This window comes from Triticum urartu, chromosome 4A (assembly GCF_056163025.1).
Source record: "Triticum urartu cultivar PI428250 chromosome 4A, HENAU_Tu73, whole genome shotgun sequence".
NCBI lineage: Eukaryota > Viridiplantae > Streptophyta > Magnoliopsida > Poales > Poaceae > Triticum > Triticum urartu.
This window is the reverse complement of record NC_141876.1, coordinates 537014137-537086225: the sequence shown is the minus strand read 5'-3', so window position 1 is coordinate 537086225 and position 72089 is coordinate 537014137. Positions and strand designations below refer to the sequence as shown.

General features: G+C 45.5%; 2 protein-coding genes across 2 annotated transcripts; both read left to right on the top strand.

Annotated features, from left to right (window-relative positions):
- The first annotated feature begins 52660 nt into the window (after positions 1 to 52660).
- On the top strand, positions 52661 to 54325 carry LOC125554121 (DUF4228 domain protein). Its single transcript, XM_048717725.2, has 3 exons — positions 52661 to 53095; positions 53471 to 53652; positions 53892 to 54325. The coding sequence occupies exons 1-3, from the start codon at positions 52831 to 52833 to the stop codon at positions 54123 to 54125; spliced, it is 681 nt and encodes a 226-aa protein (XP_048573682.2). The 5' UTR covers positions 52661 to 52830; the 3' UTR covers positions 54126 to 54325.
- A 3930-nt stretch (positions 54326 to 58255) lies between these two features.
- Positions 58256 to 61172, top strand: LOC147976471 (uncharacterized). The gene is made up of 4 exons (XM_087519792.1): positions 58256 to 58304; positions 58626 to 58778; positions 58908 to 59172; positions 61127 to 61172. Exons 1-4 carry the CDS (start codon positions 58256 to 58258, stop codon positions 61170 to 61172), a joined length of 513 nt encoding a protein of 170 aa, XP_087375918.1.
- The last annotated feature ends 10917 nt before the right edge of the window (positions 61173 to 72089 follow it).

Sequence of the window (72089 nt, the reverse complement as noted above, 5' to 3'; positions counted from 1 at the left end):
CGTGATCACTTAGAGGATTAGAGGGATGTCTATCTAAGTGGGAGTTCTTAAGTAATATGATTAATTGAACTTAAATTTATCATGAACTTAGTCCTGGTAATATTTTGCAAATAATGTTGTAGATCAATAGCTCGCATTGTTGCTTCCCTGTGTTTGTTTTGATATGTTCCTAGAGAAAATTGTGTTGAAAGATGTTAGTAGCAATGATGCGGATTGGATCCGTGATCTGAGGTTTATCCTCATTGCTGCATAGAAGAATTATGTCCTTGATGCACCGCTAGGTGACAGACCTATTGCAGGAGCAGATGCAGATGTTATGAACGTTTGGCTGGCTCAAAATGATGACTACTTAATAGTTTAGTGCACCATGCTTAATGGCTTAGAATCGGGACTTCAAAGACGTTTTGAACGTCATGGACCATATGAGATGTTCGAGGAGTTGAAGTTAATATTTCAAGAAAATACCCGAGTTGAGAGATATGAAGTCTCCAACAAGTTCTATAGCTAAAAGATGGAGGAGAATAGCTCAAGGAGTGAGCATGTGCTCAGATTGTCTGGGTGCTACAATCGCTTGAATCAAGTGGGAGTTAATCTTCCAAATAAAATAGTGATTGACAGAATTCTCTAGTCACCATCACCAAGTTAGTAGAACTTCCTGATGAACTATGATATGCAAGGGATAACGGAAACGATTCCCAAGCTCTTCGTAATGCTGAAATTGATGAAGGTAGAAATCAAGAAAAATATCAAGTGTTGATGGTAGACAAGACCACTAGTTTCAAGAAAAGGGCAAAGGGAAGAAGGGGAACTTCAAGAAGAACGACAAGCAAGTTGCTGCTCAAGTGAAGAAGCCCAAGTCTGGTCCTAAGCCTAAGACTAAGTGCTTCTACTGCAAAGGGACTGGTCACTGGAAGCGGAACTGCCCCAAGTATTTGGCGGATAAGAAGGATGGCAAAGTGAACAAAGGTATATTTGATATATAGATTATTGATGTGTATTTTACTAGTGTTCATAGCAACCCCTCGGTATTTGATACTGGTTCAGTTGCTAAGAGTAGTAACTCGAAACGGGAGTTGCAGAATGAACATAGACTAGTTAAGGGTGAAGTGATGATGTGTGTTGGAAGTGGTTCCAAGATTGATATGATCATCATCGCACACTCCCTATACTTTTGGGATTAATGTTGAACCTAAATAAGTGTTATTTGGTGTTTGCGTTGAGCATGAATATGATCGATCATGTTTATTGCAATACGGTTATTCATTTAAGTAAGAGAATAAATTGTTGTTCTGTTTACATGAATAAAACCTTATATGGTTACACACCCAATGAAAATGGTTCGTTGGATATCGATCGTAGTGATACACATATTCATAATATGAAACCAAAAGATGCAAAGTTAATAATGATGGTGCAATTTATTTGTGGCACTATCGTTTAGGTCATATTGGTGTAAAGCGCATGAAGAAAATCCATGCTGATGGGCTTTTGGAATCACTTGATTATGAGTCAGTTGATGCTTGTGAACCATGCCTCATGGGAAAGATGACTAAGACTCCGTTCTCCGGAACAATGGAGCGAGCAACTGACTTATTGGAAATAATACATACTGATGTATGCGGTCCGATGAGTGTTAAGGCTCACAGCAAGTATCGTTATTTTCTGACCTTCACAGATGATTTGAGCGGATATGGGTATATCTACTTAATGAAACACAAGTCTGAAACATTTGAAAAGTTTAAAGAATTTCAGAGTGAAGTGGAGAATCATCGTAACAAGAAAATAAAAGTTTCTACGATATGATCGCAGAGGTAAAATATTTGAGTTAAGAGTTTGGCCTTCAGTTAAAACAATGTGAAATAGTTTCACTACTCACGCCACCTGGAACACCACAGTGTAATGGTGTGTCCGAACGTCATAACCATACTTTATTAGATATGGTGCGATCTATGATGTCTCTTACCGATCTACCACTATCGTTTTGGGGTTATGCATTAGAGGGATGTTTTTCTAAGTGGGAGTTCTTAAGTAATATGATTAATTGAACTTTAATTTATCATGAACTTAGTCCTGGTAGTATTAGCATATCTATGTTGTAGATCAATAGCTCGCGTTTAGCTCCCCTGTTTTATTTTTGATATGTTCCTAGAGAAAACTAAGTTGAAAGATGTAAGTAGCAATGATGCGGATTGGATCCGTGATCTGAGGTTTATCCTCATTGCTGCACAGAAGAAATATGTCTTTGATGCACCGCTAGGTGACAAACCTATTGCAGGAGCAGATGCAGACGTTATGAACGTTTGACTGGCTCAAAATGATGACTACTTAATAGTTTAGTGCACCATGCTTAATGGCTTAGAATCGGGACTTCAAAGACGTTTTGAATGTCATGGACCATATGAGATGTTCGAGGAGTTGAAGTTAATATTTCAAGAAAATACCCGAGTTGAAAGATATGAAGTCTCCAACAAGTTCTATAGCTAAAAGATGGAGGAGAATCGCTCAACTAGTGAGCATGTGCCCAGATTGTCTGAGTACTACAATCGCTTGAATCAAGTGGCAATTAATCTTCCAGATAAGATAGTGATTGACAGAATTCTCTAGTCACCATCACCAAGTTAGTAGAACTTCGTGATGAACTATGATATGCAAGGGATAACGGAAACGATTCCCAACTCTTCGTAATGCGGAAATTGACGAAGGTAGAAATCGAGAAAAACATCAAGTGTTGATGGTAGACAAGACCACTAGTTTCATGAAAAGGGCAGAGGGAAGAAGAGGAACTTCAAGAAGAACAGCAAGCAAGTTGCTGCTCAAGTGAAGAAGCTCAAGTCTGGTCCTAAGCCTGAGACTAAGTGTTTCTGCTGCAAAGGGACTGGTCACTGGAAGCAGAACTACCCCAAGTGATTGGCAGATAAGAAGGATGGCAAAGTGAACATAAGTATATTTGATATACATGTTATTGATGTGTACTTTACTAGTGTTTATAGCAACCCCTCAGTATTTGATACTAGTTCAGTTGCTAAGATTAGTAACTCGAAACGGGAGTTGCAGAATAAACATAGACTAGTTAAGGGTGAAGTGACGATGTGTGTTGGAAGTGGTTCCAAGATTGATATGATCATCATCGCACACTCCCTATACTTTCGGGATTAGTGTTGAACCTGAATAAGTGTTATTTGGTGTTTGCGTTAAGCATGAATATGATTTGATCATGTTTATTGTAATACGGTTATTCATTTAAGTAAGAGAATAAATTGTTGTTCTGTTTACATGAATAAAACCTTATATGGTTACACACCCAATGAAAATAGTTCGTTGGATCTCGATCGTAGTGATACACATAATCATAATATTGAAACCAAAAGATGCAAAGTTAATAATGATAGTGCAACTTATTTGTAGCACTGCCGTTTAGGTCATATTGGTGTAAAGCGCATGAAGAAACTCCATGTTGATGGGATTTTGGAATCACTTGATTATGAATCACTTGATGCTTGCGAACCATGCCTCATGGGCAAGATGACTAAGACTCCGTTCTCCGGAGCGAGCAACTGACTTATTGGAAATAATACATACTGATATATGCGGTCCAATGAGTGTTAAGGCTCAAGGCAAGTATCGTTATTTTCTGAACTTCACAAATGATTTGAGCAGATATGGGTATATCTACTTGATGAAACATAAGTCCGAAACATTTGAAAAGTTCAAAGAATTTCAGAGTGAAGTGGAAAATCATCGTGACAAGAAAATAAAGTTTCTACGATCTGATCACGGAGACAAATATTTGAGTTACGAGTTTGGTCTTCAATTAAAACAATGTGGAATAGTTTCACAAACTCATGCCACATGGAACACCACAGCATAATGGTGTGTCCGAACGTCATACTTTATTGGATATAGTGCAATCTATGATGTCTCTTACCGATCTACCACTATCGTTTTGAGGTTATGCATTAGAGACAGTTGCATTCACGTTAATAGGGCACCATCTAAATCCGTTGAGACGACACCATATGAACTATGGTTTGGCAAGAAACCTAAGCTGTCGTTTCTTAAAGTTTGGGACTGCGATGCTTATGTGAAAAAGTTTCAACATGATAAGCTCGAACCCAAATTGGAGAAGTAAATCTTCATGGGATATCCAAAGGAAACTATTGGATACACCTTCTATCACAGATCCAAAGGCAAGACTTTTGTTGCTAAATTCGGAAAGTTTCTAGAGAAGGAGTTTTTCTCGAAAGAAGTGAGTGGGAGGAAAGTAAAAAACTTGATAAGGTAATTGTACCTTCACCCTTATTGGAAAGTAGTTCATCACAGAAATCTGTTCCTGTGATTACTACACCAATTAGTGAGGAAGCTAATGATGATGATCATGTAACTTCAGATCAAGTTACTACCGAATCTCGCAGGTAAACCATAGTGAGATCCGCACCAGAGTGGTACTGTAATCCTGTTCTGGAAGTCATGTTACTAGACCATGATGATCTTGCGAACTATGAGGAAGCGATGATGAGCCCAGATTCCACAAAATGACTTGAGGCCATGAAATCTGAGATGGGATCCATGTATGAGAATAAAGTATGGACTTTGGTTAACTTGCCCGCTGATCGGCAAGCAATTGAGAATAAATGGATCTTCAAGAGGAAGACGGATGCTGATAGTAGTGTTACTATCTACAAAGCTAGAATTGTCGCAAAAGGTTTTCGACAAGTTCAAGGTGTTGACTACGATGAGAGTTTCTCACTCGTATCTATGCTTAAATCTGTCTGAATCATGTTAGCAATTGCCGCATTTTATGAAATCTGGCAAATGGATAACAAAACTGCAATCCTTAATGGATTTCTTAAAGAAGAGTTGTATATGATGCAACCAGAAGTTTTTGTCAATCCTAAAGGTGTTAACAAAATATGCAAACTCCAGCGATCCATCTATGGACTGGTGTAAGCATCTCGGAGTTGGAATATACGCTTTGATAAGTTGATCAAAGCATATAGTTTTATACAGACTTGCGGTGAAGCCTGTATTTACAAGAAAGTGAGTGGGAGCACAATAGCATTTCTGATAAGTATATGTGAATGACATATTGTTGATCGGAAATAATGTAGAATTATTCTGCAAAGCATAAAGGAGTGTTTGAAAGGAGTTTTTTCAAAGAAAGACCTCGGTGAAGTTGCTTACATATTGAGCATCAAGATCTATAGAGATAGATCAAGACGCTTGATAAGGTTTTTCAATAAATACATACCTTGACAAGATTTTGAAGTAGTTCAAAATGGAACAGACAAAGAAAGAGTTTCTTGCCTATGTTACAAGGTGTGAAATTGAGTAAGACTTAAAGCCCGACCACGGCAGAAGATAGAAAGAGAATGAATGTCATTCCCTATGCCTTGGTCATAGGTTCTATAAAGTATGCCATGCTGTGTACCAGATCTATTGTAGACCCTACCACTGAGTTTGGCAAGGGAGTACAATAGTGATCTAGGAGTAGATCACTGGACAGCGGTCAAAAATTATCCTTAGTGGAATAAGGATATGTTTCTCGATTATGGAAGTGAAAAAAGGTTCGTCGTAAAGGGTTACGCCGATGCAAGTTTTGACACTAATCTAGATGAATCTAAGTCTCAATCTATATACATATTGAAAGTGGGAGCAATTAGCTAGAGTAGCTCCGTGCAGAGCATTGTTGACATAAATATTTGCAAAATACTTACGGATCTGAATATAACAGACCCGGTGACTAAAATTATCTCACAAGCAAAACATGATCACACCTTAGTACTCTTTGGGTGTTAATCACATAGCGATGTGAACTAGATTACTGACTCTAGTAAACCCTTTGGGTGTTGGTCACATATCGATGTGGACTATGGGTGTTAATCACATGGTGATGTGAACTATTGCTATTAAATCACATGGCGATGTGAACTAGATTATTGACTCTAGTGCAAGTGGGAGACTGAAGGAAATATGCCCTAGAGGCAATAATAAAGATATTATTTATTTCCTTATTTCATGACAAATGTTTATTATTCATGCTAGAATTGTATTAACCGGAAACATAATACATGTGTGAATACATAGACAAACAGAGTGTCACTAGCATGCCTCTACTTGACTAGCTCGTTAATCAAAGATGGTTATGTTTCCTAACCATGGACAAAGAGTTGTTATTTGATTAACGGGATCACATCATTAGTTGAATGATCTGATTGACATGACCCATCCCATTAGCTTAGCACCCGATCGTTTAGTATGTTGCTATTGCTTTCTTCATGACTTATACATGTTCCTATGACTATGAGATTATGCAACTCCCGTTTGCCGGAGGAACACTTTGTGTGCTACCAAACGTCACAATGTAACTGGGTGATTATAAAGGAGCACTACAGGTGTCTCCAAAGGTACATGTTGGGTTGGCGTATTTCGAGATTAGGATTTGTCACTCCGATTGTCGGAGAGGTATCTCTGGGCCCTCTCGGTAATGCACATCACATAAGCCTTGCAAGCATTACAACTAATGAGTTAGTTGCGAGATGATGTATTACGGAACGAGTAAAGAGACTTGCCGGTAACGAGATTGAACTAGGTATTGGATACCGACGATCGAATCTCGGGCAAGTAACATACCGATGACAAAGGGAACAACGTATGTTGTTATGCGGTCTGACCGATAAAGATCTTCGTAGAATATGTAGGAGCCAATATGGGCATCCAGGTCCCGCTATTGGTTATTGACCGGAGACGTGTCTCGGTCATGTCTACATTGTTCTCGAACCCGTAGGGTCCGCACGCTTAAGGTTACGATGACAGCTATATTATGAGTTTATGCATTTTGATGTACCGAAGGTTGTTCGGAGTCCCGGATGTGATCACGGACATGACGAGGAGTCTTGAAATGGTCGAGACATAAAGATTGATATATTGGAAGCCTATGTTTGGATATCGGAAGTGTTCCGGGTGAAATCGGGATTTTACTGGAGTACTGGGAGGTTACGGGAACCCCCCGGGAGGTATATGGGCCTTAGTGGGCCTTAGTGGAAGAGAGGAGAGGTGGCCAGAGATGGGTCGCGCGCCCCTCCCCCCCCCTTTGTCCGAATTGGACAAGGAGAGGGGGCCGGCCCCCCTTCCTCCTCTCTCTCTTCTTTCCGCCCTCCACGAATCCTATTCCAACTAGGAAAGGGGGGAGTCCTACTCCCAGAGGGAGTAGGACTCCTCCTGGCGCGCCACACCTTGGCCGGCCGGCCCCCCTCCCTTGAACCTTTATATATGGAGGCAGGGGCACCCCCTAGAGAGAAGTTGATCCACGTGATCATATCCTTAGCCGTGTGCTGTGCCCCCTTCCACCATAGTCCTCGTTAATATTGTAGCGGTGCTTAGGCGAAGCCCTGCGACGGTAGTACATCAAGATCGTACCCTTGTAGACCGTTGGCGGAAGCGTTATATCAACGCGGTTGATGTAGTCGTACGTCTTCACGTCCGACCGATCCAAGTACCGAAAGCATGGCACCTCCGAGTTCTGCACACGTTCGGTTTGGTGACATCCTCGCCTTCTCGATCCAGCAAGAGGGGCGAAGTAGTAGATGAGTTCCGGCAGCACGACGGCGTGGTGACGGTGTTGGTGAAAAACAATCTCCGCAGCGCTTCGCCTAAGCACTACGAAAACTATGACGGAGGATAAACTAGAGGGGACGGGGTTGCCGGCACACGGCTTGGTGTTTCTTGATGTGTCTTTGGTGCTAGCCCTACCCCTCTATTTATATGTTGAGCCTTGGGGTCGAAACTTGGAGTAAAAGCCTCCTCAAAGTCGGTTTGACCCGAAAGGCAAGAGTCCTTCTCGGACTCCAGGGCTAGACGCCAGGGTTCCCGGCGTCTACCCCCTAGACGCCAGGGTTCCTGGCGTCTAGCCTCTGGTCTCTGCAAAACTTCCTTTTGCACTTTCCAAAAGCATCGTGGGCTTTCCCCTTTGGCCTAGATAAAGTGTTCTCGTGCCCAAACATTTCTGGAAACATCCGGAACCCCTTCCGGAGATCAAACACTACTATCCCATATATCAAACTTTATCTCCGGACCATTCCGGAGTTCCTCGTCATGTCCGTGATCTCATCCCGGACTCCGAACAACATTCGGTCATCAACATACATAACTCATATAGTACTATATCGTCAACGAACGTTAAGCGTGCGGACCCTACGGGTTCGAGAACTATGTAGACATGACCGAGACACCTCTCTGGTCAATAACCAATAGCGGGACCTGGATGCCCATATTGGCTCCTACATATTCTACGAAGATCTTTATCGGTCAGACCGCATAACAACATACGTTGTTCCCTTTGTCATCGGTATGTTACTTGCCCGATATTCGATCGTCGGTATCTCAATACCTAGTTCAATCTCGTTATCGGCAAGTCTCTTTACTCGTTCCGTAATACATCATCCCGCAACTAACTCAATAGTTGCAATGCTTGCAAGGCTTATAGTGATGTGCATTACCGAGTGGGCCCAGAGATACCTCTCCGACAATTGGAGTGACAAATCCTAATCTCAAAATACACCAACCCAACAAGTACCTTTGGAGACACCTGTAGAGCACCTTTATAATCACCCAGTTACGTTGTGACGTTTGGTGGCGCACAAAGTGTTCCTCCGGTAAACAGGAGTTGCATAATCTCATAGTCATAGGAACATGTATAAGTCATGAAGAAAGCAATAACAACAAACTAAACGATCAAGTGCTAAGCTAACGGAATGAGTCAAGTCAATCACATTATTCTCCTAATGATGTGATCCCGTTAATCAAATGACAACTCATGTCTATGGTTAGGAAACATAACCATCTTTGATCAACGAGCTAGTCAAGTAGAGGCATACTAGTGACACTCTGTTTGTCTATGTATTCACACATGTATTATGTTTCCAGTTAAGACAATTCTAGCATGAATAATAAACATTTATCATGATATAAGGAAATAAATAATAACTTTATTATTTCCTCTAGGGCATATTTCCTTCAGTCTCCCACTTGCACTAGAGTCAATAATCTTATTCACATTGCCATGTGATTTAACATCAATAGTTCACATCACCATGTGATTAACACCCATAGTTCACATCGACATGTGACCAACACCCAAAGGGTTTACTAGAGTCAATAATCTAGTTCACATAGCTATGTGATTAACACCCAAAGAGTACTGAGGTGTGATCATGTTTTGTTTGTGAGAGAAGTTTAGTCAAGGGGTCTGCCACATTCAGATCCGTAAGTATTTTGCAAATTTCTATGTCAACAATGCTCTGCATGGAGCTACTCTAGATAATTGCTCCCACTTTCAATATGTATCCATATTGAGACTTAGAGTCATCTGGATCAGTGTCAAAACTTGCATCGACGTAACCCTTTATGACGAACCTTTTGTCACCTCCATAATCGAGAAACATATCCTTCTTCCACTAAGGATAATTTTGACCAATGTCCAGTGATCTACTCCTAGATCACTTTTGTACTCCCTTGCCAAACTCAGGGCAGGGTATACAATAGGTCTGGTACACAGCATGGCATACTTTATAGAACCTATGGCTGAGGCGTAGGGAATGACTTTCATTCTCTCTCTATCTTCTGCCATGGTCGGGTTTTGAGTCTTACTCAACTTCACACCTTTGTAACACAGGCAAGAACTCCTTCTTTGACTGTTCCATTTTGAACTACTTCAAAATCTTGTCAAGGTATGTACTCATTGAAAAACTTATCAAGCGTCTTGATCTATCTCTATAGATCTTGATGCTCAATATGTAAGAAACTTCACTGAGGTCTTTCTTTATAAAAACTCCTTTCAAACATTCCTTTATGCTTTGCAGAATAATTCTACATTATCTCTGATCAACAATATGTCTTCCACATATACTTATCAGAAACGATGTAGTGCTCCCACTCACTTTCTTGTAAATACAGGCTTCACCGCAAGTCTGTATAAAACTATATGCTTTGATCAACTTATCAAAGCGTATATTCCAACTCCGAGATGCTTGCACCAGTCCATAGATGGATCGCTGGAGCTTGCATATTTTGTTAGTACCTTTAGGATTGACAAAACCTTCTGGCTGCATCATATACAACTCTTCTTTAATAAATCCATTAGGGAATTCAGTTTTGTTTATCCATTTTCCATATTTCATAAAATGCAGCAATTGCTAACATGATTCGGATAGACTTAAGCATAGATACGAGTGAGAAACTCTCATCGTAGTCAACACCTTGAACTTGTCGAAAACCTTTTTGCGACAATTCTAGCTTTGTAGATAGTAACACTACTATCAGCGTCTGTCTTCCTCTTGAAGATCCATTTAATCTCAATGGCTCGCCGATCATTGGGCAAGTCAATCAAAGTCCATACTTTGTTCTCATACATGGATTTCATCTCAGATTTCATGGCCTCAAGCCATTTCGCGGAATCTGGGCTCATCATCGCTTCCTCATAGTTCGTAGGCTCATCATGGTCAAGTAACATGACCTCCAGAACAGGATTATCGTACCACTCTGGTGCGGATCTCACTCTGGTTTACCTACGAGGTTCGGTAGTAACTTGATCTGAAGTTACATGATCATCATCATTAGCTTCCTCACTAATCGGTGTAGTAGTCACAGGAACAGATTTCTGTGATGAACTACTTTCCAATAAGGGAGCAGGTACAGTTACCTCATCAAGTTCTACTTTCCTCCCACTCACTTCTTTCGAGAAAAACTCCTTTTCTAGAAAGGATCCATTCAAAGCAACGAATATATTGCCTTCGGATCTGTGATAGAAGGTGTACCCAACATTTTCTTTTGGGTATCCTATGAAAACGCACTTCTCCGATTTGGGTTAGAGCTTATCAGGTTGAAACGTTTTCACATAAGCATTGCAACCTCAAACTTTAAGAAACGACAGCTTAGGTTTCTTGCCAAATCATAGTTCATACGGTGTCGTCTCAATGGATTTAGATGGTGCCCTATTTAACGTGAATGCAGCTGTCTCTAATGCATAACCCCAAAACGATAGTGGTAGATCGGTAAGAGACATCATAGATCGCACCATATCTAATAAAGTACGGTTATGACGTTCGGACACACCATTACACTGTGGTGTTCCAGGTGGCGTGAGTAGTGAAACTATTTCACATTGTTTTAACTGAAGGCCAAACTCTTAACTCAAATATTTTACCTCTGCGATCATATCGTAGAAACTTTTATTTTCTTGTTACGATGATTCTCCACTTCACTCTGAAATTCTTTAAACTTTTCAAATGTTTCAGACTTGTGTTTCATTAAGTAGATATACCCATATCCGCTCAAATCATCTGTGAAGGTCAGAAAATAACGATACTTGCTGTGAGCCTTAACACTCATCGGACCGCATACATCAGTATGTATTATTTCCAATAAGTCAGTTGCTCGCTCCATTGTTCCGGAGAACGGAGTCTTAGTCATCTTTCCCATGAGGCATGGTTCGCAAGCATCAACTGACTCATAATCAAGTGATTCCAAAAGCCCATCAGCATGGATTTTCTTCATGCGCTTTACACCAATATGACCTAAACGATAGTGCCACAAATAAATTGCACCATCATTATTAACTTTGCATCTTTTGGTTTCAATATTATGAATATGTGTATCACTACGATCGATATCCAACGAACCATTTTCATTGGGTGTGTAACCATATAAGGTTTTATTCATGTAAACAGAACAACAATTTATTCTCTTACTTAAATGAATAACCGTATTGCAATAAACATGATTGATCATATTCATGCTCAACGCAAACACCAAATAACACTTATTTAGGTTCAACATTAATCCCAAAAGTATAGGGAGTGTGCGATGATGATCATATCAATCTTGGAACCACTTCCAACACACATCATCACTTCACCCTTAACTAGTCTATGTTCATTCTGCAACTCCCGTTTCGAGTTACTACTCTTAGCAACTGAACCAGTATCAAATACCGAGGGGTTGCTATGAACACTAGTAAAATACACATCAATAATCTATATATCAAATATACCTTTGTTCACTTTGCCATCCTTCTTATCCGCCAAATACTTGGGGCAGTTCCGCTTCCAATGACCAGTCCCTTTGCAGTAGAAGCACTTAGTCTTAGGCTTAGGACCAGACTTGGGCTTCTTCACTTGAGCAGCAACTTGCTTGCCGTTCTTCTTGAAGTTCCCCTTCTTCCCTTTGCCCTTTTCTTGAAACTAGTGGTCTTGTCTACCATCAACACTTGATACTTTTCTTGATTTCTACCTTCATCAATTTCAGCATTACGAAGAGCTTGGGAATCGTTTCCGTTATCCCTTGCATATCATAGTTCATCACGAAGTTCTACTAACTTGGTGATGGTGACTAGAGAATTCTGTCAATCACTATTTTATTTGGAAGATTAACTCCCACTTGATTCAAGCGATTGTAGTACCCAGACAATCTGAGCACATGCTCACTGCTTGAGCTATTCTCCTCCATCTTTTAGCTATAGAACTTGTTGGAGACTTCATATCTCTCAACTCGGGTATTTTCTTGAAATATTAACTTCAACTCCTGGAACATCTCATATGGTCCATGACGTTCAAAACGTCTTTGAAGTCCCGATTCTAAGCCGTTTAAGCATGGTGCACTAAACTATCAAGTAGTCATCATATTGAGCTAACCAAATGTTCATAACATCTGCATCTGCTCCTGCAATAGGTTTGTCACCTAGCGGTGCATCAAAGACATATTTCTTCTGTGCAGCAATGAGGATAAACCTCAGATCACGGATCCAATCCGCATCATTGCTACTTACATCTTTCAACTTAGTTTTCTCTAGGAACATATCAAAAATAAAACAGGGGAGCTAAACGCGAGCTATTGATCTACAACATAGATATGCTAATACTACCAGGACTAAGTTCATGATAAATTAAAGTTCAATTAATCATATTACTTAAGAACTCCCACTTAGAAAAACATCCCTCTAATCTTCTAAGTGATCACGTGATCCAAATCAACTAAACCATAACCGATCATCACGTGAAATGGAGTAGCTTTCAATGGTGAACATCAATATGTTGATCATATCTACTATATGATTCACGCTCTACCTTTCGGTCTCAGTGTTCTGAGGCCATATCTGCATATGCTAGGCTCGTCAAGTTTAACCTGAGTATTCTGCGTGTGCAAAAACTGGCTTGCACCCATTGTAGATGGACGTAGAGCTTATCACACCCGATCATCACGTGCTGTCTGGGCACGACGAACTTTGGCAACGGTGCATACTCAGGGAGAACGCTTTTATCTTGAAATTTAGTGAGAGATCATCTTATAATGCTACCGTCAATCAAAGCAAGATAAGATGCATAAAAGATAAACATCACATGCAATCAATATAAGTGATATGATATGGCCATCATCATCTTGTGCTTGTGATCTCCATCTCCGAAGCACCGTCATGATCACCATCGTCACCGGCGCAACACGTTGATCTCCATCATAGCATCGTTGTTGTCTCGCCAATCTTATGCTTCCACAACTATCACTACCGCTTAGTGATAAAGTAAAGCATTACAGCGCAATTGCATTGCATACAATAAAGCGACAACCATATGGCTCCTGCCAGTTGCTGATAACTTGGTTACAAAAACATGATCATCCCATACAATAAAATTTAGCATCATGTCTTGACCATATCACATCACAACATGCCCTGCAAAAACAAGTTAGACGTCCTCTACTTTGTTGTTGCAAGTTTTACGTGGCTGCTACGGGCTTAAGCAAGAACCGTTCTTACCTACGCATCAAAACCACAATGATAGTTTGTCAAGTTGGTGCTGTTTTAACCTTCACAAGGACCGGGCGTAGCCACACTTGGTTCAACTAAAGTTGGAGAAACTGACACCCGCCAGCCACCTGTGTGCAAAGCACGTCGGTAGAACCAGTCTCGCGTAAGCGTACGCGTAATGTTGGTCCGGGCCGCTTCATCCAACAATACCGCCGAACTAAAGTATGACATGCTGGTAAGCAGTATGACTTATATCGCCCACAACTCACTTGTGTTCTACTCGTGCACAACATCAACGCATAAAACCTAGGCTCGGATGCCACTGTTGGGGAACGTAGTAATTTCAAAAAAATTCCTACGCACACGCAAGATCATGGTGATGCATAGCAACGAGAAGGGAGAGTGTTGTCTACGTACCCTTGTAGACCGTTCGCGGAAGCGTTATATCAACGCGGTTGTTGTAGTCGTACGTCTTCACGTCTGACCGATCCAACTACCGAAAGCACGGCACCTCCGAGTTCTGCACACGTTTGGCTCGGTGACGTCCTCGCCTTCTCGATCCAGCAAGAGGGGCGAAGTAGTAGATGAGTTCCGGCAGCACGGTTGCGTGCTGACGATGTTGGTGAAAAACAATATCCGCAGGGCTTCGCCTAAGCACTACGAAAACTATGACGGAGGATAAACTAGAGGGGACGGGGTTGCCGGCACACGGCTTGGTGTTTCTTGATGTGTCTTTGGTGCTAGCCCTACCCCTCTATTTATATGTTGAGCCCTGGGGTCGAAACTTGGAGTAAAAGCCTCCTCAAAGTCGGTTTCACCCGAAAGGCAAGAGTCCTTCTCGGACTCCAGGGCTAGACGCCAGGGTTCCCGGCGTCTAGCCTCTGGTCTCCGCAAAACTTCCTTTTGCACTTTCCAAAAGCCTCGTGGGCTTTCCCCTTTGGCCTAGATAAAGTGTTCTCGTGCCCAAACATTTCGGGAAACATCCGGAACCCCTTCCGGAGATCAAACACTACTATCCCATATATCAAACTTTATCTCCGGACCATTCCGGAGTTCCTCGTCATGTTCGTGATCTCATCCCGGACTCCGAACAACATTCGGTCATCAACATACATAACTCATATAGTATTATATCATCAACGAACGTTAAGCGTGTGGACCCTACGGGTTCGAGAACTATGTAGACATGACCGAGACACCTCTCTGGTTAATAACCAATAGCGGGACCTGGATGCCCATATTGGCTCCTACATATTCTACGAAGATCTTTATCGATCAGACCGCATAACAACATACGTTGTTCCCTTTGTCATCAGTATGTTACTTGCCCGAGATTCAATCGTTGGTATCTCAATACCTAGTTCAATCTCGTTACCGGCAAGTCTCTTTACTCGTTCCATAATACATCATCCCGCAACTAACTCTTTAGTTGCAATGCTTGCAAGGCTTATAGTGATGTGCATTACCGAGTGGGCCCAGAGATACCTCTCCGACAATCGGAGTGACAAATCCTAATCTCGAAATACGCCAACCCAACAAGTACCTTTGGAGACACCTGTAGAGCACCTTTATAATCACCCAGTTACGTTGTGACGTTTGGTGGCACACAAAGTGTTCCTCCGGTAAACGGGAGTTGCATAATCTCATAGTCATAGGAACATGTATAAGTCATGAAGAAAGCAATAGCAACAATCTAAACGATCAAGTGCTAAGCTAACGGAATGGGTCAAGTCAATCACATCATTCTCCTAATGATGTGATCCCGTTAATCAAATGACAACTCATGTCTATGGTTAGGAAACATAACCATCTTTGATCAACGAGCTAGTCAAGTAGAGGCATACTAGTGACACTCTGTTTGTCTATGTATTCACACATGTATTATGTTTCCGGTTAATACAATTCTAGCATGAATAATAAATTTATCATGATATAAGGAAATAAATAATAACTTTATTATTGCCTCTAGGGCATATTTCCTTCACATGCGACATATCAGAACGAATAGCAGAAGCAGGTTTAGGTGTCGCAAGCTTACTCATAACAAAAGGTGAATCAAGTGCAGAGCTAGATGGCAGTTCCTTACCTCCCCTCCTAATTGAGGGATAGATCTTGGTTTTTGGATCTCTCAAGTTCTTCATAGTGTCCAGCAGATATAAATCCCAAGTGACTCAAAGAATAGAGCTATGCTCCCCAGCAACGGCGCCAGAAATTAATCTTGATAACCCACAAGTATAAGGGATCGCAACAGCTTTCGAGGGTAGAGTATTCAACCCAAATTTATTGATTCGACACAAGGGGAGCCAAAGAATATTCTCAGGTATTATCAGCTAAGTTGACAATTCAACCACACCTGGAAACTTAATATCTGCAGCAAAGTGTTAGGAGCAAAGTAATATGATAGTGATGGTAACGGTAACAAAAGAGTAATGAAAGCAAAGTAATGTTTTTGGTGTTTTGTAGTGATTGTAACAATAGCAACGGGAAAGTAAATAAGCGTAAAACAGTATATGGAAAGCTCGTAGGCATCGAATCAATGATGGATAATTATGCCGGATGCGGTTCATCATGTAACAGTCATAACATAGGGTGACACAGAACTAGCTCCAGTTCGTCAATGTAATGTAGGCATGTATTCCGAATATAGTCATACGTGCTTATGGAAAAGAACTTGCATGACATCTTTTATCCTACCCTCCCGTGGCAGCGGGGTCCTAATGGAAACTAAGGGATATTAAGGGCTCCTTTTAATAGAGAACCAGAACAAAGCATTAGCACATAGTGAATACATGAACTCCTCAAACTACGGTCATCACCGGTAAGTATCCTGATTATTGTCACTTCAGGGTTAACAGATCATAATGTTGGGGGACGTTGCAGAAAACAAAGAAAATTCCTACGGTTTCACCAAGATCCATCTATGAGTTCATCTAGCAACGAGTGATCGGATTGCATCTACATACCTTTGTAGATCACGCACGGAAGTGTTCAAAGAACGGGGATGAGGAAGGCGTACTCGACGTGATTCAAATCACCGGAGATCCTAGCGCCGAACGGACGGCACCTCCGCGTTCAACACACGTACGGTCAGCGTGACGTCTCCTTCTTCTTGATCCAGCAAGGAGGAAGGGGAGGTTGAGGAAGATGGCTCCAGCAGCAGCACGACGGCGTGGTGGTGGTGGAGCTGCAGTACTCCGGCAGGGCTTCGCCAAGCACTATGGAGGAGGAGGATGTGTTGGAGAGGGAGAGGGAGGCACCAAAGGCGTGGGGTCAGAAGTCCTCCATCTCCCCACTATATATAGGAGGGCCAAGGGGGGGCGCCGGCCCTAGGAGATCCAATCTCCTAGGGGGGCGGCGGCCAAGGGAGGAATCCCTCCTCCCCAAGGCACCTAGGAGGTGCCTTCCCCCTTTGGGACTCTTCCCTTCTTGAACCCTAGGCGCATGGGCCTCTTGGGGCTGGTTCCCTTAGCCCATGTAGGCCAAGGCGCACACCCCTACAGCCCATGTGGCCCCCCGGGGCAGGTGGCCCCACCCGGTGGACCCCCGGGACCCTTCCGGTGGTCCCGGTACAATACCGGTGACCCCGAAACTTGTCCCGATGCCCGAAATAGCACTTCCTATATATAATTCTTTACCTCCGGACCATTCCGGAACTCCTCGTGACGTCCGGAATCTCATCCGGGACTCCGAACAACATTCGGGTTACTGCATATACATATCCCTACAACCCTAGCGTCACCGAACCTTAAGTGTGTAGACCCTACGGGTTCGGGAGACATGTAGACATGACCGAGATCACTCTCCGATCAATAACCAACAGCGGGATCTGGATACCCATGTTGGCTCCCACATGCTCCTCGATGATCTCATCGGATGAACCACGATGTTGAGGATTCAATCAATCCCGTATACAATTCCCTTTGTCAATCGGTATGTTACTTGCCCGAGATTCGATCATCGGTATCCCAATACCTCGTTCAATCTCGTTACCAGCAAGTCACTTTACTTTTACCGCAATGCATGATCCCGTGACCAGACACTTGGTCACTTTGAGCTCATTATGATGATGCATTACCGAGTGGGCCCAGTGATACCTCTTCGTCATACGGAGTGACAAATCCCAGTCTTGATCCGTGTCAACCCAACAGACACTTTCGGAGATACCCGTAGTATACCTTTATAGTCACCCAGTTACGTTGTGACGTTTGGTACACTCAAAGCACTCCTACGGTATCCGGGAGTTACACGATCTCATGGTCTAAGGAAAAGATACTTGACATTGGAAAACTCTAGCAAACGAACTATACGATCTTGTGCTATGTTTAGGATTGGGTCTTGTCCATCACATCATTCTCCTAATGATGTGATCTCGTTATCAATGACATCCAATGTCCATAGTCAGGAAACCATGACTATCTGTTGATCAACGAGCTAGTCAACTAGAGGCTTACTAGGGACATGTTGGTGTCTATTATTCACACATGTATTACGATTTCCGGATAACACAATTATAGCATGAATAAAGACAATTATCATGAACAAGGAAATATAATAATAATGCTTTTATTATTGCCTCTAGGGCATATTTCCAACAGTCTCCCACTTGCACTAGAGTCAATAATCTAGTTACATTGTGATGAATCGAACACCCATGGAATTCTGGTGTTGATCATGTTTTGCTCTAGGGAGAGGTTTAGTCAACGGATCTGCTACATTCAGATCTGTATGGACTTTACAAATTTCTATGTCTCCATCTTGAACATTTTCACCAATGGAGTTGAAGCGACGCTTGATGTGCCTTGTCTTCTTGTGAAACCTGGGCTCCTTGGCAAGAGCAATAGCTCCAGTGTTGTCACAGAAAAGCTTGATCGGCCCCGACGCATTGGGTATGACTCCTAGGTCGGTGATGAACTCCTTCACCCAAATTGCTTCATGCGCTGCCTCCGAGGCTGCCATGTACTCCGCTTCACATGTAGATCCCGCCATGACGCTCTGCTTGCAACTACACCAGCTTACTGCCCCACCATTCAATATATACACGTATCCGGTTTGTGACTTAGAGTCATCCAGATCTGTGTCGAAGCTAGCATCGACGTAACCTTTTACGACGAGCTCTTCGTCACCTCCATAAACGAGAAACATTTCCTTAGTCCTTTTCAGGTACTTCAGGATATTCTTGACCGTTGTCCATTGTTCCTTGCCGGGATTACTTTGGTACCTTCCTACCAAACTTACGGCAAGGTTTACATCAGGTCTGGTACACAGCATGGCATACATAATAGAACCTATGGCTGAGGCATAGGGGATGACACTCATCTCTTCTATATCTTCTACCGTGGTCGGACATTGAGCCGAGCTCAATTTCACACCTTGCAACACAGGCAAGAACCCCTTCTTAGACTGATCCATATTGAACTTCTTCAATATCTTATCAAGGTAGGTGCTTTGTGAAAGACCTATGAGGCGTCTTGATCTATCTCTATAGATCTTGATGCCTAATATATATGCAGCTTCTCCAAGGTCCTTCATTGAAAAACTCTTATTCAAGTAGGCCTTAATGCTGTCCAAGAGTTCTATATCATTTCCCATCAAAAGTATGTCATCTACATATAATATGAGAAATGCTACAGAGCTCCCACTCACTTTCTTGTAAACACAGGCTTCTCCATAAGTCTGCGTAAACCCAAACGCTTTGATCATCTCATCAAAGCGAATGTTCCAACTCCGAGATGCTTGCACCAGCCCATAAATCGAGCGTTGGAGCTTTCACAACTTGTCAGCATTCTTAGGATCGACAAAACCTTCCGGCTGCATCATATATAATTCTTCCTTAAGGAAACCATTAAGGAATGCTGTTTTGACGTCCATTTGCCATATCTCATAATCGTAGAATGCGACAATAGCTAACATGATTCGGACGGACTTTAGCTTCGCTACCGGTGAGAAAGTCTCATCGTAGTCAACCCCTTGAACTTGTCGATAACCCTTAGCGACAAGCCGAGCTTTATAGATGGTCACATTACCATCCGCGTCTGTCTTCTTCTTAAAGATCCATTTATTTTCTATGGCTCGCCGCTCAATAGGCAAGTCAGTCAAAGTCCATACTTCGTTTTCATACATGGATCCTATCTCGGATTTCATGGCTTCCAGCCATTTGTCAGAATCTGGGCCCGCCATCGCTTCTTCATAGTTCGAAGGTTCACTGTTGTCCAACAACATGATTTCCAAGACAGGGTTGCCGTACCACTCTGGTGCGGAACGTGTCCTTGTGGACCTTCGAATTTCAGTAGGAGCTTGATCAGAAGTATCTTGATCATTATCATTAACTTCCTCTCTAGTCGGTGCAGGCACCTCAGGAACATTTTCTTGAGTTGCGCCATTTTCCGGTTCAAGAGGTAATACTTCATCAAGGTCTACTTTCCTCCCACTTACTTCTTTCGAGAGAAACTCCTTCTCTAGAAAGGATCCATTCTTGGCAACAAAGATCTTGCCTTCGGATCTGAGGTAGAAGGTATACCCAATAGTTTCTTTAGGGTATCCTATGAAGACGCATTTTTCCGACTTGGGTTCGAGCTTTTCAGGTTGAAGTTTCTTGACATAAGCATCGCATCCCCAAACTTTTAGAAACGACAGCTTAGGTTTCTTCCCAAACCATAATTCATACGGTGTCGTCTCAACGGATTTCGACGGAGCCCTATTTAAAGTGAATGCTGCAGTCTCTAAAGCATAGCCCCAAAAAGAAAGCGGTAAATCGGCAAGAGACATCATAGATCGCACCATATCTAATAGAGTGCGATTACGACGTTCGGACACACCATTACGCTGAGGTGTTCCAGGCGGCGTGAGTTGTGAAACTATTCCACATTTTCTTAAGTGCGTGCCAAACTCGTGACTCAAGTATTCTCCTCCGCGATCTGATCGCAGGAACTTGATTTTCCTGTCACGTTGATTCTCAACCTCACTCTGAAATTCCTTGAACTTTTCAAAGGTTTCAGACTTGTGTTTCATTAAGTATACATACCCATATCTACTCAAGTCATCAGTGAGGGTGAGAACATAAAGATAGCCACCGCGAGCCTCAACACTCATTGGACCGCACACATCAGTATGTATGATTTCCAATAAGTTGGTTGCTCGCTCCATTGTTCCTGAGAACGGAGTCTTGGTCATTTTACCCATGAGGCATGGTTCGCACGTGTCAAATGATTCGTAATCAAGAGACTCTAAAAGTCCATCAGCATGGAGCTTCTTCATGCGTTTGACACCTATGTGACCAAGGCGGCAGTGCCACAAGTATGTGGGACTATCATTATCAATCTTACATCTTTTGGTACTCACACTATGAACATGTGTAGTATTACACTCGAGATTCATTAAGAATAAACCATTCACCATCGGAGCATGACCATAAAACATATCTCTCATATAAATAGAACAACCATTATTCTCGGATTTAAATGAGTAGCCATCTCGAATTAAACGAGATCCTGATACAATGTTCATGCTCAAAGCTGGCACTAAATAACAATTATTAAGGTTTAAAACTAATCCCGAAGGTAAATGTAGAGGTAGCGTGCCGACGGCGATCACACTGACCTTGGAACCATTCCCGACTCGCATCGTCACCTCGTCCTTCGCCAGTCTCCGCTTATTCTGCAGCTCCTGTTTTGAGTTACAAATGTGAGCAACCGCACCGGTATCAAATACCCAGGAGCTACTACGAATACTGGTAAGGTACACATCAATTACATGTATATCACATATACCTTTCGTTTTGCCGGCCTTCTTGTCCGCTAAGTACTTGGGGCAGTTCCGCTTCCAGTGACCACTTCCCTTGCAATAAAAGCACTCAGTCTCGGGCTTGGGTCCATTATTTGGCTTCTTCCCGGCAGCTTGCTTACCGGGCGCGGCAACTCCCTTGCCGTCCTTCTTGAAGTTCTTCTTACCCTTGCCTTTCTTGAACCTAGTGGTTTTATTCACCATCAACACTTGATGTTCCTTTTTGACTTCTACCTCTGCTGATTTCAGCATTGCAAATAATTCGGGAATGGTCTTTTCCATCCCCTGCATATTGAAGTTCATCACAAAGCTCTTGTAGCTCGGTGGAAGCGACTGGAGGATTCTGTTAATGACCGCGTCATCCGGGAGATTAACTCCCAGCTGAGTCAAGCGGTTATGTAACCCAGACATAGTGAGTATGTGCTCACTGACAGAACTGTTTTCCTCCATCTTACAGCTGAAGAATTTGTCGGAGACTTCATATCTCTCAACCCGGGAATGAGCTTGAAAAACCATTTTCAGCTCTTCGAACATCTCATATGCTCCATGTCTCTCAAAACGCTTTTGGAGCCCCGGCTCTAAGCTGTAAAGCATGCCGCACTGAACGAGGGAGTAGTCATCAACACGTGTCTGCCAAGCGTTCATAACGTCTTGGTTCTGTGGGACGGGTGCGTCACCTAGCGGTGCTTGTAGGACATAATCTTTCTTGGCAGCTATGAGGATGATCCTCAGGTTCCGGACCCAGTCTGTATAGTTGCTGCCATCGTCTTTCAGCTTGGTTTTCTCTAGGAACGCGTTGAAGTTGAGGACTATGTTGGCCATTTGATCTACAAGACATATTGTAAAGATTTTAGACTAAGTTCATGATAATTAAGTTCATCTAATCAAATTATACAATGAACTCCCACTTAGATAGACATCCCTCTAGTAATCTAAGTATAACATGATCCGAGTTAACTAGGCCGTGTCCGATCATCACGTGAAACGGACTAGTCAACATCGGTGAACATGTTCATGTTGATCGTATCTTCTATATGACTCATGCTCGACCTTTCGGTCTTCTGTGTTCCGAGGCCATGTCTGTACATGCTAGGCTCGTCAAGTCAACCTAAGTGTTTGCATGTGTAAATCTGTCTTACACCCGTTGTATGTGAACGTTAGAATCTAACACCCGATCATCACGTGGTGCTTCGAAACAACGTACTGTCGCAACGGTGCACAGTTAGGGGGAACACTTTCTTGAAATTATTATGAGGGATCATCTTATTTACTACCGTCGTTCTAAGTAAACAAGACATAAACATCATATGCAATCAAATAATAATAGTGGCATGATATGGCCAATATCACATAGCTCCTTTGATCTCCATCTTGGGGCTCCATGATCATCTTGTCACCGGCATGACACCATGATCTCCATCATCATGATCTCCATCATCGTGTCTCCATGAAGCTGCTCGCCAACTATTACTTCTACTACTATGGCTAACGCGTTTAGCAATAAAGTAAAGTAATTTACATGGCGTTTCTCAATGACACGCGGGTCATACAAAAAATAAAGACAACTCCTATGGCTACTGCCGGTTGTCATACTCATCGACATGCAAGTCGTGATTCCTATTACAATAGCATGAACATCTCATACATCACATATATATCATTCATCATTCATCACAACTTTGGCCATATCATATCACAAAGCACTTGCTGCAAAAACAAGTTAGACGTCTTCTAATTGTTGTTGCAAGTTTACGTGGCTGAAATAGGGTTCTAGCAAGAACGTTTTCTTACCTACGTGAAAGCCACAACGTGATTTGTCAACTTCTATTTACCCTTCATAAGGACCCTTTTCATCGAATCCCCTCCAACTAAAGTGGGAGAGACAGACACCCGCCAGCCACCTTATGCAACTTGTGCATGTTAGTCGGTGGAACCGGTCTCACGTAAGCGTACGTGTAAGGTTGGTCCGGGCCGCTTCATCCCACAATACCGCTGAAGCAAGATAAGACTAGTAGCGGCAAGAAAGTTGACAACATCTACGCCCACAACAAATTGTGTTCTACTCGTGCAAGAGAACTACGCATAAACCTGGCTCATGATGCCACTGTTGGGGGACGTTGCAGAAAACAAAAAAAATTCCTACGGTTTCCCCAAGATCCATCTATGAGTTCATCTAGCAACGAGTGATCGGATTGCATCTACATACCTTTATAGATCACGCGTGGAAGCGTTCAAAGAACGGGGATGAGGAAGGCGTACTCGACGTGATTCAAATCACCGGAGATCCTAGCGCCGAACGGACGGCACCTCCGCGTTCAACACGCGTACGGTCAGCGTGACGTCTCCTTCTTCTTGATCCAGCAAGGAGGAAGGGGAGGTTGAGGAAGATGGCTCTAGCAGCAGCACGATGACGTGGTGGTGGTGGAGCTGCAGTACTCCGGCAGGGCTTCGCCAAGCACTATGGAGGAGGGGGATGTGTTGGAGAGGGAGAGGGAGGCACCAAAGGCGTGGGGTCAGAAGTCCTCCATATCCCCACTATATATAGGAGGGCCAAGGGGGGGCGCCGGCCCTAGGAGATCCAATCTCCTAGGGGGCGGCGGCCAAGGGAGGAATCCCTCCTCCCCAAGGCACCTAGGAGGTGCCTTCCCCCTTTGGGACTCTTCCCTTCTTGAACCCTAGGCGCGTGGGCCTCTTGGGGCTGGTGCCCTTGGCCCATGTAGGCCAAGGCGCACACCCCTACAGCCCATGTGGCCCCCCGGGGCAGGTGGCCCCACCCGGTGGACCCCCGGGACCCTTCCGGTGGTCCCGGTACAATACCGGTGACCCCGAAACTTGTCCCGATGCCCGAAATAGCACTTCCTATATATAATTCTTTACCTCCGGACCATTCTGGAACTCCTCGTGACGTCCGGGATCTCATCCGAGACTCCAAACAACAGTCGGGTTACTGCATATACATATCCCTACAACCCTAGCGTCACCGAACCTTAAGTGTGTAGACCCTACGGGTTCGGGAGACATGTAGACATGATCGAGATCACTCTCCAGTCAATAACCAACAGCGGGGTCTGGATACCCATGTTGGCTCCCACATGCTCCTCGATGATCTCATTGGATGAACCACGATGTCGAGGATTCAATCAATCCCGTATACAATTCCCTTTGTCAATCGGTATGTTACTTGCCCGAGATTCGATCGTCGGTATCCCAATACCTCGTTCAATCTCGTTACCGGCAAGTCACTTTACTCGTACCATAATGCATGATCCCGTGACCAGACACTTGGTCACTTTGAGCTCATTATGATGATGCATTACCGAGTGGGCCCAGTGATACCTCTCCGTCATACGGAGTGACAAATCCCAGTCTTGATCCGTGTCAACCCAACAGACACTTTTGGAGATACCCGTAGTATACCTTTATAGTCACCCAGTTACGTTGTGACGTTTGGTACACTCAAAGCACTCCTACGGTATCCGGGAGTTACACGATCTCATGGTCTAAGGAAAAGATACTTGACATTGGAAAACTCTAGCAAACGAACTATACGATCTTGTGCTATGTTTAGGATTGGGTCTTGTCCATCACATCATTCTCCTAATGATTTGATCTCGTTATCAATGACATCCAATGTCCATAGTCAGGAAACCATGACTATCTGTTGATCAACGAGCTAGTCAACCAGAGGCTTACTAGGGACATGTTGGTGTCTATTATTCACACATGTATTACGATTTCCGGATAACACAATTATAGCATGAATAAAGACAATTATCATGAACAAGGAAATATAATAATAATGCTTTTATTATTGCCTCTAGGGCATATTTCCAACACATAACACATAATAGGTGACTATAGACTTGCAAGATAGGATCTAGAACTCTCATATATTGATGAAAACATAATAGGTTCAGATCTGAAATCATGGCACTCGGGCCCTAGTGACAAGCATTAAGCATAGCAAAGTCATAGCAACATCAATCTCAGAACATAGTGGATACTAGGGATCAAACCCTAACAAAACTGACTCGATTACATGGTGAATCTCATCCAACCCATCACCGTCCAGCAAGCCTACGATGGAATTACTCACGCACGGCGGTGAGCATCATGAAATTGGTGATGGCGGATGGTTGATGATGACGACGACGACGAATCCCCCTCTCCGGAGCCCCGAACGGACTCCAGATCAGCCCTCCCGAGAGGTTTTAGGGCTTGGTGGCGGCTCCGTATCGTAAAACGCGATGATTTCTTCTCTCTTATTTTTTTCTCCCCGAAAGCAGTTATATAGAGTTGGAGTTGGAGTCGGGGGGTCTCCAGGGGGCCCACGAGGTAGGGGGCGCGCCCCACACCCTCGTGAGAAGGGTGTGGGCCCCCTGGTCTTCATCTTTGGCGAGGATTTTTTATTATTTATTGTAAGATATTCCGTGGAGTTTCAGGTCATTCCGAGAACTTTTGTTTTCTGCACATAAAACAACATCATGGCAATTCTGCTGAAAACAGCGTCAGTTCGGGTTAGTTCCATTCAAATCATACAAGTTAGAGTCCAAAACAAGGGCAAAAGTGTTTGGAAAAGTAGATACGACGGAGACGTATCAATAGACAACCGCCATTTGTAGAATGCTCTTTTGCTTCACTTATATTTGTTAGAGCATGGGCATATCTTTTGTAGAAAGAACTAAACTCTCTTGCTTCACTTATATCTATTTAGAGAGATGGCAGGAACTGGTCATTCACATGGTTAGTCATAAAATCCTACATAAAACTTGTAGATCACTGAATATGATATGTTTGATGCCTTGCAATAGTTTTGCGGTATAAAGATGGTGATATTAGAGTCATGCTAGTGGGTAGTTGTGGATTAGTAGAAATACTTGTGTTGAGGTTTGTGATTCCCGTAGCATGCACGTATGGTGAACCGTTATGTAACGAAGTTGGAGCATGAGGTATTTATTGATTGTCTTCCTTATGAGTGGCGGTCAGGGACGAGCGATGGTCTTTTCCTACCAATCTATCCCCCTAGGGGCATGCGTAGTAGTACTTTGCTTCGAGGGCTAATAAACTTTTGCAATAAGTATGTGAGTTCTTTATGACTAATGTTGAGTCCATGGATTATACGCACTCTCGCCTTTCCATCATTGCTAGCCTCTCTAGTACCGCGCAACTTTCGCCGGTACCATAAACCCACCATATACCTTCCTCAAAATAGCCACCATACCTACCTATTATGGCATTTCCATAGCCATTCCGAGATATATTGCCATGCAACTTTCATCATCATCATATACATGACTTGAGCATTCATTGTCATATTGCTTTGCATGATCGTAAGATAGCTAGCATGATGTTTTCATGGCTTGTCCGTTTTTTGATGTCATTGCTACGCTAGATCATTGCACATCCCGGTACACCGCCGGAGGCATTCATATAGAGTCATATCTTTGGTCTAGATATCGAGTTCTAATATTGAGTTGTAAGTAAATAAAAGTGTGATGATCATAATTATTAGAACATTGTCCCATGTGAGGTTATCAAAATAAAAGTGGCCAAAGAAGCCCCCCCCCCAAAAAAAGAGAGAGGCCAAAGAAGCCTACAAAAAAAGAAAAAAGAAAAAAAGAAAAAAAATGAGAGAAAAAGAGAGAAGGGGCAATGTTACTATCCTTTTACCACACTTGTGCTTCAAAGTAGCACCATGTTCTTCATATAGAGAGTCTCTTGAGTTATCACTTTCATATACTAGTGGGAATTTTCATTATAGAACTTGGCTTGTATATTCCAACGATGGGCTTCCTCAAATGCCCTAGGTCTTCATGAGCAAGCAAGTTGGATGCACACCCACTTAGTTTTAGTTTGAGCTTTCATATACTTATAGCTCTAGTGCATCCGTTGCATGGCAATCCCTACTCACTCACATTGATATCTATTGATGGGCATCTCCATAGCCCGTTGATACGCCTAGTTGATGTGAGACTATCTTCTCCTTTTTGTCTTCTCCACAACCACCATTCTATTCCACCTATAGTGCTATGTCCATGGCTCACGCTCATGTATTGTGTAAAGGTTGAAAATGCTGAAGCGCGTTAATAAGTATGAACCAATTGCTCAGCTTGTCATCGGGGTTGTGCATGATGTGAGTATTTTGTGTGAAGAAGATGAAGCATAGCCATACTATATGATTTTGTAGGGATAACTTTCTTTGGCCTTGTATTTTGAAAAGACATGATTGCTTTATTAGTAGGCTTGAAGTATTATTGTTTTTATGTCAAATGATAGACTATTGCTTTGAATCACTCGTGTCTTAATATTCATGTCATGATTAGACATATGATCAAGATTATGCTAGGTAGCATTCCACATCAAAAATTATCTTTTTTTATCATTTACCTACTCGAGGACGAGCAGGAATTAAGCTTGGGGATGCTGATATGTCTCCGTGGTATCTATAATTTTTTATTGTTCCGTGCCAATATTATTCAACTTTTATATACTTTTGGCAACTTTTTATACTATTTTTGGGACTAACATATTGATCCAGTGCCCAGTGCCAGTTCATGTTTATTGCATGTTTTTTTTTCCGCAGAATATCCATATCAAACAGAGTCCAAACGGGATAAAAAATGACGGAGATTTTTTTGGAATATATATGATTTTGGGAAGAAAAATTCACGCGAGACGGTGCCCGAGGTGGCCACGAGGCAGGGGGCGCCCCTGACCCTCATGGGCCACCCGTAAGGCGGTTGATACCCTTATTTCGCCGCAAGAAAGCTAATATCCGGATAGAGATCGTGTCAAAATTTCAGCCCAATCAGAGTTACGGATCTCCAGGAATATAAGAAATGGTGAAAGGGAAGAATCTAAGAATGCAGAAACAGAGAGAGACAGAGAGACAGATCCAATCTCGGAGGCGCTCTCGCCCCTCCCTTGCCATGGAGGCCATGGACCAGAGGGGAAACCCTTCTCCCATCTAGGGAGGAGGTCAAGGAAGAAGAAGAAGGAGGGGGGCTCTCTCCCCCTCGCTTCCGGTGGCACCGGAGTGCCACCGGGGGCCATCATCATCACCGCGATCTACACCAACACCTCTGCCATCTTCACCAACATCTCCATCACCTTCCCCCCTCTATCTACAGCGGTCCACTCTCCCGCAACCCGTTGTACCCTCTACTTGAACATGGTGCTTTATGCTTCATATTATTATCCAATGATGTGTTGCCATCCTATGATGTCTGAGTAGATTTTCGTTGTCCTATCGGTGGTTGATGAATTGCTATGATTGATTTAATTTGCTTGTGGTTATGTTGCTGTCCTTTGGTGCCCATCATATGATTGCGCGCGTGGATCACACCCTAGGGTTAGTTGTATGTTGATAGGACTTTGTATCGGAGGGCAAGAGTGACAGAAGCTTCAACCTAGCATAGAAATTGATGCATACGGGATTGAAGGGGGACCAATATATCTTAATGCTATGGTTGGGTTTTACCTTAATGGACATTAGTAGTTGTGGATGCTTGCTAATAGTTCCAATCATAAGTGCATAGAATTCCAAGTCAGGGATGACATGCTAGCAGTGGCCTCTCCCACATAATACTTGCTATCGGTCTAGTAAAGTAGTCAATTGCTTAGGGGCAATTTCACAACTCCTACCACCACTTTTCCACACTCGCTATATTTACTTTATTTTTTCTTTATCTAAACAGCCCCTACTTTTTATTTACGTACTCTTTATTATCTTGCAAACCTATCCAACAACACCTACACAGTACTTCTACTTTCATACTTGTTCTAAGTAAAGCGAACGGCAAGCGTGCGTAGAGTTGTATCGGTGGTCGATAGAACTTGAGGGAATATTTGTTCTACCTTTAGCTCCTCGTTGGGTTCGACACTCTTACTTATCGAAAACTGTTGCGATCCCCTATACTTGTGGGTTATCAATCACACGCGAGTTGGCTAAACACAACCTCAATATATTGAAGGGATATAAACCGGTCAAGCAAACACTGCGGCGCTTTTCCGAACCCAAACATCAAGCTATGGGGGAGGAACTAGCCAAGATAATTGAGGCAGGATTCATTAGAGAAATAAAACATCCGGACTGGCTGGCAAACCTGGTGATGGTTCCAAAGAAGGACAAGTCCTGGCGCCTTGATTTCAAAGACCTCAACAAGGCTTGCCCTAAGGATCCCTTCCCCCTCCCCCGCATTGACCAGATCATTGATGCTACCGCAGGACACGACTCATCATGCTTCCTTGACGCATATTCCAGATACCATCAAATTAAAATGAAGGAGTCCGATCAAGCTGTAACAGCATTCATCACCCCATATGGGCCATTCTGCTTCAACACCATGCCCTTCGGACTCAAGAACGCCGGTGCCACTTATCAACGCATGATCCAAACATGCCTGGAGAAACAGATCGGAAAGACAGCTGAAGCCTATGTGGATGATGTCGTAATCAAGACAAGGCACGTTGAAACACTAATAGACGACCTACGCCTCACATTTGACAACCTCCACGCATATGACATTAAGCTCAACCCGGAAAAGTGTGTTTTTGGCGTCCCCGCAGGAAAGCTGCTGGGCTTCATTGTTTCCAATAGAGGAATTGAAGCAAATCCAGCCAAAATCCGAGCTCTATCACAATTGGCTACGCCAACAGACCTTAAACAAGTCCAAAAACTCACGGGTTGCGTGGCAGCTCTAAGCCATTTTATCTCCAGATTGGGAGAAAAGGCACTGCCACTCTATCGCCTTCTATGGCGAACTGATCGCTTCGAGTGGACAGACGCGGCAACAGCCGGACTGGAAGAAATAAAAACCCTTCTAGCGAGCAACCCAATCCTGGCCGCACCAAATGTCGGCGAACCCATGTTGCTATACATATCGGCAACACATCAGGTGGTGAACGTCGTACTCGTCGTTGAACGAGAATAGGACGAACACAAATTCCCGCTTCAGAAGCCAGTATACTACGTATCCACTGTCCTTACACCATGCAAATCCCGGGACCCCCATTATCAAAAGATAGCATATGCGGTCTTCATGGCATCCCGAAAGCTACGACACTACTTCCAGGAGTGTTCGATCACGGTGGCTTCCGAAGTACCACTCAACGACATAATAAACAACCGCGATGCCACGGGCCGGATTGCCAAATGGGCCATTGAGCTCCTCCCATTTGACATTACATATAAACCACGTCGAGCTATTAAATCCCAAGTACTGGCTAACTTCGTCGCCGAATGGACAGAGGCCGAACTCCCTAAAGAGTATGGCACATATTCCAATTGGGTTATGTATTTCGATGGCTCCAAAATGCTGGTAGGACTAGGAGCGGGCGTCATTTTAACGTCCCCTACTGGAGACGTCATTCAGTATGTACTCCAAATACTATACACAGACTCCAATAACGTAGCCGAATACCAGGCCTTATTGAATGGTCTTCGGATGGCTGTCTCCATGGGCATACAACGCGTGGAAGTGCGCGGGGACTCAAACCTCGCAATATCTCAAATAAATGGAGACTTCGGTGCCAAAGACCCGAAGATGGCAGCTTATCTTAATGCCGTCATAAAAATGTCGGCTCGGTTCGAGGGACTCGAGGTCCATCATGTGGCCCAAGAAAGTAATCAAGCGACGGACGTTCTTGCTCACATAGGCGCTAAGCGCGACCCCGTCCCACCTAACATTTTTCTAGAAAGGCTTTTTAAGCCATCCGTGGTGTGGCAGGGGGAAGGCGGCAACACCAGTCCGGATTCGAACACAACCCCAAATTTCGAACACACCGATATCGTCGGAGGCTCAACCACCGAAATAACACCATCGGCCCATCTCATTATAGCAGTCATCGCCCAATGGACCGAGCCATTCCTGGCCTACCTTAATAAGAAGGAGCTTCCCGAGGATAAGAATGAGGCCCGCTGCATTGTCCGGCGTTCGAAGGCCTACAAGGTTCATGACGGAGAGCTCTATAAGAAAAGCGCTACCGGAGTCCTTCAAAGATGTATCTCCGAAGAGGAGGGGCGACAGCTTCTGGCTGAGATTCATGCAGGTCTCGGCGGGCACCACGCTGCAGCTCGGGCCCTTGTTAGCAAGGCCTTCCGTACAGGATTTTATTGGCCGACGGCCTGAGCAGATGCACAGGACCTTGTCCAACGTTGCGTCGGATGCTAACTCTTCGCCAACCAAAGCCATATGCCCCCCACTGCCTTACAAACAATCCCCATCACTTGGCATTTTGCGGTCTGGGAACTCGATATGGTTGGACCCCTTAAAGAAGGAAGCCATAAGAGAAAGTATTTGCTGGTCATGGTGGCCAAATTCACTAAGTGGATAGAGGCCAAACCAGTCAAAACGGCCGAGGCGGGGCCGGTAATAGATTTCATATCAGGCATGGTACACCGTTATGGTGTTCCACACAGCATCATCGCCGATAATGGCTCTAATTTCACAGCCGATGAAGTGAAAACTTGGTGTGCTAATCTGGGCATTAAGCTCGATTACGCCTCTGTCTATCACCCGCAGACAAACGGTCAAGTCGAACAGGCTAATGGTCTTATTATGAGCGGCATCAAACCTAGACTGGTGCAGTCTTTGAAAAAATCAGACAAGCACTGGGTGGAGGAACTTGACTCCGTACTCTGGGGGTTGTGGACCACGCCCAACCGCACTACTCGATATACACCTTTCTTCATGGTGTACAGTGCGGAAGCAGTTTTACCCTGCGACATTATTCATGACTCACCTCGAGTGCGCATGTGCAAAGAGAGAGAGGCTAAGCTTGATCAGCATGACATCTTAGAGGCCCGGGAGGAGGAGCGCGACATCGCAAAAGCCCGTTCCGCATTTTATCAACAGCAGGCTCACAGGTATCAAAGTAGAGAAGTGTGGGCCAAGACTTATAACGTTGGTGAACTCGTTCTACGCCTGCCAGAGAAGAAAAATGACAAACTCAAGCCCAAGTGGGAGGGTCCCTTCATCACTGACGAAGTTCTCACCGAAGGAGCGCACCGCCTGCGTGATGCGTCAGCCAATCACCTGGAACCGAACCCCTGGAATGCGGCCAGACTCCGACGATTCTATGCCTAGCGCCGAACTCTGTGTTTGTCTCCTTCCTCCTGTTATTAATGTTGTTTTTCTCTCTTTTCGTTTTTTATCTCTTTGCGTTTTGCTCTTTAGCCCTACGGCTTTAGTACGGCTAGACCATGCCCCCCTGATGCGTACATCTCCAAATATGTACGTCCATTATACCTGGGGGCTTCTTGTACAGAAGCTTGCTACTATTCTTCGAGCATCATGCTCACCACATATGCGTTATTCCCATATGTACCTTTTCTTCGCCATTATATGCATCGATATAACTTAAGTTTTGGCCAAGCTGGGTTGCCTGGCTCCTGTGCTTATGCCCTACGTTCCCGTTAGTTCGGCTAGGGCATAAAGGGAGCACCTCTGAGATTGTTACTGCCGGGTCATCTCGATGTGTACCTCAGACTGGGTGAAGCCGAAAGCTAGCGTTCTTAAGGGAATATTTGGTCGGTGAATTAAAGACATTTCCGCATTCACTCCATTGTGAAACACCAGAAGTTACTTACTCTACGATTTTTTTCAATCACAGTTCGGACATGCACATTAAACGCATGCACACCCAGGGAAAGGAACCCTTAACGGAACTATTCTCTCTGGAACATGTTTCTTACATAATGTAATATAACATAATTAGCCAGATACACATTGTCTGTTCAAGCAACTATGACCCCTAGGCCTGGTTCCCATGCATACCCCGGTATATTTTACCGCTAGGGTATTCGGAAACACTCGCACCTTCGGGTCCAGAGGTCGAAGCGAAAAGGTCGGCCATGAAAATTGTTTTTACAATCCAGCTAGAAGGAAAGTACATAGATACTTAGGACTTAAAGACTTCCTCCTCTATACCATCCAACAGGCGGTCTAACTTACAATCCTGTTGGGAATATCTCGCGGCCACCTCTACTTGGTCATATACTAAACTAACGGGAATTTCTTCCCCATTTGACCCTAGCGGTCCGACCCGGGCCATGTGATTCGGATCCAGCTTGGTATACCGCGTTTTACCATGGCCCAGGCCTCTCGCGCACCCTCTCGGCAGGCCGATATCTTTCATAGTCGGATACGCCACCGCGCTCCCTTGAACAGCTCTATAAGCTTCTCCATACTCCCTGGAGGGGAGGCGGATGGCCATAAGGCCTTGGCTACACTCCGCATTGCCTGCCGAGCTTGCTCGTGTAACTGCGACAGCCCTTGCAAAAGATCACTTGATGATCCGAACACCTCCTCTTCGGGACGGCCCATCAACATACCTGCAATCACAGCTATATCAGCTAATTGTACCCCAAACTGTTATAAGATAAATTCGGCCACATACTGAATATGCCGCCTCACAGCTTTTTGTTCTCCTTCACGAAGTCGGCTAGCTGGGCTCGCACATCTTTCAGTTCTTCACCCAGTTTGGTGTTTGAATCCTAGAGTTTGTTTTTCTCCTCTCTGACTCGGGTCAGAACGCGCTCGCCTGCGGCATGTTGTCTCTTAGCCTCTTTTTCGCTCGTGCGGCCTTGAGTTCCTCTCCCGGTTGGTCCGATGACCCTATTATGAGACAAGCAGCAGTTGCAATACAGCTGGCGTATAATTTTTTGTTTCCCGATGGAGGGAAATATTACCAGAGGACGCCTTCTTGAACTTTTCCAGTTCGGTGGTAGCAGTAGTTAGCTGTGTCCGGCACTGCTCCAGCTCTTGGGCTAGCAGGTCGTTCTTCTCCGTAAGAACCTGGTTATACAACGATCCTTAAAACATTTGTCCCAACTGCTTCAAGTCTCGGGGGCTACGGGCACATGGTTATCAAATTCGTACAAGGTAAACTTACCTGCACATCTTTCAAATGTTGCTCGGTGGCTCTGTTAAGCCCATCTCGAGCAGCTCGGATGTATGCATCAGCCGAGCTGAAGGCACCTAACGCCTCTTTTGAGAAGTGGGGATTTCGTAAAATGGCCCTCCGGCGTCGGTGATTCATGGCGCTCTCCACTTCCGAATTGGTGACGGACATATTTTCTGAATCCTCGGCAGAAGGACAGTCCGGCGCCACTCCCATATCGGGCCCCGTCTCTTCAGCTGGGACCGAATCTTGGTGATCAGGAGTACGACTGGTCGGGTCCCCGAACACAGTCCGTCGAACCTTTTCCCTAATAAAAATGAACATATAAGTCACAGTTGGACGCAAATGCTAAAAAGAGCATAGTTGCAAACCCATATCTCTTCAAGGAAGGCCTGACCGTATCTCTGTTTACCTTCCTCTTCGATGGCATGCCCGACATGGGAGCCGTTCACTCTGGAGATGCCCCCGGGGTTGCACGACGAACCGAACGCCTCCCCTTATGGGCACAGGATGGTGCGGTGAGTGAGGAAGAATGAGAAAACCCTCTCGGACAAAGTGTCTCATGATTACTTACGTGCGAAACAGAAAGGAGGCCGGGGTAATCGGTGATGGTGGGTACATCCGTGCCGTCATAGCTCATCTGGTAGAAAACTCCATTTTTGAGCTCCACGAATATGTCTGGATCTTCCTCATATCCGGGGTCAAGATCCCGATTGTGATTCTCCGGCTGAGGGGCAGGGTCATGGATCCCCTCGACAGCCTTTCGCCATTCCTGTCATGAATGAATAAGATACCGCCCTTCAAAAATAGTTCAGGGAGAGGAGTCAAATAGTGGAGTTAGAGCTTACCTAGCTAGGATAATTGTACATGGAAAACCCATCTCGATTTTGGAGATGGGTGAACTCCTCCTACTCCCCTTAATACAGTTCGGCCAATATTTTGGCCAGAGTGGCGGGAGTCTTCGGGCCCTTCCGACCATAGCGGGAGGCATCGTCTTCCCCATTGTAATGCCACATGGGTAGCCCTCTATATTGGAGTGGTTGGACCCCCCCCCCCCCCCCCCCCCCGCGCGCGCGTTATGGAGACCACCATTACCTTGCCTATTGACAATCCGGACTGGGCGAGCATCTTAATCTTACCCAGCAGCAGATTGATCTCTGCGCTATCCTCTTCCTCGAGGCTCCGAGGACGCCAGCTATGGTGTTTCTTCAACGGAGCACTTGAAATTTCGGGGAGGCCCATCCGGACTGGGTCGGGAAGAGCGACGTCGTCAATATAAAACCATTCAGAGGTCCACTCTTTGGAAGCTTTCTTCGGTGTGCCAGATAGGTATTCGGTCTCAGCAATGCGCCATATTTAGGCCCCGCCCAGTTCAAATATCGATCCCTCATGGTTGCGCGGGACAAGACAAAACAACCTTCTCCACGGATCAAAATGGGCCTCACAACCCAGGAATAGTTCGCATAAAGCGACATAACCCGCAATGTGCAGGATGGAGGCTGGGGTAAAATTATGCAGCTGGAGGCCATAATACTCCAGAAGCCCTCGGAGGAATGGGTGAATTGGAAATCCCACGCCCCTCAGCAGATAGGGGACAAAGCATACTCGTTCCCCCGTAGATGGATTGGGGAAATCCTCCGCCTGGGTTTTGCCGTTGAAGTAAGCCAACCCTGCTCGAACAGGGACCAGATCCGCAGGGGGGAGAAATCCCTGCGTTTGCAACTTCGCCAATCGGTTGTGGGACACGGAGGACCTCTCCCACTCGCCTTTCTTCGAGTCGGAACGGGAGGAGGAGCTGGGAATGCTAGCCATGTTGGAATGGTCTTTCCTGGCAATATATGAGGATTTTCTCCGTATGGTGCCGAATGGATCTAAGACCCAATCTCTTTAAATAGACGCTCTTTCTTGCATGACCAGGGTGTTATTTGCAAAAAATACCCTGACCGTCCACATTCGCCCGACACGTGGAAGCTGAAGTCATTGATGCACAGAAGCCAAGGGGCGCGGCCTTGAATTAAAAACCGAATGCATTATTTGGAAGTCGTCGGAGGAGGAACCCGCCTTGCAATGCCGAAGACAATCTGCGCACCAAACACCTCGTCATTGAAGCCTGGTTCGGGGGCTACTGAGGGAGTCCTGGACTAAGGGGTCCTCGGGCGTCCGGCCTGTTAGCCATGGGCCGGACTTGTGGGATGTGAAGATACGAAGACCGAAGACTGCACTCGTGTCCGGATAGGACTCTCCTTGGCGTGGAAGGCAAGCTTGGCGACTAGATATGTAGATTCCTTTCTTTGTAACCGACCTTGTGTAACTCTAGATCCTCCCGGTGTCTATATAAACCGGAGGACTTAGTCCGGAGGACAGGTACATTATCATAACCATACAAGCTAGGCCTCTAGGGTTTAACCATTACGATCTCGTGGTAGATCAACTCTTGTAATACTCATATTCATCAAGATCAATCAAGAAGGACGTAGGGTATTACCTCCATAGAGAGGGCCCGAACCTGGGTAAAGCATTGTGTCCCCTGTCTCCTGTGACCATCGACCTTAGACGCACAGTTCGGGACCCCCTACCCGAGATTCACCGGTTTTGACACCAACACCCGAGCTATCCAGAATTTTAGTTCGTCACTGGCATTGAAGGTTATGACCATGACATTCCAGGGGTTTACTGTTGTGACTTGGCAGACTTCGGCGAGGTCGCGGAGGGCCCTTTTGTGCTGATTGTTTGAAGCGAAAGTCTCAAAGACTGTCAATACCCTGAGGTCGTCGTCTTTCGGGGGTGTTGCTCTGAGGTATTTTTGGTGAGGATATCCTCGCCACTCTTGGCCACTTGCCGGAGTATCCAACATGCTCTAAGGCTGTGAGTAGGTATGGTATCCAGTGTTGTGTGTATTTTGCATGGTCTATCGAGCCATTCCTCCAGAACGGTTCCGCGCCCCGTAATGGGTTTAGATTTCTTTACTGCTGTGTCGGGCTCCCCATGAGGGTGCATCCTTTTTGCCCGGACGGGGGGTTGAGTGGAAACTAGTGGTTCCCAGCGAGCTGCCTGAGTTTTCCAGGCGCTTTCCATTGCGCGGTACTTCGGTACTATGGTTGCCAAGTCAGCAAAGTGTAATACGTGACGGCGGTTGATGGCGTTGAGGATTCCTTAGTCCGTACAATTACTGCAGAATATTGAGATCGCATCTTCATCGCGGCAATCTTTAATCTTGTCCTTGACATGGAGGAATCTGGACCAAAAGTGATGGACTGTTTGCTGAGACTACTGCCGTAGGTATGTGAGATCACGTATATCTGGGTGGGTGGGTGGATTTAAATCTGAACCCTGACCCAATTTGGGATCCGGAGTTTGAGAAATTTCCGAGCTTGATAGTTCGGGCTTCGGGAGATCGACCGATTTTTCAGGTCTACCATCTGATTCCGGGTTCGGAGGACAAGGCATGTCGTTCCGCGGATAGGTATCCGGCTCTTCGAGCTCGGAGATCCGAACATAGTTCGTCCTCAGTATAGAGGGAGAGTTGTTGTTTTGCTCCTCTACTACAGCTATCTGATGGGTGATCGGTGGAGATTTGATTTCTCTCTGATCGGGTTTAAGCCCAATCTGATCGTAGTCTGTAGTGACCCCCAAGGCGGCGATGCGATCCAGGAGTTCGTCCAAGCATGACAATTCCGTTGGATCCATCCGTTTGGAGTATTCGGAGTCAATTCGGAGGCCATTTTCAATGACCCGAGAAGTCATCGTCGGCTCACCGGCCGAATGGGCGGTCATGATAAAGCCATCCAGCCGGAGGGTTTGACCTGAGGCCAGAGCTCCTCCGACGGTGATATTGTCCTAGATCACAAGGCGAGCCATCAACCCTGACTTCGACGTCATAGTTGAACTCTCAATGAAAGCACCAATGTCGGTGTCAAAACCGGCGGATCTCGGGTAGGGGGTCCCGAACTGTGCATCTAAGGTTGATGGTAACAGGAGACAGGGGACACGATGTTTACCGAGGTTCGGGCCCTCTCTATGGAGGTAATACCCTACTTCCTGCTTGATTGATCTTGATGAATATGAGTATTACAAGAGTTGATCTACCTCGAGATTGTAATGGCTAAAACCCTAAAAGTCTAGCCTATGTGATTATGATTGTCCCTCCCTCTACGGACTAAACCCTCCGTTTTATATAGACACCGGAGGGGACTAGGGTTATACAATGTCGGTTACATAGAAAGGAAATAGTACATCCGGCCGCCTAGCTTGCCTTCCACGCAAAGGAGAGTCCCATCCGGACACGGGAAAGAGTCTTCGGTATTGTACCTTCACAGCCATCAGTCCATCCCATGTCAACAGGCCGGACGCCCGAGGACCGCTTAATCCAGGACTCCCTCGGCCGCCCTTACCCTTCCCTTGTTGTCGTTGTCGCAGAAGTAGCGCTCAGATGCCACATAGGGGTCGATGTTGATCTTCTCGTCGTTGGAGCCGGATGTGTCAGAGGAGGAACCAGACAAATTATCGCCTTTTGGGGGCCTCTGAGTAGCCGCCGTAGGTATCGTGTCCTTCGCATCTGCGGCCATGGTTGTTGTCGTTGGCCTTGGACAAGCACTCTGAGGCCAACTTCGTGGAGACCAGCACCAGTGTCAGGGTGGTGATGCACTGCAAGCTTTTGCCAGACACGACGCTAGTGTTGGATTCGTGCCGGACAGGTGGAGAAGAAGCCCGGCGGCTAAATGGACGTCGGAGCGGCGACAGAGCTCAAGTCTTGAAAACCATTTAGGCAATATACAACGTTAAGTGTTTCGAGAAGTGCTTAGAAAACAAACTGGTTTTTTGTTTAAGTACCAATGCTTATTTGTGTAGTGTAGACCCTTAATTAGGCACCTCTACTACACAAACCTACTAGATTAGCTACATTTTTTTTATTTCTGATTGGCTTGAGGAGCCTTTAAATGAAATTGTATCAATCCCCATAAACAATGTAATGATTATCTCAAAGAAATAAAGTTTCGTGTTTTTCCAAAGGAAAGGCACCTCTACTACACAAATAAGAATAGGTGTCTAAGGGGAAAAAATAGCCATATAACATGTGGTGTGCTCAATCATCTTTCCCCATAGCATAATGAAGCTAACAATTTAGCAGATATTCAATTTGATGCCCAAAAGAAATTCAAAAAATTTGGAAAAAAAATAGGTGAAAGAAATTCCGGTGCATGATGCTCGTGCCAAATTTCAGCTTGTTCGGACATCTGAGAAGCTCGTGGAAAAAAAGACAAAATCGGTCAAAAATAGTACGTGAACAATAATCTTTCTTACAACCCTAAAAATTGCCCTTTTGCTGAGAGCTAATGAAATGTCCGAACTCCGCAAAATTTGGTACGCACTTCATGGGCGTGAGCATCTAGCATCACAAAAGGATTCTAAATTTTTTTACTATTTTTTAAATTCTTTTACTGCTCACCTCAGGTGCACATGCGTCCAAGAGCCAATACGCCATGTCCTTTATACATGATAGAGAGATCCTTCTCAACAAGACGGTGGGGGAGCCATTCTCTAATTCCGAGTAGTCTTAGCGAATCAACCTATAGGTGGGCCCCCTAGCCCCCGCATCGCCCCGGGTGACACGGGAAACCCTAGCGCCACCACCGCCAGGCCCCCCTCATCCCTTCCCTCGCTTCGCCGTCGCTGGAGGGGCCGTCGGCGAAGTCCGCGTGCGCCCCAGAGAAGGTGGCGGCGGGGCGTTTTCCCCTCTCCGCGGCGTTGCGCGCGCATGCATTGCCTGTGTCGCCTTGGGCACGGGCGAGATGCAGGGCCGCGGGAGTGGCTTCAGCGCAGGGAGAGGCCGGATCCTGGCCGGGCTTGGCCGGATCTAGCTTCTCCGCCCTCGTTGGCCGCCCACGATGTGGTGCGTGCCGTGTCGACGGGCAGTGCTCAGCGACTCCATGGTGGGGTCGTGGACGTTGATCTGCGGCGGGTGGCGTTCGACGGTGAGGTGGGGCTCGGTGGCTTCGTGGTAGGGTTGTGAGATCCGGCGGCCAGCGAAGGCTGGATCCCGGGGCGACGGCCTCGGGCGGCGGAGGATGTGTCGGCGGCTGTGGACTCGCGACGGGCGACGTGGCGGCCGTGGTGGTGGACGATCCGTGCACAAGACGCTTGATGGAGGCCATTGGAACAGATCTGGGTGAAGACCTGCTCGCGACTGCTGCCGAGGGCGGCGATGGCGGCACTATTCGGTGTCGTTCCCTTGTTGAAGGCATCGCTGTTGAGAAGTTTCAGGCCACTATCTGCTACCTCCGGGGGAAACCCTAGATCAGTAGATCGGATGACGGCGGCATTATTGTGTCGTTTCCGTCTTGTGGCGTCATTCTTGGAGGTGTACACGGGTTTGAGGGACCAGTGGATGGAATTTTTGGTGGAGCGGTGATTCATCCTACACATTAATGGTGGCGTATCTCGGCGGCATGGCGCAGTGGAGACTCGGCGTCCGATGTGTGGCGAGGGACTCGCGCAGCAGGGTGCGTTATCTGGCGTCGTGGTGGCATCGATGGCAGAAAGGCCGGGCAAGGTGGATGCAACAATATAACACTAAAGATGGATTGGTGGCAGGTGGCTGCGGCGGCCTCATACCCGGCAGGCGTCCTGGTTGAGGAGTGTGCCGGGCTGGTAGGTGTCCCATACCCGGCAGGCGTCCTGGTTGGGACCTCAGGTCTTCGATGTTTAGGTTTGGCTGCGATGTCTGATTGTTATTAGGCCCAGACTATCAGCGTCCCTTCATCAATTGGATAGGAGTAGCGACAGTTGTTGCTTAGACGGTGGCTTTAGATAGGAGTATGACTTTGTAAGGTTTTGTAAGAATAATTAGTAAAGTGGCCGTATGTATCGCCAAGATGCAGAGGTCGGGGGTCCTCCACTTTTTTTAAAAAAAACAAGACGATGGAGCCAATATTTGGCCGTGCAGTCATTGGCCGCATATCTGGAGAACGTGTCGGTACCATCATAGGTTCGTAGTGCAGCACGCTAGTTAATTGGGCGGCCGTGCAAACATGAAACCCAGTCGCCTAATTGGCTTGTGCTTGGCGGGCGGATTAACCTACGCCGCGGCGGCGTGGACGCATCGAAGAATCATAGAAGAGGTCAGCCGGTGCGCCAGCGCGCACCAAGCGAGCGTTGGCGTGTGGTGTCGTGCGGGTTGCGCGGCCGGCGATGGCAAAGCAGCGCGTTGCAATCCGCGGTGGCGTCATCGAAATGTCAATTTGGGTTCCTCTGGATCTAGTCAATTTGGTCTCCTGCACTGAATGCCTGTTTATTACAGTGAATTGAAATGGGAACGTCCTAAGTACCGAACGAATTCGAGGAGCAGCAGCGGCTCTGTGATGATTACGTGCGCGCTGTTCGCTGTTGTTTCAGAGCTTGGCGTGCGGTTGCAGCTCCAGCTGAGAAATGTGTAGAATACCCGCGTAGAATACTCCTACTTTGGGCCAGCCTGTGCTAGATGGATAAATTTCTGTATGCGGCCTGGTCAGCCCAGTTAGTAAACTTTGAGGAAGCTTCTGGCCCGCCTAAGACAACGACTAGAGAAGGAAATTTATGTATGTTGTTCATTTTCTTTTGTTTCTTTTCTTTTTTTCTTCTCCGTTTTTTTCATTTGTTTATTCTGTTTTTTATTTTACTTTCCCTTTTTTTATTTTGTTTCCTTTTTTGGTTTTCTTTGTTAATTTTTGGGTTTCATTCTACATATTTTGAATATGTGAACAAAGATTTTCCTAATATACTTTTAAATTTTTTAAATACAAATTTAACATTTTTTTAATATATGGTCAACATTTTTTATATTACAAAATTTAAATATTTTTAAATACTTTATTAAAAAAATCAAATAGAAGATTAGCATTTTTTAGTACATGGTCAACATCCTTTCTATGCATTTTTAACATGTCTTAAACTGATTGATTAGCATCTTTCAAATAAAAAGATTAACTTTTCTAAATACATGGTCAACATTTTTTCTATACACATTTAACATTTTCCAAAGACTTGATTAATATTTTTTCCAATTTTGGATTAAAATTTTAATATACATGATAAAAAACATCATTTTTTAATACATGGTCAACATCTTTTATATGCACATTTAACATTTCTCAAATGCTTCATTAACATTTTTCAAATACTTGTTCAACATTTTTTTTCAAATGCCCAATTAGTTTTTTTTTCATACATGGTCAACTTTTCTTCAAATACTTTACCAAAAAAATTCAAATACTTGTTTCATATATTTCATTTATTGTTTGAAGATTGTTTTTTGTAATATATTATATTTAAAGTATTTTAAAGTATAAACAAAAATACAAAAATGAAGCAAAAAACAAAAAAAGTAAACCATCAGAAAAAAGGAAAAAGAGGTTGTGGCCTCCTGCGTGCATGGGCCGACCCAGCTTGCTCGCTCTTCAGCGAGATGGAAGTCAGACTCGCTGAAGGCGAGATATAGGAGCGCCCGGTCCTTAGGGCATGTACAATGGGGCACCACCGGTGCTGCCTCGTGTATCCAGCTGGATGAAGACAAATGAGGCCATAGGTCATATTCTTTTACATGCAATGCTCTTTTCTGAAGCCACCACATTTTTTTGAAAATGATATTTAAAAAACATGAGAATTTTTGAAAATATGAACGTTCCTTGAAACAGCAACAAAATTTGAAAATTGCACATAATTTCTGAAATTCCGAACAATCCTGAAGAGTTTGACTATTTAAAAAATGAATTTATGAAGAATAAGAAAAATACTCCTAATTGTATTTGAACTGACAAAACATCTTATATGTACACACGAAGGTAGTAATTATAAACCCGGTTAACTAGTAAACAAAGTAAAAACCGATGAAGGTTCCCAAAACCGAAACCAGAACCCTTTTGCTTATAGCTGATATGGGTTGGCCCACTGGCTCGCCCGTCTGTGCGCGTTGCAACGCCACAACGTGCGGCATATATGAAAGGAAAATGACTCCACTCCGAGACCATGGATGTACATGCGTTATTTATCCTTGTCAGGCCAACCTATTTAAAAATAATCATGTATAGCCCTTGATTACATGTGTTTAGCCTTTGATTACATGCATGCTTTTTTTAGAGAAGCATGCTCCATCCGCCCCACTTTCATGTTTTTTCATTTGATTTTTAAATTTGATCTATTATATCTTTTGGACCAAGAGTCTATTTATGTTTCCATTGCATAATGTGTTATTTCCGACGAGTACTTTAAGACAAGATCATTCTTGAATACGTTTTGACAAGTTTTAAAAGTTTCATCAAGTTTCAACAATTTAAACATGATAAGGATGACTGATAAAATCATCAAATTTCAAATATTAGAACTTAAAACCTAGACCCTAAACCTAAGCAGAAATTTAATAGTACGACCCGTCGGCCGGGCAAGCAGAAAGACCGTAGATGTATTTCACTCATGGTAATTCCACCCACGGTAGTTTATTGTTTTCTTGCTTACTGCAGAAGAAAGAGGATCCTTTGGCTAGGGTTTCTCGTGGCTCCTGCCGGTGCTGCCGCTGGTCTACCTCGTCTTCTGTGGTCTTAGGGCCATGGTGTCATGGTGGATTCTGACCTTTGTCGGTGGAAGGGCTCCGGTTTTTCATGCTTTTCTGAGTTTTAGTAGGGTTTGTGTCCTGCTTAGAGAGACGAGGCGGGGACGGCTCTTCAAAGATGGAATAAGTTTCACCCCACCTAGTCCCTGTCCTAGTGGTGTTTCTAACATCGTCGGAGGGCGTGTGGATGTTTGCTTCCGTGGGATCTCGTAGGATTCGGTCGGCATTTATCTTCGGTAGATCCAAGTAGATTTTGTCTTTCGTTCGTGTGTCTACATATTAGATCCTTTCGATCTACGCTTCTCTTCATCGGCGGCGATTGTTGTTCTGGTGCACTACTCCTATGGGGCCTTAGCACGGCAATTCCCTGACTGTCTAACACAACAAGGTTTGTCTGGCTCTGATGAGGGAGGGGTAAAGACGGTCGTGCGCTTTCGGCTCACCCCAGTGCTTGTAGCCGTCATCATATATTCTACAGCCATCAATGTATTTTTTTTATTTTTTGTGTTCTTTATACTACCTTGATAGTTGATGAAAATCGAAAGTGTTTCCTCAAAAAAAAAAAAGAATCCACCCACAATGCTTCGGTTGATCAGAGCTTATCGTGTACCAACAGTGAACCCGAAGCAAGTGACGAGGCAAGGCAGCAAGCGACACGCGCGCCACATGGCCGGAACCCCAACCGGAAAAGCGAGTATTAACTTGGGCATTAATCCACTAACAAACGCCGGGAAAGAATGGACATCTAATAACCCGCGGGCACGTCCGCCACACTAATAAACGCACAAAGATGGTGCGGTTGCCGACCGGGACCATGCATGCACGCTCCAACCTACTGCCTCTCCCTTTGCCTTGCTTGCTTCGGCCCGCAAATTCTTACTCTCATCCCTATCTACATACTCCTTTTTCTCGTCCGCCCGCCCCACGCGTTGCGCCCTTCACCGCGTGCGCGTCACCCTTCACGCACAAGAAAGTGCGGCCGCCAGCCCTTTCCCTTGTCCCCTTGCTAGATCTCTACGTACTACGACGGAGGCTGCTGCTTGCGGGGAGACGCAACCGGGATGGGCACCGTTGCTTGCGCGCCAATGCACCCCTCCGTCCATGCGTCGCCGTTGGTGTGTGCGATGCGGGCGCGGCAACGGGACAAGCGCAAGGTGGCCGCCGGTTGATGGTTGACACGGCCATCTCAACCCACGGGTCGGCCGATTCCCCGGACGCGCGCCCGGGAAATTACTTCTTTGGGGTGTTCTCCGACGCTTTCACTTTTCCTCCAGGGGGGTCGTCGATCGACTTGGCGTCCCTAGCGGAACGCCGCTTTAGCACGGAAAAGCCACCTGCCTCTTCCTGGGGTGAAAGCAATGAGGTAACCACCGCCGATAAGAAATGCTAGGAGCTAGCGGTGTACGCGCGCCGTGCGTGGAGGCGGCCGGGAGATGGAGATCGCCAGATCGGGTCGTCCGGGTTGGTTGCTTGCTAGGCTCCCGTTGGAGCAGCGTTGGGTGCATGCATGTATGTTTGCCTGCCTGAATGCGCCGGGTTGGCCAGTGGCCGGAATCTGAATATGGACGCCAGTTGATGATGCCTGGTACAAGGAAGTTCGTGCCGAGCTGTAGTGAGTAGTATCTACATAGAGTATCTTCAAGATGCAAATTTGAAGATGTAAAACAAGATATGTAAAAATTTACATCTTTAGCATCTCTAAAAAAGGCCCAACTCCAACGGATGATGCAAACGGTGATGTAAATGGGCAACTCCAATAGGTGATGTAAACTGGAGATGCAAAACGGGCCGGCCGCTGTAGTTGTTGTTCAGTTGTTGTACAGCCGTTGTACAACCGATGTTCATCTTTGGACATTCTGAACCAGCGTCGAAAGTATTTCTTCAAAAAAAACGGGTAGTGAACCGAAGTAGTTGCGCATCAATCCGTTCTCTTGGAATGAATGCACGGCCATAGACAGAACCACCGTGCTTTCGCTTTCTTCCCTTTGTGCATTGCCACTAGCATTGCAATGTCTTCTTCATTTAAATCAAATTCCTCATCCGACGAGGAATCGTCCACAAAAGAGGAGTCACACGAGTTCATTTACAATGCGGAAAATCACCGTCAAACTATTTTCCATCCCCAACAAAAAAAAAGTCAAGTTTCATCTTTTTTTACCTTCAGGAATTTCGTCAAACACCTTGCTTGCGGGGTGGACGAAATCGTTCGATTGCGGACTGGCAGCCGTAGGCGGCAGCGGTTGCGGGCGGCGACGACTGCGGGTTGGGCAGTTGTATGCGGCAGCGGTTGCGGGCGGCGGCGACTGCACGGCAGAAGAGACGGCCGTACGTTGGCGGGAGCTCCGCGTGGCTGTCGGGCGGGCGGAGTGGCACGCCTCCACTAACTCCGGCGGGGGGCTACACTTGGATGAAGCCTACCCCATCGTAGGCCTCGCCGGGGAAGGCGTTTAGGCCAGCCGCAGCTGCCGGACAAGCTTCGATTTGGCGGCGGCCGGAAATGAATCGGCGGCTCCGGGCGGCAAATCGGCGAGGCAGACGGCGGGGGCAAAGTCGCGATGGGCCCGGCGGCCGTCAGGCGGGGGGGCGGCAGCGTCGTTTTGGTGCGGATTTGGCCGACGACGACTGGTCGCGCGGAAGGGGAAGGAAGTGGCAGCTGGGCGATTAGCGGGCGGACGCATTTTTACATCTTCTGTAGGTGAAGATGCAAATTTGCACTCCGGGGTGTTGTAGTTACATCTCCGAACGGTAGAGATGTAATTTTTTGCATCTACATGATTTGTTGGAGCGGCGTTTTTGGGTCACGGAGATGTAAAAGGTAGTTATTTTTGCATCTATATCTTCTATTATATATGCTCTTAGTTTACGGAGGAAGTGCTATTTTTTACTCTATCGGGAAAACATATTTCATCAATTAGAGAGGTGGAGTGAGCTACTAGTAGTACCACAATGCTGCCCGACTGTCTGCTCGGCACAAGACAGACAAGACAGGCAGGAGCAATATTTTGCGCGTTCGATTTCGCAGGTTCCTCGAGATTAATTACGAGCCAACTATGCGGTTTTGTTGCCTCTTCGCTTTCCTAAGTACTTTTGTTTACGAGCTAGCTATGCGATTAAGTTGCCTCTTCGCTTTCTTAACCGAAACCCTGGGAGCTACCTAGTGGAGTACGCCAATACTAGTACCACACGCACGCACGGCCAAGTTGACTTGATTGCCGGACTGAAATCGTGGCATGATGAGGGCCGAGGTTGATCAGCTCAGCTGTCCTCGGGGCTTTTCTTCTTCGATCCAACGGTCTCCCGGGTCTAGCTCTTAATAGAAATATGGTAGCTGTCCAGAAATAGTAGAGCGCTCAGCGGTGCCAAACCGGCCCAGAATTAATAAATGGAGCTAACAAACGGACCATGTAGTGCTTCTTGGCCCAGAAGGCACCGCGGTTTCCAGACACGCCACCAACTTTCACTGTCTCCGGGCCAAACAGCCGCCCGGTCGTCCGTTCTTTTTTTTCACGAATACACAAGGTGCATATCATTTCATTGATAGGCAGAAAGCAAGAGTGTCAGGATTACACGGATATCACTTTACCACGTACGTAGAGTTGGCGTGGAAAAGTGGTACATGAGCAGAATATATGGGGGTGCTCGGCCCCAACCTAGCTATCTACACATCAGGAAGGCATAAAGTTTGCAATGTCCTTGGCCCCGGCAGAAGTCCATGCCCGAGCGTCGTACTTGATGATCTGTAGAAGTAGCGTAGTGGAGGGGTGCATGTGGTCGAAGATGCATGCATTCCGGCGGCGCCAGATGGACCACGCAGTGAGAAGGGCGAGGGAGGCGAGACCTTTCCGCAAGGCCGCTGGAACCCGCCTGGTAGAGTCAGCCCACCACTCGAGGAAGCAATCATCGGTGTCTGGAGGGGGATTTGGCAGCCGGCACCAGGCGAATATCTCATGCCAGATGATCCGGGAGAATGGGCATTGTACGAGAAGGTGATCGAGGGTTTCCAGCACTTGGTCACAGAAGATGCAGCGGCCGTCATGCGGCAAGCCGTGGCGCGCGAGGCGGGCGGCGGACCAGCAACAATCCTAGCTTGCGAGCCACGCAAAGACACGGATCCGCAGCGAGGCCCACGTGCGCCAGATGAGTTTCCAGTTGGGCGCGATGGTGGAGCCAGCGAACATGGCTCGGTAGCAGGAATTCGCACTGTAGATGCCCGAGTCGGTCCACTTCCAGCGTAACACGTCGGGGTCGAGAGTTAGGGTTACGGGCTGCAGGGCGCACCAAAGCTCGACGTATTGAACCATCGCAGCCGGCCCCAAGGCACCCTGGATATCTCCCACCCAGGCCCTGTTGTGGATGCCCTGCGCAACGGTCGTCGTATGCCTCCGGCGCTTGGGGACCAAGGGCGAGGACGGCCGGCGCAAGCTCGCTGACCGAGCGACCCGAGATCCAACGGTCTTTCTAGAACAAGCAGGAGGTCCCATCGCCAAGGATCCAGTAAGAGGAAGCATCAAAAATCGCCTGGACCTCAGGATCAAAGGGCAAGTGAAGGTGGCGCCAGGGACGGGACTGATCAGTGGCCTGAAGCCAGAGCCACCTACCGCGAAGTGCCACGCCGGTGCGCTGCAGGTCCGGAATGCCAAGCCCACCCAGCTTCAGGGGGCGGCACACTTTTTGCCAACTAACAAGGCAGCCTCCACCAGAGGCATCGGCCTTGCCGTGCCAAAGAAAATTGCGCATGATCCTGTTTATCTTCTTGAGAATAGCGGGTCGGAGCGCCATGGTCATAAGCAGGTGGACGGACATAGCGGCAAGAACATGGCGCACCAGGACTAAACGCTCTCCTCGCGAGAGGAGGGACGCCCTCCAAGTCGGCAGCTTGCGCGCCATCCGCTCCACCAACGACATAAGAGCCGTTGCGGAGACCTTCCGGGTCGAGAGCGGGATGCCAAGGTATGTGATGGGGAAGAGCGCGATCGGGCAGGCAAGCGTGCCCTCGACGCGGTCGTCCGTTCTTGTATCCACGATCGACCAGGTTTCATCCGGCGATGGATGATATGATCTTCATCCTGCGAGAGTTTCTTGGGGCCATGCATGGCCGTCAACGCGTCGCCTGGCGTGTGGACTGTTCGTCTCGGAGGGAGGGGGTCGAGAGGGTGCGTCAACCCGGCCCATGATGATGTGTGGAGGCACAGAGAAGAATCATGGAGACGGCCGCAGTAAACACATTGCATGCGCCATCACGTTACACCCTTGTTTGGCTAGATAACACTACTAACAGTCCTCTTGACTAATCATGTCTTGATTAATCTACACGCAGCCATGACGGTGATTGCAGTTGTGGGATAGCTTGTTGTGCCAGCGACGTAATTTTACGGGAATTTTTTTTTGATAGAATTATTCTAGACGCGGATACGGTTCATTTTCATCTCAAGGCAGAAGCCATGACCCAAATTTCCCGCGCATATGTCATGAAGCGTTGTTTTATCACCCGCAAAGTACCGTTTATCACCAGCAACGTACCATATCCGGTACAGATCCCCAGAAGTGGAGTGGAGTTTCTCCAAAGTAGAAGAAAATGTCTCTATATACTTTATACTACTGTATGTATAGTAATCGCTTTTGCCGTTTCTCATACGACCGATAAGTTACTATTGCGACGCTAGAACATTCGGTGGGATGATTCAAATTGAAGCAACCACAAAGGGACGAGAAGTCCTTAAACCGCTATGAATGCGGACTAAAAAAAAGTAATAGCCAATCCAAATCTACCCAAAAATAGCTGACCCCTTTTGTAATAATTAAATGGCTTGCCCTTTTTCTGTGATTGCATGGAACAAGGTACACATGAGCTTGCACGCGTGCAACACGTGCACACACTCGTGTTCTTTTAATCGCACTTAGAATGATAAAACAAGATTGATCTAAAAAAAAGAATGATAAAACAAGAGATTTGACTTTCTTTTTGAAAAAGGAGGATGTATCTCCTGCCTCTACATCTGGATGATGCATACAGTCATTTTGTTAATTATTCGCAAAGCCCTTACAAAGTAATACATCAGTAAGCTTGAAGCCACCATCTTGGCAACACCAGTCGCTACTCCTATCCCCGTGATGAGAGGGTGCCGAATGTCCGAGCTTAATACCAATCAGACATCACACCAACACCTAACATCTAATGCCGAATGCCCCATCCAAGCCAACAAGAGATTTGACCTAGAATGGTGAAGTGACACCCCCCCCCCCCTCCCCTCCCCCCAAAAAGTCGTTCCCTGGACCGTTCGTTTGTGGTGACAAAAATTGTAGGTTTTGTTGCTGGCTAAACCATATATAGAGAAGTGACATACAATCAAGTCCGCAGCGTCTACTGTTTTCGCCACACATTGGTCAAAGGAAAAGGAGGGGGGGAGGGGGGGGGGGGGGGGGGGTTTCCAAATTTCAGAACGGAGCTTGCCGGCGGAAGAACTTACTTTTCCGGCTGTCGTATGAACGCCTTGCCTTGTACAACTAGCTAAGATTGGAGACTCTACTGCTTGTTGGAAATTATTTCCTACTTTAAATCAGACTAGATTTTCATGATAAAATACCACACATAGTGATAAATATAGAACCAATATTTTATGGACGCACAGAACGCACGATCGCCAGATCAGGAGCCAGCTTGGTGCGAACAAATCGATCACTCGCAACGGCTGACGCGAGCGAATGAATAGAAGGCTCGCAATAGTACGCGCTAATGCGTGGCCCGGGCGAACGTTCTAGAGTATGAATAAACTTACAGTTTTTTTTCTAAAAAAAACTATAAAATACATAGAGGCAATTGCCATGATAAACTACAAAAAAAACACAATACATACAGGGAATTTCCATGATAAACTACAAAAAAAATAGAATAGATACACAAAATTGCCATGATAAACTACAAAAAATAAACTACATACAAGAAATTGCCACGCTCAACTACAAAAAAACCTACACGGAAAATATGCCATATTAAATCCAAAAAAATATATAAAAACAACCAAAATATTACCATGTTTCACTGCAGAAAAAATAAAATCATACATGGCAAATTTGCATATCGATTAAAAAATGCATACAGTTTACCATGGTGCACTAAAAAGATATACAAAAAAGAAATATTTCAAGTTGTCGTGGTTGTATAATTTTAGTTTCCATGACAACGAAAATTAAGTTCCCATGGCAACAAGTTATTAGTTTTTTTTATGATAATGATGCAAAAATTAAAATGTTATGAAAGAAAAGAAAACTGCCATGATGGAACTAAGAAAAAACATGAAAACTGCAAATGGAACAGTGATGAGAGAAATGTTACAAATTTTTAAATAATAAAAACATGTACATAAAGATATGATTGAGCTACCTATACATTTTAATTTAAAACATTTTTCTATATGTAGAGTTGAAAATAGAAAATAGTAAACACATTTTTTGCTATTACAAACAACAAATCTGTGTGCATAGCTCACATGATAAAGTATTACCTCCGTCCCAAATTATGTGTCAAGATGCGTCGATGTCTGGACAAATCTAAGACAAATAATTCAGAAGGGAGGGAGTATGTCCTAATGAGATTTACACATACACACAATGGAAATTTTTTACGAACTATTTGAGGTTTCTATATAAACAATTTATTTTCCCTTCTTTGGAAAACCTGGCCCAATGGAGCCCCAGATTTCAAAAAAGAATTAACTCATTGTTTGGTCCATAGTAAACGTTGTACTCCCTCCGTTCCAAATTACTTGTGGTTTTAATTCAATAAACTAAAACCTCGACAAGTAATTTAGAACGGAGGTAAAACCACGACAAGTAATTTGGAACGGAGGGAGTAACTATTAATGTCCATTATTTGCTTAAGAGAAAAGTATAATTTCGGTCCCTCAGGTTTACTGAATCTCAATTGTCTTTGGGTGACATTTAGTCCGTTAAGTCTCAAAACCGGAAAAGTTTCGTCCAAAACCAAATTGTCTTCATTTTTTCATTTTTTTCCTACGATTGTCCCAATTTTGGTTGCGAACCAGACGTGCTCCAAGTTTTCCCTCTTAATCCACCATTGGGTCCTTGCCAGGGGGCCTCGTGTCCTTGGTGGCACTACGTACGTCCTCTGCCGGCCCATCCTCATTCCACACTTTCCTAGCAGTCCTATACATATACGTATAGTACATACATACATATACATAACATGTTACAGATTCATTCTTCTCGCAAGCTTGACATCAACTTTAGGACAATTTCTCATCATTTTTTGTACGCCTGCCACATATTGGTAGACCACCAAACACGCTCAACATTTCCCCACTGAGTAGTTCCTAGTGTTTTGGTACTCTCCCCGGTTTGTCTGATTCGTGCCACCACACCCCTCGACCGGTCGAGCCGCACCCGGCCACCGCACGCACGCGAGAGCCGAAAAAAGGCAACGCAACGGGGGACTCGCCGGCCTGCATCGCTTGATGCGTGCACGGCCTAGTAACGTGGACTGTAGCTAAATTCGGCACACCGGCCCGGTCGAGTTAGGCGTCGACCCGCCGGGTGGGAGGGAAATACCACCACTTCCAATAATTAACTTCGGTCACACAGAGTAGCCGGCCGCACCCGCACGTATCTCTCTCTCTCTCCATCGGCGTCGACGGCACCAGCCTTGTTATAAAACGGTCGCCGCTGCCACCTGCGACGGTCACTCGCCCGCCCCCGACCTCCCGACCCCCTCGCCTCTCGAACGCACGAGGGAACAGACGCCGGCGTGTGCAGAGCCATGGGTAACTGCCAGGCGGCCGACGCGGCGGCGGTGGTGATCCAGCACCCGGCCAGCGGCCGCACGGAGCTGGCCTACTGGTCGCTCCCGGCGGGCGAGGTCATGGCCGCCAACCCGGGCCACTACGTCGCCGCCGTCATCACCGCCCCGCACGCCGCGTCTTCCGAGGGCCCCGGCGGCGCCCCGCCCGTGAAGCACCTCAAGCTGCTCCGCCCCGACGACACGCTCCTGCTCGGCCGCGTCTACCGCCTCGTCAGCTTCGAAGGTACGTCGCGTCTGCCGCCTCCAAGCTCGCTCCCGCCGCCCCCTCCGATCGCTTGCGTTGGGACGCCGCGCCGAAAATGTTTCCCGGCGTCAACTTGTTGCGCGTGTACGTGCGTACCTTCGACTGCGACGGGCGAGGGAGGGATTAAGCTGCGATTCCCGCCTCTCGCCGTCCGATTAAATGCCGTTTTTTGACTACTCGAGCGGCGGATTAAGTGGAGCTTTACCCGTAATAACTTTCTGGGGCGAGCTGGCGTTCTAGGTGTCACCGTGCTCCATTATTTGCCAGTATCTTCTTCCCTATTCTATTCCCGCCGAGGAGTAACTAACGAGATCTTCTCCATTGATTGGTGCTGTGCGGCGATCGATCGAGCAGAGGTGCTGAAGGAGTTCGCGACGAAGCGGCACGTCAAGCTCAGCCGCGTCATGGTCAAGGCCAAGGACGAGGTGGCGGCGCCCACGAAGCCGGCCAAGCCCAGGCGCCGGCGTGGCAGCAGCGGCGGCGGCGGCGCCGACGCCGGCGTCGTGCGCGAGGAATCCGACCGGTCGCTCGCAAAGGTGCGTTCGCATGCTTCTCCTAGCTTCCGAATGTTCACTGGCACATGCATTGCAACCACCGGCTCGGCCCAAATCTTTGGTGATCCGTTCGGTCGCCATCGACGGGGAGGGCCGATCCATCGCGGCTCGTACCAATATCTGCGCCGAATTGAACTGCCAGTCCTCGTCATCGCTGTCCGAACTAGTTAATGCCCCGAAACGGCCGTGTCACCAACCCTGCGCTTTTTCCCTTATTCCAGATCATGCGCCAGTCGGTGGAGGAGGAGGAGGCCGCGGCCGCACCGAGCTCCGGGCGCGTACCGAAGGCAGGAACAAACGACAACAATGGCGTCGCGGCGTCCGAGCCCGGCCTCGACGACGACGACGACGACTGCGACCTGGAGTCGCTGCTGCCGCCCGGGCTGGCGCTCGGCAGGCGGCTCGGCCGGCAGTGGCGGCCGGCCCTGCAGAGCATCGCGGAAGGGCGAGACTGAAGCGGAGTAGTACACGGCCGGATCAGACGCACGGCTCCGTCTCTCTCTGTGTGTATGTATGTGTAAAATGTTGCGTGGCTGCGGCTCCAGATGGATGCCTAGTGGTAGTAGTAGCAACTGTGCAAGTATGGGTCACTGGGTGTAAAAGTGTGTAACGTGACGGATGATATGGACTATTGACTGGTCCTCGAGAACCAAAATGACCACGCGATCAAACTGCTCGAGCCGTGGGTCGAGCGTCCCGGGCGGCGAGCCCTCCCACATTATTACGTATCGGGAGGCTCAATCTCTTTTGATCGGGAGAGAAAGATCGGGATTCTCAATTGATCGATCGATCGATCGATCTCCAGTCAGAGGCCTGCTCGTTTGGGCATCTGAACAGCGGCCGGGCCAAGCGCTGAGCAGCCATCATGCACGTGTAGCAGAGACTATCATCCAACACGTGCACGGCGATCTCTGATAGTCTGATCTCCCTCGCTCCTCCGCAGGGGAAAGCCCCGGTTTGCTCTGCCTGCCTGGTCTCTGGGCTGATCTGATCAGCTCCGTGACAAAGCCAGGGAGGGATTCGGCGGTGCTTCAGACGATGCATGGATGGAGGGACAGATGGATGCGTGTGGGAGATGGGTTGGGGACTGACCCGACCTGACCTGACCTGATCGAACTTGACCGGCGACGTGATCGCCATGCCCATGCACTGCAGCTGGTATCTGTATCTGCCTGTCCGTCTGGAGACGGCGACGCTGCACTGCAGCAGGCGTGTGGTAGCTCGGTAGCCTAGCTTCCGAGACAAGAAAAGTCGACACGGAAAGTGCCTGCATAGATAGCTCCCGGAGGGCAAAATTCCTGGCGCAGCATATGCTCTACGTACGTGCAGGGGCACGTGATGCGCCGAAAGATTCGTTGGCCTCGTTAACCTGATGGACTGATCGGAGCTAGCACTGGTGCTATGGCCTGCCTAGCCGCGGCTGGAATCGTTTCGTTTTGTTCTCCCCTGGGCACTGTGGTGTCATGTAACGCCAACTCCACCGCGCGACCCTATCCTTTTCGACCCCATCCGTTTGGGGTAAAAGGGACAAAAAAGGCGGCCCAGCGCGCGGGAGCATACAGACTTTTGTTCATTTTGTGTCCGCTTTCGACCCATCCCTGGCCCAAACTTGCGCCGGTTTTGGGGTGAAACGGACAGCGCACGCTTGTCCTCCCCTGGCCCGCCTGTTGGTGGGAGAAACCAAAAACCCCCCGACGGCCATTTGGCGCCATTTCCCCCAAACTCTCCCACGTCCCTCCCCCCCCCTCTCCTCCGTCCATGGCCGACGCCCCGCTGAGTTCCGGCGGCCTGGCCATCGCCCCGACCGCAAAGGTGAAGAAGAAGGCGCCAAGGAAGCCGCGGTCGGAGTACACGCCGGAGGAGATCGCCAAGTTGGACGCGAAATCGGCGAAGAGGAGGGAACGGAGAGCGGCCGTCAAGATGAATGCCGCCGCGGCCAAGTTCGTCGCCCAGCGCGAGGAGCTGGAGGCCGCGCGGCGCAAGGCCGCTGCCGACGAGAAGGAGGACCTCGTCAACAAAGCGCACACCATCCTCATGCTTGGCATGGGCCGTCCGGCGGGGTTCCATGCAGCGGCCGTCGGCCCGGCGAGCACAGGCTCGTCGGTCGCCCGGCCTACGCACTGCCAGTCGCCGACGTCGCGCGCCGCGCCCATGTCGCCCGGCTTTCCTCCACCCAGGCACGACGGCCAGACCCGTTTCTCGGCGTCGCCGGACGTGGGCTTGTTCGCGCCGTCCACACCACGCCCCGCGGCCGTCATCAACCTCAACGTGACGCCTGGGTCCAGCAGCGGCGGGCGGCCTTCCGTCGAGATGCAAAGAAAGCAGGCGCGTGCACCGTTCACGAGCACCATGCCGGCCCCCCGCGTGTTGTTTGACGAAATGCCAACCTCAACGCCGACGGTGGACGACCCCTTCTACAACCAGTACATGGAGGACGTGATCTTCCAGGGTGGGCATGGCCGTGCCTACGACCCCGATGAGACCCAAAGTCAGGATGGCCGCGCCCAGTACGTGCCCGATGAAGAGGCCGACGACCGTGCTGACTACGACCATGGTGATTCGTGGCATGAAGACGATGACATCTATGTCGAAGGTGAAGATGAAGATGAAGCCAATGATGTTGATATTAGTGGCGCTCCATTGTTCATAGACGAGCTCACCCAAAGAGCGGAAGCACAAAAAAAGCGAAAGAGCATTCGCACCGGTTCATATACACAAGATGAGGACAAGTTGATTTGCCAATGTTGGATGGAGATTAGCCAAGATCCAAGGACCGGCGCGCAACAAAAGGGCATTGTTTTTTGGACGAGAGTCCACAAAACATTCCATGAAAGGAAGATGTTTGAGCCCTACCAAATTACAAGCAACCGTGGCATCGGTTCGATTCAAAAAAGATGGTTGTTCATCCAACAAGAGTGCAACAAGTATTGTGCCGCACTTGAGAGCGTTGAAGCATGGCCCGTGAGTGGTCTCGGCGTTGGAGACATGGTATGCTCTTCTCTTTCTAGCCCTTGCTACGGCCATGAGACTTCGGCCATGTATATGTTTGCATGTTCACTTGTTGTTGATCATGTGATGTAGGCATTTCAATCTTTGGAGGCATTCAAGGCCCGGCACAATGACAAGCCATTCACTCTTACGCATTGTTGGACGATCATCAACAATTGCCCTAAGTTCAAGGATCAATACCGTGAACTTCAAAGGAAGAGAGGCAAGAAGATGGCCAAGTTTGCCGGAGGTGGGGATGGCAAGGCGTTGAAGAGGCCAAGGGGCAAGACCAACTCAAAGGTGGACGACATACGTGACGCCTCATCCATGGCCTTGCATGAGACTTTGCATGGCATGATGTCACATAAGGATGTGAGGGACGAGAAGAAACGGCAAAGTAAGGACGAGCAAATGAAGCAATACCTAGACCTCCAACGACAGAAGCTTGAGATGGAGGAGGCGGCCGAGAAGAGGAAGATAGACATGGAGGAGGCGGCCCGGCAAAGGCAGCTCGACATGGAAGAGGCCGCCCGGCAAAGGCAGCTCGACATCGAGGCCGACAACGTCAAGGCCAGGCAGAGGCAGCTCGACATCGAGGCCACCAATGCCGCCACCAAAGCGAAGGAGGTGGCCCTTGCGATCATGAGCGTGGACTTGTCGAAGATGAGCGACAAGACGAGGGCCTGATTCGAGGCCAAGCAGAAAGAGATGCTCGACGCCGAAGGCCTGAACTAGGTCGTACGATCGGCGTGGCCATTCTTTTTGGAGGCTGGCATGGGTGCCGCTCGCCCGCTGGGCCGCTGGCAGTGTGCCGGCGAAAAAACATTCATTTTGGAGGCCGGCTGTGTTGCCGGCCGCTGGCTGTGTTGCCGGTGAGGACAACTATTCATTTTGGAGGCTGACTGTGTTGCCGGCGATGGTCGTGTAGACCGCTGGCTTTGTTGCCGGCGTGATGAACTCGGGTCGTGAACTGGGGCTTGGCATTTGAAACGTCTCTTTTTTCTTAAATAGACGCGAATAGGATGAGGCAAAAGGATGCGGCCGCGCGCTGGGCGCACGGCCACCGCATTTCAGGACAGACCCGGATACGATCCCAAATCCCTACCCAAAGAGATAAAAACCGAACAAAACGAACATCTGTTTAGGGTCGCGCGATGGAGTTGGCCTAACCATGCCAGTGCAAGGCTGCATGCATTCTCCGGTCGCTCGTCTGAAACTGATGATACTCCCGGCATTGCCGCTAGGCCGGACAGGAGAAAAATGACCCCGTCAGAGAGGATATGATCGAGACCCCGAACAGATAATTTGGTCGATGCTTTGTAGCAAATTCAAACAAAGCAACAGCCGTAAATGGTGCTCTTGGTCTGCATGTACTGGCCGGGCTAGTTCTGCATGCAAATGCTTGCATGCTTCCCTAGAATAGGCGAGTAGCAGCACATCACTTGCGCAGCTTCCTCCCTCCAGATCGGTCTCGTCTGCTCGTCTCCCTCAACAACCGGCAGCCTCCCCTCCTCCGGATCAAGCACCACAATCTCCCTTCGTTTTCTTCACTTCTTGTTCAAAAAACAATACTAGTTCTTCTTCTTCGTCGTCGCCGATGAGCTACTACAACCCGCATGCCCCTGTCGGCGCCCCTCCCCCGCAAGGTGAGACGTGCTCATCATCATCATCGTCGTCGTCCTAGTTTTCAATTGTGTTCGTCAGAGCCCGTTAAATTTTACCCGTTTCAACGGTACGTCGTGAATGCATGCTCCGATCTCTTCTTTATTCTATCAAAATCACGCGGACTGACTAAATCTCGTTGACATTGCGTTGTTAATTCCAAAGAAGAACGAACTGTCGCCGACCGACAGTTTGCACGAAATCGGTTATACCTTTTTTCTGCGGCATTTTTTGTGTTTTAAAATTTTGATTGATTCTTGTATTCGCACTGACATTTGACACATGTAAACGTGGTCGCGGATCAGGGTACCCGATGGACCCGTACGCCAAGACCGGCGTCGAGGAGAGCCAGCACCAGCACCAGCCGTACCCGCCGCCGCCGGGCCAGCCGTACCCGCCGTCGCCGCAGAACCAGACGTACCCTCCGTCGCCGCAGAACCAGCCGTACCCTCCTCCGCCGGGCCAGCCGTACCCGCCGTCGCCGCAGAACCAGACGTACCCTCCGTCGCCGCAGAACCAGACGTACCCTCCTCCGCCGGGCCAGCCGTACCCGCCGTCGCCGCCGAACCAGCCGTACCCTCCTCCGTCGAACCAGCAGTACCCGCCGTCGCCGCAGCAGCAGCAGAACCGCGAGCAGTACGCGCCACTGCCGCCGGGCCAGCCGTACCCGTCGCCGGCGGGCCAACCGTACCCGCCGCCGCCGGTCCAGCCGTACCCGCCGCCGATGGCGTACCCGGCGCACCAGTACGCGCAGCCCTACGGGTACCCGCCGCCGCAGCCGTACCCGCCGTACGCGCAGCCGCCGCCGCCCCCGCCGCACCGGCACGAGGGCCCGTCCTTCGCCCAGGGATGGTACGTACCCGCAACCTCACCTCTCCTCACCTCGGGTCATCGGTTGACAGCTTCAAAACTGCGACTTGAGTTAAGAATTCAGATGGTGATTGCATGGTGTCAACTGTCAGGAAACGTCAGAACAGAAATGGTAAATGGATGGGCACGAGGTACCGGGAAAACGGGGCCACGATGTGCTACCTTTGAGACAGGAACACGTCTGGGTCTGTCCTATGCAGACCGAGACCATACGTGTATGCGAGATGACGAACTAGGACGCCATTAATTAGCCAACACTGCCCCCTGATCAACGTACATTAGTAATTAGAAACTAGCCAAATACTCTCCGTTCACGAACGTAAGATGTTTTCGATATTTCAATGTAAGACTATGTACAATATGAGTGAACAAACACACCAAAATGTGCTTCTATACATTCAATTTAGAAAAAGACAAGCTAAAACATCTTATATTTGTGAGCAGAGGGAGTACGTCTTTTTTTTACTCTGGATATTATTAGTTTTTGGTTGAGTCAAACTTTATAAAACTCGACCAAATTTATGTTAAAAATATCAACATTTAATATAAAAAATATACCCCGTGATGGATCTAACAATATTGATATGGTATCATGAGGGTCGAAGACAATATCCGCAAAAAGAAAAATGAATGTTAAAGACAAAACTGATATGTGAAATAAAATTACACGAAGGGTGTGATGTATGAATAACTGTTGTTACTGAGTACAGTAACAATAGAGGAAGCATTGCACCATATTAAATACTATTTCTAACTTAAAAAAAACAACTCATAAATTGTGCACCGGTGACGTGTCTTCATATTTGGCTCTGTTTCAGCGAGATATTCAAAACTAGATATCATACATCCATGTTTTGGGAATATTGTTTTCGTTGTAAAAAGTTATCACCCAGTGATTTATGAAGTTGCCACTCTTTTTTGATATTAAAGCATTGTCATACAGTTTACTTGCTTAATTTATGACACTGATGACGAGTCTGCGACACAAGTGTGAAAGTGAGTGCAAAGTTATAAGGATGTGCTACAACACAAACACTATCAGCTAGTCACTCCTTTGTAGAAATAAATTACCACCGCCATAGTGATGACATTGGTGATGTTGTATTAGCTATCACCATGATGGTGATGCACTTACAAGAGATGGTGCTAACATTGATGTTGTGTGTAGTTACCATGACAACAACACATTTGCCACGCCGTTCGCTGGAAACTTACTATGTGATGTAATTATCCTGCTTTAGTATTAATTATCACCTTGTCGGTGCGATGAAATGACATGGTAACTACTCCTTTAATATGTTATTATATGTATTAACATACACATCAAATTTGTAAACGCGTGTAGTATCACCGCGATGGTGATGTGCATACCAGCCTGCCTAGAACATCATGTTGAAGATGTACTCATTAGTTTGTTCTGAAGTAGTTGCCACCATAGTAGTACGACTATATGGTAAGTTGTTACAAAATAGCTAACTAGCTCCTTATTGCGTGCTAACAAACATTTGCGGAAAGAGTTTTTCGATACATACTTAAGTGAAATATAGCTGAAGTCAACATCGATATAAAGGCAGCACTGAAAGTAGATTGTGGAACTAGCGGAGGGTTTGAGCTACAAAATTTTATTTTAACAATCATGAAACCAATAATTAGTGGGTTGATGTCATCATCTTTTGTCCTTGTATGTTTTTGCATAGCAACTAAAATTTTCACCTATGTACCTTCTAATTTACCTTTTCCTTCATGCCTTTGCATACACGTCGGATATCAGGGGCAAGAAACTTGCTAAGACAGTAATTTGAACTTTCGTCCTCTTGATTTTTCATTTGTTATTAACTTTTTTTGCACTTTGGTTCATCGGTTCGTTGCAGATGCTATAGTATATTGTTGTTATGATAGTTGATTCCTGACTTCTGCTATATGTTCTCATGTCCAGTCTTGCAGCATGTTGTTGTTGTTGTCTCATGGATGCATGCTTCTAAGAGAAAACAAGGATCACGATACAAACTGACGGAAGACTTGGTTACAATAGTTGCGGGACGTCAATGTTAGTTCGTTTAGACCCCAAGAGTTTTGTATTCATTACTTGACATAATTACAATTGTGTTGAGTGCACGTGTTCGATGAAACCATGAAAGTTAGTAAGTTAGGAGGGTATGTTGCAGTTTTAGTAATATATTTAGGCACTGATAAAAAATGCTATCATCTAACTAATATATCCATAGATATCAATAAATAAGGTTGTGTTTGCCACTGAGGTGAATTCTTGTGGACTTATATATTTAGGCACTTTTCAAAACTTTTTTGTTTCGCTAACTGTTTTTCTTTGCTTTTATAGATGTTTTTCGTAATACATTGCAATTTTTTTTACCATAACGACAATTCACCGTGTTGTTGTCACCTAGTTGTGTTACTCTTGTGGGCTGATGACCCACAAGAATAGGGAATCTATCATAGTCTTTTTGATAAGTAAGAGTGTCGAACCCAACAAGGAGCAGAAGGAAATGATAAGCGGTTTTCAGCAATGTATTCTCTGCAAGTACTGAAATAAGTGGTAACAGATAGTTTTATGATGAGATAATTTGTAACGAGCAACAAGTAACAAAAGTAAATAAAGTGCAGCAAGGTGGCCCAATCCTTTTTGTAGCAAAGGACAAGCCTGGACAAACTGTTATATAAGGAAAAGCGCTCCCGAGGACATATGGGAATATCGTCAAGCTAGTTTTCATCACGTTCATGATTCGCGTTCGGTACTTTGGTAATTTGACATGTGGGTGGACCGGTGCTTGGGTGTTGTTCTTACTTGAACAAGCATCTCACTTATGATTAACCTCTATTGCAAGCATCCGCAACTACAACAAAAGTATTAAGGTAAACCTAACCATAGCATGAAACATATGGATCCAAATCAGCCCCTTACGAAGCAACGCATAAACTAGGGTTTAAGCTTCTATCACTCTAGCAACCCATCATCTACTTATTACTTCCCAATGCCTTCCTCTAGGCCCAAATAATGGTGAAGTGTTATGTAGTCGACGTTCACATAACACCACTAGAGGCTAGACAACATACATCTCATCAAAATATCGAACGAATACCAAATTCACATGACTACTAATAGCAAGACTTCTCCCTTGTCCTCAGGAACAAACGTAACTACTCACAAAGCATATTCATGTTCATAATCAGAGGGGTAATAATATGCATAAAGGATCTGAACATATGATCTTCCACCAATTAAACCAACTAGCATCAACTACAAGGAGTAATTAACACTACTAGCACCAATCCCGGACTTGGAGACAAGAATTGGATACAAGAGATGAACTAGGATTTTGAGATGAGATGGTGCTGATGAAGATGTTGATGGAGATTGCACTCTCCCGATGAGAGGAGCGTTGGTGATGACGGTGGCGATGATTTCCCCCTCCGGGAGGGAAGTTTCCCCGGCAGAATAGCTCTGCCGGAGCTCTAGATTGGATCCGCCAAGGTTCCGCCTCGTGGCGGCGGAGTTTCATCCCGAAAGGTTGCTTCTTATTTTTTCTCGACGAAAGACTTCATATAGGAGATGATGGTCATCGGAGAGCCACCAGGGGGCCCACGAGGTAGGGGGCGCGCCCCCCACCCTCGTGGAAAGGGTGTGGGCCCCTTGGTCTTCATCTTTGGCGAGGATTTTTCATTATTTATTATAAGGTATTCTGTGGAGTTTCAGGACTTTTGGAGTTGTGCAGAATAGGTCTCTAATATTTGCTCCTTTTCTAGCCCAGAATTCCAGCTGCCGGCATTCTCCCTCCTTTATGTAAACCTTATAAAATAAGAGAGAATAGCCATAAATATTGTGACATAATGTGAAATAACAGCCCATAATGCAATAAATATTGATATAAAAGCATGATGCAAAATGGACGTATCAACTCCCCCAAGCTTAGACCTCGCTTGTCCTCAAGCGAAAGCCGATAACAATAAATATGTCCCCATGTTTAGAGGTAGAGGCGTCGATAAAAATAAAATACGGACATGAGGGCATCATGATTATTCTCATAACAGCAACATACATAGATATCGTCATATGATTACTTATGTTCAAGTGATGATTTATTCACAATGCAAAAGTATGAATCAGAAACCTTATTGAGAACCAACAAACTATAACCTCAATCATTGAAGCAATTGCAATTTATCATAACATCAGAAAGAGTCTATGTCAGAGCTAAAAAGCAAGTCCACATACTCAACTATCATCTAGTCCTTCATAATTGCTAACACTCGCGCAATACTTGTGGTTACGGAGTTTTAATCGGACACAGAGAAAGATAGGGGCTTATAGTTTCGCCCCACAACCTTTTACCTCAAGGGTAATGTCAACAATAATAACTCATGCCCCCCTACATCCAATTATATATATATATATATATATATATATATATATATATATATATATATCAGGTTCTTTCCAACATGCTGGGCTTGCCAAAGGATAAAATTAAAAATGGAGAGGTGAAGATCACCATGACACTTGCATAAGGTAGAAGATAATAATAAAAGATAGGCCCTTCGTAGAGGGAAGCAGAGGTTGCCACGCACTTTTATGGTTGGATGCACAAAATCTTAATGCAAAAGAGTGTCACTTTATATTGCCCCTTGTGATATGAACCTTTATTATGCAGTCCGTCGCTTTTATTACTTCCACATCACAAGATCATATAAAGCTTACTCCCACACTAATCATACATATTTAGAGCAATTTTTATTGCTTGCACCGATGACAACTTACTTGAGGGATCTTACTCAATCCATAGGTAGATATGGTGGACTCTCATGGAAAAACTGGTTTAAGGGTATTTGGAAGCACAAGTAGTATCTCTACTTGGTGCTGAGAATTTGGCTAGCATGAGGGGGAAAGGTAAGCTCAACATGTTGGATGATCCATGACAACATACTTTATCTCAGATATAAGAAAACATAACCCATTACGTTGTCTTCCTTGTCCAACATCAACTCTTTAGCATGTCATATTTTGATGAGTGCTCCCAATCATAAAAGATGTCAATAATAGTATATTTATATGTGAAACCTCTCTTTCCTTATTACTTCCTATTAATTGCAACGATGACCAAAGCTATGTCTACCAACTCCCAACAACTTTTAATCATCACACTCTTTCTATGTGAAGTCATTACTATCAATAAGATCAATATGAACTTTTGTTTCTTCTTATTCTTTTCTATTTTCTTTTATTCACCCAAGATCATAGTAAGAAAATCAAGCCCTTGACTCAACACTAATCTTTATTATATAGCTCACGGACTCGATTACATAGAGAGATCATAAGGCAAAACTCAAAACTAGATCATGCCACAAACTTTATTCTACTAGATCAAAATACTACTAAAAGGATTAAACTAAGGAAAACGGAAAAGATAGGAGTTGTGATTGTGATACGATACCGGGGCACCTCCCCCAAGCTTGACAGTTGCCAAGGGGATTGCCCATACCCATGTGATCATATCTCCTTGGTTGGTGAAGAAGGTGGAGGTGTTGTTGATGATGCGGGCTTGTCATTCATCTTCCAAGGCATAGGTTCACCATCATAGAAGGATGATCGAGTCTCCGGAATCCTCGAATCTGCAGCCAAACTCATTCTTTAGAATCTATATTCATACCCACAGTTTTGGTTTTGCAGGTCATAGATTTGGGCTTGGAGGTGCTCGATCTTCTCATGTAGCTTGAAGATGGCCTCCTCGGTGTTCTTGGAATCCGGCTTGTAGTAGTTAGTGAACTCCGCGAGCATCGTGTGGCTAGCGTTGATTCCACGCTCCACCATCCCCTGGCACTTGAAAACTTGTCGCTCCATTGCTTCGAGCCTCGTCTCCACGCTTCTGGTTCCCTTTGGTCCCTCGGCATCGCGAATGTGCAGCAACCCATCACACATCTCAATGGTTTGAGGGTGTCGCAGCACCTCCGTGAGGTAAGGGTTGATGACCTTCTCGAAGAACTTGTCCTTGGAAGCACTTGGGGACGTCATGATAATCTAGATCTGTCAGAAAAACAGCTCGAAGCAAACACAAAGAATATTTGCGTGATACGGGAGTCAAAACCTTCGAGAGAATATATAGTGAATTTTTACCGACCAAAATACGTATCGTCCAAGAAAACGGAGTCCAGAAGGCACACGAGGAGCTCACGAGGTAGGGGGCGCGTCCAGGGGGGTAGGGCGCGCCCTCCACCCTCGTGGGGCCCTCATGTCCTTTTCGGACTGCTACTTAATTTTCTATTTTTCTAAATATTCCAAAACGGAGAAATATTGCCTTAAAAATTGTTTTGGAGTCGGTTTACTTACCGTACCACATACCTATTCCTTTTCGGAGTCTGAAACGTTCTGGAAAGTGTCCATTATGTATTCCTCCGGGGTTACGGTTTCAATAATATTGGTATCAATATTTATGAGATTACCTGAGATATAATGTTTAATTCTCTGACCGTTTACCACCTTCAGATTTGTGCCTTCGAAGTTGTTGATTTTTATGGCACCGGAAAGATAGACCTCCTCGATAACATAGGGGCTTCCCATTTAGAGAGAAGTTTTCCTGCAAAAAAATCTTAAACGAGAGTTGTATAGCAATACATAATCACCTACATTAAACTCACGCTTTTGTATCCTTTTGTCATGCCATCTTTTAACCTTTTCTTTAAACAACTTGGCATTTTCATAAGCTTGGGTTCTCCATTCATCAAGTGAGCTAATATCAAATAACCTCTTTTCACCGGCAAGTTTGAAATCATAGTTGAGATCTTTAATAGCCCAATATGCCTTATGTTCTAGTTCGAGAGGTAAGTGACATGCTTTTCCATAAACCATTTTATACGGAGACATACCCATAGGATTTTTATATGCAGCTCTATAGGCCCATAATGCATCATCAAGTTTCTTGGACCAATTCTTTCTAGACCTATTGGCAGTCTTTTGCAAAATTAATTTGAGTTCTCTATTACTCAATTCTACTTGACCACTAGACTGTGGGTGATACGGAGATGCAATTCTATGATTGACGTCATATTTAGCAAGCATTTTACAGAAAGCACCATGAATAAAATGTGAACCACCATCAGTCATTAAATATCTAGGGACTCCAAACCTCGGAAAAATAACTTCTTTAAGCATTTTAATAGAAGTGTTATGATCAGCACTACTAGTTGGAATAGCTTCTACCCACTTAGTAACGTAATCAACAGCAACTAAAATAGGTGTATATCCATTAGAGGCAGGAAAAGGTCCCATATAATCAAAGCCCCAAACATCAAACGGTTCAATAACAAGTGAATAATTCATAGGCATTTCTTGACGTCTACTAATATTACCAATCCTTTGACATTCATCACAAGATAGGACAAACTTACGGGCATCCTTAAAGAGAGTAGGCCAATAAAAACCGGATTGCAATACCTTATGTGCAGTTCTATCTCCCGCGTGGTGTCCTCCATAAGTTTCGGAGTGGCACTTGCGTAGGATCTGTTCCTGTTCATGCTCAGGTACACAACATCTAATAACACCATCTACTCCTTTATAAAGATGTGGGTCATCCCAAAAGTAATGTCTCAAATCATAGAAGAACTTTTTCTTTTATTGGTATGTGAAGCTAGGTGGTATAAATTTAGAAACTATGTAATTAGCATAATCAGCATACCAAGGGGTACTACGAGAAGTACTTATGACATTTAATTGTTCATCAGGAAAGCTATCATCAATAGGTAGTGGGTCATCAAGAACATTCTCTAACCTAGATAAGTTGTCTGCAACGGGGTTCTCAGCTCCTTTTCTATCAACAATATGCAAATCAAATTCTTGTAGCAAGAGAACCCATCTAATAAGTCTAGGTTTAGCATCTTTCTTCTCCATAAGATATTTAATAGCAACATGATCAGTGTGGATAGTTACTTTAGAATCAACAATATAAGGTCTGAACTTATCACAAGCAAATAGAACTGTTAAAAGTTCTTTTTCAGTAGTAGCATAATTTCTTTGAGCATTGTCTAGGGTCTTACTAGCATAATGGATAACATTTAATTTCTTATCAACTCTTTGCACTAAAACAGCACCTACAGCATAATGGCTAGCATCACACATAATTTCAAAGGGTAAATTCCAATCAGGTGGCTGAACAATAGGTGCAGAGACTAATGCTTTCTTAAGTATTTCAAATGCTTCTACACAATCATCATCAAAGACAAATGGTATATCTTTTTGTAATAAATTAGTCAGAGGCCGAGAAATTATTGAGAAGTCCTTAATGAACCTCCTATAAAATCCGGCGTGACCAAGGAAACTTCTTATACCTTTGATGTCCTTGGGACATGGCATCTTTTCAATAGCATCAACCTTGGCTTTATCAACTTCAATACCTCTTTCAGAAACTTTATGCCCCAAGACAATACCCTCATTAACCATAAAGTGGCACTTTTCCCAATTCAAGACAAGATTAGTTTCTTCACATCTCTGCAAAACTTGATCAAGATTTCTCAAGCAAACATCAAAAGAAGATCCATAGATGGAAAAGTCGTCCATGAAAACCTCACAAATCTTTTCACAAAAGTCAGAGAATATGGCCATCATGAATCTTTGAAAGGTAGCAGGTGCATTACATAAACCAAAAGGCATACGTCTATAAGCAAAAGTACCAAAAGGGCATGTAAAAGTAGTCTTTGATTGATCTTTAGCCGACACAGGTATTTGAGAGAAACCAGAATAACCATCTAGAAAGCAGTAATGTGTATGTTTGCATAATCTTTCTAGCATTTGATCGATAAAAGGTAAGGGGTAATGATCTTTCTTAGTAGCCTTATTTAATTTGCGGAAATCAATTACCATCCTATAACCTGTAATAATTCTTTGTGGAATCAATTCATCTTTATCATTAGGAACAACAGTAATACCTCCCTTCTTAGGGACACAATGAACAGGACTTACCCACTGACTATCAGCAACGGGATAAATTATACCTGCCTCCAGAAGCTTTAGTATTTCTTTTCTTACCACTTCTTTCATTTTAGGATTCAGACGTCGTTGAGGATCACAAACTGGTTTGACATCTGCTTCCAAATTTATTTTATGTTGACACAGAGTGGGACTAATGCCCTTAAGATCATCAAGAGTATATCCAATAGTATCACAGTGCTTCTTCAGAGTTTTCAATAATCTTTCTTCTTCATGCTCTGAAAGGTTAGCACTAATAATAACAGGATATATCTTCTTTTCATCAAGATAAGCATATTTAAGATTATCAGGCAACGGTTTAAGCTCAAACACGGGATCACCCTTAGGTGGAGGGGGATCCCCTAGGATTTCAACAGGCAAATTGTGTTTCAGAATAGGTCCCTGTTTAAAGAATACTTCGTCTATTTCCCTTCTTTCATTCATAAACATATCATTCTCATGGTCTAGCAAATATTGTTCTAAAGGATCACTAGGAGGTACGGCAGTAGAAGCAAGACCAATAATTTCATCCTTACTAGGCAATTCTTCTTCTCGGTGTTGTTTACTAAATTTAGAGAAATTAAATTCATGAGTCATATCATCCAAGCCAATAGTAACAACATTCTTTTCGCAGTCTATCTTAGCATTAACAGTGTTCAAGAAGGGTCTACCAAATATAATGGGACAAAATCTATCTTGTGGGGAACTAAGAACAAGAAAATCAGCAGGATATTTAGTTTTCCCGCACAAGACTTCAACATCTCTAACAATTCCCACTGCTGAAATAGTATCTCTATTAGCAAGTTTAATTGTGACATCAATATCTTCTAACTCAGTAGGTGCAATTTCATGCTTGATTTCTTTATACAAGTCATAAGGTATAACACTAGCACTAGCACCCATATCACATAAGCCATGATAACAATGTTCTCCTATTTTAACAGAAATAACAGGCACGCCTACCACAGGTCTATGTTTATCTTTAGCACAAGGTTTAGCAATTCTAGCAGTTTCACCACAAAACTGGATAACATGCCCATCAATATTATCAGACAAGAGATATTTAACAATAGCAACATTAGGTTCAACTTTAACTTGTTCAGGAGGTATATAAGTTCTAATATTGCTTTTACGAACCACAGTTTAAGCTTTAGCATGATCCTTTATCCTAACAGGGAAAGGTGGTTTCTCAACATAACAAGTAGGAACAATAGGATCATTATAAGTGACAGTCTTTTCTTCAACTTTAATAGGTGCAACTACTTTTACTTCTATGGGAGGATGATATTTAAACTACTTCTCCTTAGGGAGATCAACATAAGTAGCAAAAGATTCACAGAAAGAATCTACTATCTCAGAATCAAGTCCATATTTAGTGCTAAACTCACGGAAAGTATCGGTATCCATAAAAGATTTAACACAATCAAACTTAGGTGTCATACCTGACTCCTTACCTTTGTCAAGATCCCAATCTTCAGAGTTGCGTTTAATTCTATCCAATAAATCTCATCTAAATCCAATAGTCTTCATCATAAAAGAGCCAGCACAAGAAGTATCGAGCATGGTGTGATTATTTTCAGAAAGTCGAGCATAAAATTTTTGAAGAATTGTTTCTCTTGGGAGCTCATGATTGGGGCATGAATATAACATTGATTTAAGCCTCCCCCAAGCTTGAGCGGATGCTTTCTCCTTCGCGAGGCCAAAAATTATATATATAATTGCGATCACGATGAACAAGATGCATAGGGTAATACTTTTGATGAAATTCCAATTTCAATCTTCTATAATTCCATGATCTCATATCATCACATAGCCTGTACCATATCAATGCGTCTCCCTTCAAAGATAAAGGGAAGACCTTCTTCTTAGCAACATCATCGGGTATACCTGCAAGCTTAAATAATCCACAAACTTCATCCACATATATTAGGTGTTTCATCAGGATGCTTTGTTCCATCTCCTGTAAAAGGATTAGCTAGCAGTTTTTCTATCATACCCGAAGGATACTCATAAGGAATTTCATTTTCAATAGGTTCAATAGGTTGAGGAGCAACTCTTTGCTCTACTGGTCGGGGTGAAGATACCCCGAACAAGCCCCTCAGAGGATTACTTTCTATAGTAACAAGTGACAGTAAATTTCAGCACACTATACAAATTTTTCCTTACCAAATTCCACCTACCAAAGGCGCTTCACTCCCCGGCAACGGCGCCAGAAAAGAGTCTTGATGAGCCACAAGTATAGGGGATCTATCGTAGTCCTTTCGATAAGTAAGAGTATCGAACCCAACGAGGAGCAGAAGGAAATGATAAGCGATTTTCAGCAAGGTATTCTCTGCAAGTACTGAAATAACTGGTAACAGATAGTTTTGTGATGAGATAATTTGTAACGAGCAACAAATAACAAAAGTAAATAAAGTGCATCAAGGTGGCCCAATCCTTTTTGTAGCAAAGTACAAGCCTGGACAAACTCTTATATAAGGAAAAGCGCTCCCGAGGACACATGGGAATATCGTCAAGCTAGTTTTCATCACGTTCATATGATTCACGTTCGGTACTTTGATAATTTGACATGTGGGTGGACCGGTGCTTGTGTGCTGTTCTTACTTGAACAAGCATCCCACTTATGATTAACCTTTATTGCAAGCATCCGCAACTACAACAAAAGTATTAAGGTAAACCTAACCATAGCATGAAACATATGGATCCAAATCAGCCCCTTACGAAGCAACGCATAAACTAGGGTTTAAGCTTCTGTCACTCTAGCAACCCATCATCTACTTATTACTTCCCAATGCCTTCCTCTAGGCCCAAATAATGGTGAAGTGTAATGTAGTCGACGTTCACATAACACCACTAGAGGCTAGACAACATACATCTCACCAAAATATCGAACGAATACCAAATTCACATGACTACTAATAGCAAGACTTCTCCCTTGTCCTCAGGAACAAACGTAACTACTCACAAAGCATATTCGTGTTCATAATTAGAGGGGTAATAATATGCATAAAGGATCTGAACATACGATCTTCCACCAATTAAACGAACTAGCATCAACTACAAGGTGTAATTAACACTACTAGCAACCTACTAGCACCAATCCCGGACTTGGAGACAAGAATTGGATACAAGAGATGAACTAGGGTTTTGAGATGAGATGGTGCTGATGAAGATGTTGATGGAGATTGCCCTCTCCCGATGAGAGGAGCGTTGGTGATGACGATGGCGATGATTTCCCCCTCCGGGAGGGAAGTTTCCTCAGCAAAACAGCTCTGCCGGAGCTCTAGATTGGATCCGCCAAGGTTCCGCCTCGTGGCGGCGGAGTTTCGTCCCGAAAGGTTGCTTCTTTTTTTTCTCGACGAAAGACTTCATATAGGAGAAGATGGTCATCGGAGAGCCACCAGGGGGCCCACGAGGTAGGGGGCGTGCCCTAGGGGGGGCCCACCCTCGTGGAAAGGGTGTGGGCCCCCTGGTCTTCATCTTTGGCGAGGATTTTTCATTATTTATTATAAGGTATTCCGTGGAGTTTCAAGACTTTTGGAGTTGTGCAGAATAGGTCTCTAATATTTGCTCCTTTTCCAGCCCAGAATTCCAGCTGCCGGCATTCTCCCTCCTTTATGTAAACCTTATAAAATAAGAGAGAATAGCCATAAGTATTGTGACATAATGTGAAATAACAGCCCACAATGCAATAAATATCGATATAAAAGCATGATGCAAAATGGACGTATCATGGGCTTACTAGCCTTGGAGAGCAACCCATTATTTCAATATCTCTAGTTGGCGTCGATCTTGGAGATTGCTTTGTCAGCCATGAACACGTAATAGGAAGAAGAGGCAATGGGACAATGTCATCCTCGGCCCTACCCGGAAAGCAATGCTTCGAGTGGCTCCTTTGGTCATGTAATAGACCAATAATCACTCACAA

Coding starts and splice junctions, on each gene's coding strand:
- LOC147976471 (XM_087519792.1), top strand. CDS start 58,256: ATGAGCTACTACAACCCGCATGCCCCTGTCGGCGCCCCTCCCCCGCAA. Junction 58,779..58,907: donor CCAGCCGTACCCTCCTCCGC/CGGGCCAGCCGT, acceptor ACCCTCCTCCGT/CGAACCAGCAGTACCCGCCG. Junction 59,173..61,126: donor CCGTCCTTCGCCCAGGGATG/GTACGTACCCGC, acceptor TCTCATGTCCAG/TCTTGCAGCATGTTGTTGTT.
- LOC125554121 (XM_048717725.2), top strand. CDS start 52,831: ATGGGTAACTGCCAGGCGGCCGACGCGGCGGCGGTGGTGATCCAGCAC. Junction 53,096..53,470: donor CCGCCTCGTCAGCTTCGAAG/GTACGTCGCGTC, acceptor TCGATCGAGCAG/AGGTGCTGAAGGAGTTCGCG. Junction 53,653..53,891: donor CCGACCGGTCGCTCGCAAAG/GTGCGTTCGCAT, acceptor CCCTTATTCCAG/ATCATGCGCCAGTCGGTGGA.